At 36.9% G+C, this 72,089-nt stretch overlaps 2 pseudogenes; one reads left to right on the forward strand and one right to left on the reverse strand.

The window, feature by feature from the left end:
- Window positions 1-15,518: 15,518 nt before the first annotated feature.
- Window positions 15,519-16,297, forward strand: LOC101705525 (proteasome subunit alpha type-6 pseudogene; annotated as a pseudogene).
- Window positions 16,298-21,954: 5,657 nt separating this feature from the next.
- On the reverse strand, window positions 21,955-22,547 carry LOC101713584 (COUP transcription factor 1 pseudogene; annotated as a pseudogene).
- Window positions 22,548-72,089: the final 49,542 nt, after the last annotated feature.

Consider the following 72,089-nt stretch of genomic DNA (forward strand, 5'->3'; position numbering starts at 1 on the left):
CACATGTGTAAATACCAAATAGTTTCTCTAGTGTGAGAAACTGAAAGTGTAAATAAGGTCTAAAAGGTGTAATAGATAATGTGAAATAGGAAAAAAAGGGGGAAAGGGTAAGGGGAAGTGGGAGGGGTAGGAGAAAGAAAAGAAGGAAATGGAATTAATATGAGAAAATGAAAAAATGGAAACAAAGTCTTTGCAAATATGGAGGGATGGAGGGGTTGAAGGGAGGGCAGGGGAATGGGGAAAAAATGATAACTAGGAGAGATTATGTAAAGGTGCAAATCTCCAGTGATGAATGTCATTATATTGTGTACCTAACCTGTACCAATAAAATTAATTTTTAAGAATTCTAATCAAATTTTATTTTAACCATCTTTTTCTTAGCCCATCAAATTCCAAAAATGAGAATTTTTTTAATATTTAAAATATAAAAACATTTCTATGAGACATAATTAGATTGTTTTGGATTTATTAGCAATTTCTAACCCATTCTAACCCATAAATTACCTGTCAATGTGCTAAATCCTGCCATTAAACTGTCTACTTATATAATTACCTTCTCATTTCCCTGCTGGATATCTCAATAGTACATTTTTAAATGTATCATGCTCTCTAAGGCCTCTTATATTCCCATTACCTATAGTGATAATGGATACTCATGACATTGGCTCTAGGGTTTGTTCTGAGTCACTCAAGAGAGAAAGTTATGTTTTGATTAGTTTTAATCACATGTATATTTTTATTAAAAAGAAAAAATACATGATTATATATTTTTCAGCTCTTTCTAAGTAGGAATTAAGATTAACGTTCTTGATCCCGCTGCAGACAGGCAGGTCTGCCCATGCCCTACCGAGGTCCTGAGGCGCACAGAACACACCAAATCAGCCCGCTGCACACATGAAGGTCTGTGCACAGCCTACCGAGGTCCTGAATCATGCAGAAGACACCAAATCACCCAGCTGCAGACAGGCAGCCACCTGGTTCCACACTACAAAGACAGAGAGGACACCAGACCACCAGACCAAGGTACTGAGTCCCGCTGTTCCCAGCCCAGAGGTAGGGGCTTCTGAGTCATCGTCCCACTGCTCCTGGTCCAGAGGAAGGGGCTTCCCGATCACCATCCCTCCCACTGCTCCCAGCCCAGAGGAAAGGGCTTTTGAGCCACCTTCTGTCCTGCTGTTCCTGGCCCAGAGGAAGGGGCTTCCAGGCCACCATCCCTCCCACTGCTCCCAGCCCACAAAAAAGGGCTTTTGGGTCATCATTCCTAGTGCAGTTCCTGGCCCGTGTCTCACCTCACACAGCTCAGAGGAGGTAATCCGTGCAGGTGCTAACAGCCCCCAGCCCCAGTCGAAATGAGAAAACACATAAATAAGTCTCAAAACCAGACTTCCAGATCACCTACAGCAACCCCAAAGGGAAATGAGATGGAACACTCTGATACTCAACCACCTGGACCCACTGAACTGGCAACAAAAGGGGATCTGGAAAAAAGGAAATCAGAAATAATTTCTCAGATAACAGGAGAAATTGTGCCCCTAGTGCAAGACATGATTAATAAATCTAGAGAGGAGCTCAGGAACATGATGGAAACCCAACATAAGAAACAAATGGAATCCATAAAACAGATGCAAATAGATTTCCAGGACATGAAAAACTCCACTGAAAGTCTACACAGCAGAATGAGCCAATGTGAGGAAAGAATTTCAGATAGAGAAGATAAGATTGCAATTAGTGACCAGGAAAAGAAAAATTGCTTCAAAATTATAAGTGAACATGAGAAATCAATCCAGCAGCTGCTAGATGATGCAAAGAAGAATAACATAAGACTGATTGGGCTCAATGAAGAAACAAGAGAGAGTGGAGATGACATAAAAAAATCTCTTCACAGAAATAATGGCAGAAAACTTCCCAAGCAGGGGAAAAGAGCTTGACATACAGATAAGTGAGGCATATAGGACTCCAAATAGCCTTGATCAAAAAAAATCGACACATAGGCATATAATTGTTAAGATTCCAGAAACACAACAGAAGAACAAAGTTCTACAAGCAGTCAGAGAAAAGAAACAAATCACATACAAAGGAAAGCCCATCAGAATCACAGCAGACTTCTCAACACAAACCATCAAGGCAAGAATAGCTTGGAATGACATATTCCAAGCCCTAAAAGAAAACAGCCTCCAACACAGATTGATGTACCCTGCAAAACTATCTTTCAAAACTGATGGAGAAATAAGATACTTTCATGACAAAGAGCACCTTAGGAACTGCGTGAATACCAAACCAGCACTCCAAAGAATTTGACACAATATCCTAGGAACAGACATTGAGGATCACAACCCCAAGAAGCAAAGCAGAATGAACCCATCTGGAAAGACAAGAAATTAAATATAAAGGGGGAGAACCCAACAAAAAGAAAAAGTCATGGCAATGACAAGTCAATATGTTTCAGTTATAACCATCAATGTTAATGGTCTCAATTCACCAACCAAAAGAAATAGACTGGCAGAATGGGTCAAGAAGCAAAATCCAACAATATGCTGCATACAAGAAACACACTTAATTCAAAAGGAAACTCATAGACTGAAAGTTAAAGGGTGGAAAACAATACTCCAAGCAAAGGGAACCAGAAAAAAAGCAGGAGTAGGTATCCTCTTTGCAGATCAAGTAGATTTCAAACCAACACTGATTAAGAGAGACGAAGAAGGACACTACATCCTTGTAAAGGGAAGAATCCAAGAGGAAGAGATGACAATCATAAATATCTATGCACCAAACACTAGTGCACCCAACTACATAAAACAAATACTAATGGACATGAAAAGTCATATATGCACTAATACAATTGTAGTGGGGGACCTCAACACCCCACTGTCACAAACAGATAGATCAACTAGACTAAAAATAAGTAATGAAATACTAGAACTCAACCAAACTCTTGAACAAATGAACTTAACAGATGTTTACAGAGTCTTCCACTCCACAAAATCAGAATACACATTCTTCTCAGCTGCACATGGGTCATTCTCAAAAATAGACCACATACTCACACATAAAACATGTTTAAGTAAGTGCAAAGGAATTGAAGTTATCCCCTGTATATTATCAGATCATAGTGTGATGAAATTGGAGATCCATAGCAAAAGAAACTCAAAAAAATTCATAAACACGTGGAAATTGAACAACATACTTCTGAATAACCAATGGGTCACAGAGGAAATTAAAGAAGAAATCAGAGAGTTCCTTCAATTAAATGACAATGATAATACAACACATCAGAATCTATGGGAAAGAATGAAAGCAGTCTTTTGAGGGAAATTCATAGCAGTAAATACCCATATTAGGAAAATAGAACGAGCCCAATTAAACAACCTGATGCTGAACCTTAAGCTTCTAGAAAAAGAAGAGCAGGACAACCTCAGAGCTCATACAAGGGAGGAAATTATAAAGATCAGAGGAGAAATCAATGTAATGGAGACTAAGAGAATGATACAAAAAATCAGAGAAGCCAAGAGTTGGTTCTTTGAAAGAATAAATAAAATTGACAAACCTTTAGCCAACCTTGTCACAAAAAGGAAAGAAAAGGCCCAAATCCATGCAATTAGGAATGAAAAGGGTGAAATTACAACAGACCCAGCAGAAATCCAGAGGATCATCAATACCTACTTACAGAACCTATACACCAATAAGATGGACAACACAGAAGAAATGGACAGTTTCCTAGACACATATGAATTGCCAAAGTTGAATGAAGAAGACCTAAAATTTCTGAACAACCCAATATCAACCAATGAAATTGAAAATGTAATTAAAAACTTATCAACTAAGAAAAGCCCGGGCCCTGATGGCTTCACTCCTGAATTCTACAAGACATTTAGAGAGGAATTGGTGCCACGACTGTTTAAACTCTTCAATGAAATGGAAAGGGAAGCAATACTCCCAAATTCATTCCTGGAAGCAAGCATCACCTTGATCCCCAAAGCAGAGAAAGACCCAACTGAAAAAGAGAACTATAGGCCAATCTCACTAATGAACAGAGATGCAAAAATCCTTAATAAGATGCTGGCAAACAGAATGCAGAAGATCATCAAGAAGATCATACACCCTGATCAAGTGGGATTCATCCCAGGGATGCAGGGATGGTTCAATATACACAAATCAATCAATGTAATACACTATATCAATAGAGCCAAGGACAAAAACCATGTGATTATCTCCATAGATGCAGAAAAACCATTGACAAAATCCAGCATGCATTCATATAAAAACCCTACAAAAAATTGGAATAGATGGTCTCTACCCAAACTGATAGAAGCCATCTATGAAAAACCAACAGCCAATATCATACTAAATGGTCAAAAACTGAAATCCTTCACACTAAAATCAGGAACAAGACAAGGATGTCCACTATCACCACTCTTCTTCAATAGAGTTCTGGAAACATTAGCCATGGCAATTAGACAAGAGAAAGAAATAAAAGGAATAAAGATAGGTAATGAAGAAGTCAAATTGTCATTATTTATAGATGACACAATACTCTATATAGAAGATCCCAAGAACTCCACCAAAAGTCTTCTAGGCTTAATCACCAAATTCAGTCAAGTAGCTGGTTACAAGGTCAACACACAAAAATCAATAGCATTCCTCTACACCAATGACAGAGTCACTGAGAGAGAAATAGGGCAAATAATTCCTTTCACAATAGCATCCAAAAAACCGAAATACCTAGGAATCATCCTAACGAAAGAAATCAAAGACCTCTTCTCTGAAAACTATGGCATTCTGAAAAGAGAGATTGAAGATGACATCAGAAAATGGACATACATCCCCTGCTCCCGGGTAGGAAGGATTAATATAGTGAAAATGGCCATACTTCCAAAACTGCTGTATAGATTTCATGCAATTCCAATTGAGATCCCAGCAGCATACTTCATAGACCTCGAGAAAACAATCCAAAAATTCATTTGGAGCAAGAAGAGACCCAGAATAGCAATAGCAATTCTAGGTAACAGAGACATGGCAGGGGGTATCACAATCCCCAACCTGAAACTCTACTACAATGCTACTGTGATAAAAACAGCATGGTACTGGCAAAGAAACAGACCTGAGGACCAGTGGAGCAGATTAGAAGATGCAGAAACAACACCAGACACACTCAGCAATCTCATCTTCAGTAAAGGAGCTAAACACCCTCACTGGAGGAAAGATAGCCTCTTTAATAAATGGTGCTGGAAAAATTGGGCTTCAACTTGCCAAAGATTAAAACTAGACCTATATCTCTCACCAAGCATTAAACGAAAATCAAAATGGATTAAAGATCTAAATATTAAAATAGAAACTCTGAACCAGTTGGAACAGAGATTAGGTAGAACCCTTGAAGACACCGGTGTAGGAAAAGATTTTATGAACAAAACCTCAGTTGCCCATGAACTAGCACAAACAATCAACAAATGGGATCTCTTCTTATTAAAAGGCTTCTGCACAGCAAGAGAAACCACCAGCAATGTGAAGAGACAACCCACAATGTGGGAAAATATCTTCACCTGCTTTTCCTCAGACAAAGGTCTACTATCTCGAATCTATAAAGAACTTAAAAAGATCAGACTTCCCAAATTTAAAGACCCAATCCAAAAATGGGCATCTGAAATGAACAGACATTTCTCACACAAACAAGTAGAAATAGAAAATAAATACATGAAAAAATGTTCAACATCACTGGTCATTCGAGAGATGCAAATGAAAACAAGGCTGAGATTCCACTTCACTCCAGAAAGAATGGCTGCTGTCATGAAATCAACCAATAACAAATGCTGGAAGGGCTGTGGGGAAAGAGGAACCCTGCTCCACTGCTGGTGGGAGTGTAGACTGGTGCAAGCACTGTGGAAATCAGTATGGAGATACCTCAAAGTACTAGGACTGGAAGTCCCATTTGACCCCGCTATTCCACTGCTGGGGATCTTCCCCAAAGAATTCAAAGAATCATACCACAGTGATATATGTGCACCCATGTTCATAGCAGCACAGTTTGTAATAGCTAAAACTTGGAAACACCCCAAATGCCCATCACCTGGAGACTGGATAAAGAAAATGTGGTTTTTTTATAAAATGGAGTACTACTTAGCCATAAAAAATGAGAAATTAGAGACATTTATAGCTAAGTGGATGCACATTGAGGCAATACTCTTAAGTGAAATAAATAGGACACAGATGTGTAAATACCGAATAGTTTCTCTGGTGTGAGAAACTGAAAGTGTAAGTAAGGACTAAATGTCTAATAGGTAATGTGAAATAGGAAGTAAAGGGGCAAAGGGCAAGGAAGTGGGAGGGCTAGGGGAAAGGATAGAAGGGAATGGAATTAATATGAGAAAATGGAAAAATAGGAATAAAATCTTTGTAAATAGGGAGGACTGGAGGGGTTGAAGGGAGGGTGGGCAAGCGTGAAAAATAAGAACTAAGAGAGACTATGTAAAGGTGCAAATTTCCAATGGTGAATGTCATTATATTGTATACCTAAAATGTACCAATGATTAGAATGAATAATCGATAATGTAAAATAGGAAGAAAAGGTCCAAAGGGGTAGGGGTAGTGGGAGGGGCAGGGGAAAGGAAAGAAGGGAGAGGAAAAATGATGAGAAATGGAAAAAATGGAAATAAAGTCTTTGTAAATAGGGAAGGGTGGAGGGGGTGAAGGGAGGGCTAGGAATGGGGAAAAAATAAGAACCAAGATGCATTATGTAAAGGTACAATTCCCAATGAGAAATGTAATTGTGTTGTATACCTACAATGTACCAATAAAAGAATTTAATACAAAAAAAAATTCTTGTTTTCACTTTAATGATGTTACCTCACTAATAATGAATGCTATTTAAATACACATGGAGTAGATCACTAGTCAGGAAAAGAAAACTAAACTGTCCACATTGGTCACTTCTTTTCTCCATACATGTCACGTGAGCGCTATAGGAAGAATATTCAAATATATCAGTGGATAACCAGAAATCTAAAGTTAATAGTAGTGTGTTTTTACAGTAGCTTAAAGTATATAAGAACATTGATATTTCATGTATTTTCAAATGAGATTAATTATTAGTATAGAATATTCATAGTAATATATATCTATAATGCATAAGAGTTTATTTCAAGTAATTGGCACTTCAGTTAGAAGATTCTATGTCTGAAATTAAAAGTAGTTTAAAAATTTCTGTGAAATGTAAAGAATATTTATAGCAATATAAACTTGTACAATGTAGAAGGGTTTCTTTGAATAGGTATTTCAGTTAGAAAAGTTCATGTCAGATGTTCAGAGTAGTTAAAAATCACTTTAAAATGAGACAGTAGCCTTTCTCATAGTAAGATATCATTAGAGATAATTTGTAAATATGTTGTTGCTGATTGAAATTAAGTTTCTCTTAGGCTTTATCAATAAAATCATGTTATATTCACAAGATGCTATAAATATGATATGTTAATGTAAAGAAACATTAATTAACCCATTATATTGTAACCTAACTGACTTTAAAAACCTCCAAAGAATACATTTGGGTTAATGTCTTTTCACCTTAGAAAGTATTGTATTATAAGTAGATAAAACCAGCTAACAGTTCTATATCTACCAAACCACCTTTTTGCATTTGCATATAAGTTTTCTTTCTGGGAGAGAATGTGCTGACCAGCTGTATTTCCTTTTTCTTGGCAGATCTATTCCTAATTATGAATTAATGAACTAGCCTTCTGGTTTATCATGAGTCTCTTATGAGTTTCATTACCATAGTCACTTCCCCTGAGTCTGATCAAGTCTGTGTTTAATTATGGGGTTGAATTTCTAGCCCTACAAAGCTGAAAATTCAGTTTCTAGGGACCACTAGGCCACTAAGGTATCACATATCTAGGGCCTATGCATGAGTTTCTAACTGATCTTTTAGTATGTCTCTTTAAATTGAAAAAGAAGAAATTTTTTTTAAGTGCAGATAATTCCTTTAAGAAAATTCCAAATAAAAAATTACCTAAGAGGGTCAGTAGACAAGTCTCATGAGAAAGGGAGGACTCCTAGGTTCTATTTTGGTTCTCTAACTTGGCCTATCTGAAAGTACAAAGGGAGGCACAAATCTAAGCATTTATTCCCTGAATCTGATCAACATAGATATTTAGATTTTAGTCTGCTCAGGTAAAAAAAAACCCTGCAAATCTGCAACTATATAGAGGATACAATGGTCATTGTTTGCCTTATCAGACAATTACCTTGTGTCCATTTTATCTGCCTAGATAGACAAAAATATTTGCCTTTTTCTGCTGAAGTCAAATGTTTAAAAAATACAAAAGAAACTTTTAAAAATGATCATCTGTTCATTTCAATCCAGATGACTGTGGAGATTTTTCAACAGTTCAAGAAAAAAAATCCTTTCAATTATATAAATGACTATTTAGAATATACACTGTTAAACTAAAAGTTTGAAGACAGAACATTCTATCCACATGGAAACACATGCATAAAATTATAAGCATACTTATTTTAGGGAATAAAATTTTCACTATTGTTAGCCTGGAAAGGAGACAAATTGCTAAAGCAGCACCACATAAAATGAAATGTGGTTTAGTAAAGAAAAACTGTAAGCCACATGCTGCTCTTGTGATCAGTCTGATCTGATACTGATCTGATCAAAGCATCTCTACAAGCAGAAACTCTGCCATACTTTCTTTCTAATTTTCCCCTGTAGTGTGTTCTTGATAGAAATATGTTCTCTGAGAGCAGAGAAAATGGTCAACATTGGATATTGGTACCCAATGAACTACCTCAAGACAGAAAAAAAAAAAAGAATATAGATGCTTTCCATGGGTGTAGAAGAAAACCAATATTGAGTCTGTAGACATCAGTATTTCAACACAAAGACAAACTACACAGCATGTTCTCCACAACCAAGAGACATGAAAACCAATCAGACATATTGAATATTATGCTACTTTTTCTTGACATATCAAAGTCAATGCTGTTTCATAGCTTTACAAGAGCCCATTCTCTGAAATGCTGATAGAAAATATTCAATAGCCATACCTATATGGAAACTTACAAAAAATTTTAGTAAGCTGAAATATACAATGCTAACATATGTTGAAATAATAATTTAAAATTTCCCTTTTCTGATTATTGTGACACATTTTTCAGAGTTTTTAAATAGTCCATGCTAAATCTGAATCTCATTTGTTGATAAGGATGAGATTGAATCAGAACAAGTGGGACAAGATATACACTGTGGATTTAGCAATCTATCCTCAATAAATTCTAATTGCATAAATCAAGCTAAGAATTTTGGAGAGAGGAAGAGAGCATGACATTATAAACAAAGGAAACTGTCAGTTACTGCTATTATTTGATTTATTAAATACATACATATAGTTCTTGAATATGAGCTATTTCAAGATGACAAGAAATTAATCAAGAATTCAGTTCATTAAATGTTACAAATGCCTCACTTACCATGTAAAATTCAATGTAGCTATATGCTTTCACTTTAATAACACAGACATTAGGTAGATAATTCAAGCAGCAAAAAGAGATATATAGGCAAGGGAAAAATTAACCATTTATTTAATTTAATAAGAAATCATTACAAAACCCATTACCAAAGTGAAAGGGACTAGGAATGTTGCTTTTATTGAGTGAAGTGTCTGAATTGGTGGCTTCTTCTCTAAATGAAAAATTATATCCAGGGGTTCCTATTAGCTGACTCTTGTGATTATAACACATTTTAATGAAAATAATTCTCTGAATTAGAATTATAAATAGTGAAGATTTACTGTCCCCCAGAATAAGTAGCATATTTATTGTTATGTTTTAAGAAAAACATAATTTTTATTTTTTAAAGGCAAACTGCTTGAAGAGAAAAGTACTCTTTTTTGTTGTCATATTTTATAATTTTATTGGAGCTTTTTCTTCTTTCTTTAGTTATGCCACAGAAGATTTAATACTGAACACTGAAATAGCATGATCACCTTTGAATAAACAGCTACAATTTCATGTTTATTCCAATGAAAGTGACTTATTTTAATCTTTATCTATAAATATTATATAGCACCAATTAACATTGCAGTTTTCTGAAGTTCTAATCAAAGTTGCTGAATTGTGTTGAGAATACCAGCTGTCTTATGTCAGATGCCAAAAAAGAGAAAAAAAGTTCTTTTAAATAATTTTTATCATTATAGATATTCAGAAATGTCTATATAAAGCTATATATTCAAAAACTAGTCCAACATTGTATATGCTGCCTTTTTAAACATGTATGTCTTAAACTGTCCTAAATGCATTCATGTGCATTATAATACTTGATTTCAGCTTTGAATTTGGAACTACTAACCTGGCAAAATGAGTCAGAACATATTCCGAAAAGGGAATAGCATTGTGAGCATTTTAAGTACATATTCATATGTTAATATCCAAAACTATTACTTCATACAGACCCATAGAAAATGGAAAATTCCACCTACATTTTAGTCTTCAGAAAACTTATCACTGTATTCACTTATTAATGACATGCAAGTATGAGAAATAACTGCCAATTTTTGCCAATGCATTCAATTTTTCTTAAAAGATAGTTCTCATTCCTTATGTTTGCAGAAGTAAAATTAATGAAATCTAATTTTTAAAAAAATATAAATGTACCATAAAGTTGTTAATCCTAGGAAGATACACAGATAAGAGAAAAGTCACATAGTCCTTGTGTATGTAAAGCCCATTCAGTTGCATAAATTCAAAACAGTAGACCAGAACTTCCATCCTTACTGATTGGGTTGTAACATTTTACTATAGTCCAGATATGTCAGAGATTGTTTCCATGTTTTATCAACATTTTATTCCTAGACTATACATCAGTGTAAATGAAAGCACAAGGGGAAATTCTCAAATTTCATCAACATATTTACATAGTGCTTAAGTATTATACAACAAAATAAACATGGTTACCATTTGAGAAAAATTAAATCAGACAGATGTGATTAAAAAAAAAACAGAGACAGTGGGCTCTATTTAGTCACTCTGTCAGCAAGTTTGTGACTAAGATCTCTTACATCAAATCCTTTTATTATAAACAATTGTTAAAAACAGCTTTAATCTTTTAACTTACAAAGACAAGTTATATCTGGTTAAATAAAAAATAAAGGTATATATGATTAAAAAAATATGCCTTAATGATGAAAACAGAAAGACAGAGAGAAAGAGGATGAGAATATATACAGCAAAGATTAAAGTTTAAGACTGTACTAAATGTTTCTCTTGTCAGGAAGAATGAACATTTTTGCTTATTTGTTTGCATTTTGTTCACTTTTCTGTTTATCAAATTGCTTATTAAATGTATTATATAAATTGTACTCTGTACTTGGCTCCCTGCTTCTCTTAGATTATAGCCAGATAAAACATAATAGCTAGTCTAAAGTCTCACATTTTTCTGAGAAAAAATGCGATGAAATTCTTGCCTGTAAGATCACAAAGAGCTTGGTTGAATTTAAAGACGATTTGGAATTCTTCAGGAGGGCACGATGGGGAATGACACTCATAGAAAATAGCAAGGGGACATGAGATAGCATGGCCTCCTCTGCTTTCACTGTGTTCTTCTCTGCGAAGCTAAAGGTTAATAGGGCACACGCACTCGGTCCATAATATGTTGGAACTGGAACTATGGGGCAGAATCTATTATCTGGCACTGGGTAATACCAGCTCTCTGCTTTACAACAATGCTTTCCTTGGGCAAATCTTCCAGGAAACCTCTAGGCATCCCTGGGAAAAGTCTCAGTTATTCGGACCTCGTGTTAGAAAAGGAAGAGAAAGGGACAAGTCTGAGAGGAGCTAAAGAGGAGAGCTGAAAAGAAGCATGCCACATATAAATGAGGTTCTTTCATACTGGAATCTCAGTATTTAACAAAAAGTACCTTGAAATTTTAGATAAGGCCATTGCTATAATGCTGTCACTGGCTAAAGTACAAATGAGGTAAAATTAAATAGTGAAATTGTTGTTCATGGATGATTTAAGAAATCAATCTTTCTACTACCATTTTATTTCAAACTAACGGTCCTAAGATTTTAATAGAGGCAAAATTCTTTTCTAAGAAGTAATTAAAACCATGCAGCTGATTAAATAAAAGCAAACTGGAAAATAAACACGACTTTAGCATACTGAGCTTTTGAATTTGCTGCAAAAATGTATCCATTGGGAAAACACCTTTGCTATTAATCACTCCCCAATGAGCTTTAAACTAAAATCATCTCTAACCAAGTTCAGATTTTATAGAGTCATTAAGCTTCCTCTGGAATAAAATATCTATTTGCTTAAACCTTGCTGCTAAGTGTTCACGAAAAAAAAAAAACTTGAACATTTTATCTGGTATATTATCAACTTGAAATAGAGGCCAGGTCTGAAGACCCTGGTCCTCATTGGCACTAACTGGCTGTGCAGAGTTTTGTAAATGAATTATCAGTGTATGACTCACCTCCCCTCATAATATTTAGAAATAAACATTCTTGTCCCAGCAATCACATAATTGCATTGGGCTTCAAAGTAATCAATATTTTAAACATACAGTAGGTTAAGATACCTCATAAAATTAAAAATGGCTAAATCATAAAATGATAACAACTATCCAAAATAAGAAGAGTTGTTTAACCAACTTCCAACTTACTATAGTGAACATTCACTATTCAGTTAAGTAGCTTTGAAGATGAGTGGTTATATAAATTTAGTAACACTGGGGGAAAGGGAAGCTTTAGTAAAGTTAGTTCCTAGAATATTATAATCATTGAATGCTCCAGGAAAAATCTCATGTCCAGAAGATTAATCTTGTTCATTCTAATTGTCTGGTAAAGGCTAAAAATATCAACTTTATAATCATATTGTAATTTATTCTATTTATTGACTCTCTTTTAAAGTCAGCAGGCACAATTTTTTATGTAAAATTTTATAAATATTATCAATCCTGGGATCTAGGGAAATCAAGACAAGGACTTAATTAAATCGAAGAGGTTGTTCCAATACTGGGTAATGATTAAAAACATATGGTGATATAAATGCAATAAGAAGAGTTCTATGTGATTTTGACAATATTATTGTATTTTCTTCTAAAACAATAACAAATGGGAAATATTTTCCAACAGATAGATAAATTAACAGGTCAATAACATTAAGTGTAACTAAAATTAACTAGAAAGTCTTTAATAAGCAAACAAATAAAAAAGGTCACTTATACTTTTCAACAAGGTGTCTATTTGTCTTACATTTGCAAAACTAAAAGCCACTCAAATGACTTCAGTGCAAGCAAGCCAGCGCACGCACACGTACACACACACACACACACACATCAGCATCCCTAAGTTATACTTTTCAAATTGAACTTCCAAGGGAAGGAAAACATAATGAGAAATTCACCCTTATAATGTTACCGAAACATCTGAGAGGAGATGCTGTTGGGCGTTCGTGAACTAGGGTGAAGGTGGGAAGAAAATCGTTAAAAATTCACTTTTTGAAAGGAGTAGGGGAAGTGGGAGGGGTAGGGGAAAGAAAAGAAGGGAAAGAAAACAATACAAGAAAAGGAAAAAAATGGAGACAAAGCCTTTGTAAATAGGGAAGGGTGGAGGGGGTGAAGGGAGGGCAGGGGAATGAGGAAAAAATAAGAACCAAGATGCATCACGTAATGGCACAAGTTCCCAATGAGGAATGTAAATGTGTTGTACACCTAAAATGTACCAATAAGCTTAATGAAAAAAAATCACTTTTTGAGTCTGAATTCCTTATGAACACTTTTTCAGTGGAGAACAACTGAGAGCAAAGCACTGTGCTTACAGGCAGCTCCATAGCTGGGGCAGGAAAAAGAGTTAAGAAAGGAGGCAGAGGAGTGGGGAATTCAGAAATGAAAGCAGGGCAGGATGGTGCTGTGAAAGCAGGCAAAGCCATGTTATAAGACAGGAGACAACATAAAAGGCAGAAGGAAAATACAGTCTGAAAAGGAAATCTTGGGTTTTTAGATGATAGAACAAGATAATTTTGGAGCTGGCAGCAATATTGTTGATGACATATGCAGTTTTAAAAAGTATTTGCCCATCTCCCTCAAGTAGAACTATGTTTTATATATCAACAAATACCATACAAATAAAACACTAAAATGGAAGCTTTTTTCTTTTTTTTATTATTTAAATTCTTTTATTGGTACATTTTAGGTATACAATACATTTACATTCATCATTGGGAACTTGTACTTTTACATGATGCATCTTGGTTCTTATTTTTTCCCCATTCCTAGCCCTCCCTTCACCCCCTCCACCCTTCCCTATTTACAAAGACTTTATTGCCATTTTTTCCATTTCTCATCATTTTTCCTTTACCTTCTTTCCTTTCCCCTGCCCTTCCGACTACCCCTACCCCTTTGGACCTTTTCTTCCTATTTAACATTATCAATTACTCATTCTAATCATTGGTACATTTTAGGTATACAATGTAATGTCATTCATCATTGGAAATTTGCACCTTTACATAGTCTCTCTTGGTTCTTATTTTTCACCCTTGTCCAGCCCTCCTTTCAACCCCTCCATCCCTCCCTATTTACAAAGATTTTGTTTCCATTTTTCCATTTTCCCATATTAATTCCATTCCCTTCTTTCCTTTCCCCTAACCCCTCGCACTTCCCCTTTCCTTTTGCCCCTTTTTGGAAGCTTTTTTTTTTTTTTTTTTTTTTTGAAGAAATATACTTTTCTATTTTCTACTTCATTTGGTCAAATAACAAATCATCATATGAACTTGAAAAACCTCTTGGCTAGACTAACCTCATTTTGCTAAGCACAATAACAATGCAAAGATGCAAATCTGAAGTTCATTTGAAGGATATCTGACTCCTCTTCCAGCGTTTGACCAAATAAAGGATCCTAGGGAAGGCATTTGCCATGGCTTTGAGCTTGTAAAACATCTCAAGCTTAACTGATTTTCAAACTTTAAGGTTTCAATGATAATTATTAATTGTGATATTATATATGAACTTTCGATTTTTATTCTATCAACACAGAAATTAGTACAATGATAGCCTGCAAATATATTTTGTAAGTACACGATTTTGATTCCAGGTAGCAGTGATTTTGTTTGTCTGTTTATTGGTGTTTTCTGAATTGTAGCTGTAGGCTTCTTACTTAGAGAGCTTCACTGGCTCCTATAAGTCCTGTTCCTTCAGTCTTTCCCCTGTACTGATCTTCTCTTCTGAGGCCTGGAAATAAGAACAAGGGGGGGGGGGGGTAGAAATGCTGGAGCCCAGGAGACCTGGGTCAAAAATAATTTGTGCAATTTTTGTCTGTGGGATATTGGACAGGCACTCATCTTTGCCTCTGTTTTCCTCATGTCTAAAATCTAAACAGTACTGCTGACTTTATGTAATATCAAATGAAATGCTAAACATATAGTACTATGTAACAAGAACTTACTTTTTTGGCTGCCAAGTTGAGGCAGCCCTGTGTCAGGCATAAAATGCTACTTGGGGGAGACTGCCTGAAGTAGCGGGTGCACCATGTCCCATCATTCCAGCGCTGGATCTGACCACCACATTACCATTTTTTTGCCCAAGGGTCAGTTCTACCAAGTAGAATATGCTTTTAAGGCCATTAACAAGGGTGGCTCGACATCAGTAGCTGTCAGGGGAAAAGACTGTGCAGTAGTTGTCACACAGAAGAAAGTTCCTGATAAATTACTGGATTCCAGTACAGTGACTCACTTATTCAAGATAACGGCAAACACTGGCTGTGTGATGACTGGAAGGACAGCCGACAGCAGATCTCAGGTACAGAGGCCACGCTATGAGATAGCTAACTGGAAATACAAGTATGGCTATGAGATTCCTGTGGACATGCTGTGTAAAAGAATGGCTGATATTTCTCAAGTTTACACACAAAATGCTAAAATGAAGCCACTTGGTTGCTGTATGATTTTAATTGGCATCGAAGAAGAACAAGGCCCTCAGGTGTACAAGTGTGACCCTGCAGGTTACGACTGTGGGTTTAAAGCCACTTCACCAGGTGTTAAACAAACTGAGTCAACAAGCTTCCTTGACAAAAAAGTGAAGAAGAAATTCGATTGGACATTTGAACAGACAGTGGAAACTGCAAGTACATGCCTGTTCACTGTTCTCTCAATTGATTTCAAACCTTCAGAAATAGAAGTTGGAGTAGTTACAGTTGAAAATCCTAAATTCAGGATTCTTATGGAAGCAGAGATTGATGCTCACCTTGTTGCTCTAGCAGAAAGAGACTAAACATTGTCATTAGTTTACCAAATCCTTGAAGCCACTTGCCTGTGTGTTTAATAACAAGGGACCAACATTACGGAGGCCCTTGGATAGAAAGAAGAACCTCTCTTCGAAAGAATCAACAAAATTGACAAACCTTTAGCCAACCTTGTCACAAAAAGGAAAGAAAAGGCCCAAATCCATGCAATTAGGAATGAAAAGGGTGAAATTACAACAGACCCAGCAGAAATCCAAAGGATCATCAATACCTACTTCCAGAACCTATACACCAATAAGATGGACAACACAGAAGAAATGGACAGATTCCTAGATACATATGAATTACCAAAGTTGAACGAAGAAGACCTAAAAATTCTGAACAACCCAATATCAACCAATGAAATTGAAAATGTAATTAAAAACTTATCAACTAAGAAAAGCCCGGGCCCTGATGGCTTCACTCCTGAATTCTACAAGACATTTAGAGAGGAACTGCTGCCACTACTGTTTAAACTCTTCAATGAAATTGAAAGGGAAGCAATAATCCCAAATTCATTCCTGGAAGCAAGCATCACTTTGATCCCCAAAGCAGAGAAAGACCCAACTGAAAAAGAGAACTATAGGCCAATCTCACTAATGAACAGAGATGCAAAAATCCTTAATAAGATAATGGCAAACAGAATGCAGAAGATCATCAAGAAGATCATACATCCTGATCAAGTGGGATTCATCCCAGGGATGCAGGGATGGTTCAATATACACAAATCAATCAATGTAATACACTGTAGCAATAGAGCCAAGGACAAAAACCATATGATTAGCTCCATAGATGCAGAAAAAGCATTTGACAAAATCCAACATGCATTCATTAAAAAAACCCTACAAAAAATTGGAATACATGGTCTCTACCTCAAACTGATAGAAGCCATCTATGAAAAACCAACAGCCAATATCATACTAAATGGTCAAAAACTGAAATCCTTCACACTAAAATCGGGAACAAGACAAGGATGTCCACTATCACCACTCTTCTTCAATAGAGTTCTGGAAACATTAGCCATGGCAATTAGACAAGAGAAAGAAATAAAAGGAATAAAGATAGAAAATGAAGAAGTCAAATTGTCATTATTTGCAGATGACATGATACTTTATATAGAAGACCCCAAGAACTCCACCAAAAGTCTTCTAGACTTAATAACCAAATTCAGTCAAGTAGCTGGTTACAAGGTCAACACACAAAAATCAATAGCTTTCCTCTACACCAATGACAGAGTCACTGAGAGAGAAATAGGGTAAATAATTCCTTTCACAATAGCATCCAAAAAACTGAAATACCTAGGAATCATCCTAATGAAAGAAATCAAAGACCCCTTCTCTGAAAACTATGGCATTCTGAAAAGAAAGATTGAAGATGATATCAGAAAATGGATAGACATCCCCTGCTCCTGGGTAGGAAGGATTAATATAGTGAAAATGGCCATACTTCCAAAACTGCTATACATTTAATGCAATTCCAATTGAGATCCCAGCAGCATACTTCATAGACCTCGAGAAAACAATCCAAAAATTCATTTGGAGCAAGAAGAGGCCCAGAATAGTAAAAGCAATTCTAGATAACAGAGACATGTCAGGGGGTATCACAATCCCCAACCTGCAACTATACTACAAAGCTATTGTGATAAAAACAGCGTGATACTGGCAAAGAAACAGACTTGAGGACCAGTGGAACAGATTAGAAGATACAGAAACAACGCCAGACACACTCAGCCATCTCATCTTCGATAAAGGAGCCAAACACCCTCACTGGAGGAAAGATAGCCTCTTTAATAAATGGTGCTGGAAAAATTGGGTTTCAACTTGCCAAAGATTAAAACTAGACCTATATCTCTCACCATGCACTAAACTAAAATCAAAATGGATTAAAGATCTAAATATTAAAATAGAAACTCTGAACCAGTTGGAACAGAGATTAGGTAGAACCCTTGAAGACATTGGTGTAGGAAAAGATTTTATGAATAAAACCTCAGTTGCCCATGAACTAGCACAAACAATCAACAAATGGGATCTCTTCTTATTAAAAAGCTTCTTCACAGCAAGAGAAACCACCAGCAATGTGAAGAGACAACCCACAATGTGGGAAAAAAACCTTCACCTGCTCTTCCTCAGACAAAGGTCTACTATCTCGAATCTATAAAGCACTTAAAAAGATCAGACCTCCTAAATTTAAAGACCCAATCCAAAAATGGGCATCTGAAATGAACAGACATTTCTCAGACAAAGAAGTAGAAATAGCAAATAAATACATGAAAAAATGCTCAACATCACTGGTCATTTGATAGATGCAAATGAAAACAACACTGAGATTCTACTTCACTCCAGAAAGAATGGCTGCTATCATGAAATCAACCAATAACAAATGCTGGAAGGGCTGTGGGAAAAGAGGAACCCTGCTCCACTGCTGGTGGGAGTGTAGACTGGTGCAACCACTGTGGAAATCAGTATGGAGATGCCTCAAAGAACTAGGACTGGAAGTCCCATTTGATCCCACTATTCCACTGCTGGGGATCTTCCCCAAAGAATTCAAAGAATCATACCACAGTGATATATGTGCACCCATGTTCATAGCAGCACAGTTTCTGATAGCTAAAACTTGGAAACAGCCCAAATGCCCATCAACTGGAGACTGGATAAAGAAAATGTGGTTTTTTAATAAAATGGAGTACTACTCAGGCATAAAAAATGAGAAATTAGAGACATTTATAGCTAAGTGGATGCACATTGAGGCAATACTCTTAAGTGAAATAAATAGGACACAGATGTGTAAATACCGAATAGTTTCTCTGGTGTGAGAAACTGAAAGTATAAATAAGGACTAAATGTATAATAGGTAATGTGAAATAGGAAGAGAAGGGGCAAAGGGGAAGGAAGTGGGAGGGCTAGGGGAAAGGATAGAAGGGAATGGGATTAATATGAGAAAATGGAAAAATAGGAACAAAATCTTTGTAATAGGGAGGACTGGAGGGGTTGAAGGGAGGGCTGGGCAAGGGTGAAAAATAAGAACTAAGAGAGACTATGTAAAGGTGCAAATTTCCAATGGTGAATGTCATTATATTGTATACCTAAAATGTACCAATGATTAGAATGAATAATCGAAAATGTAAAATAGGAAGAAAAGGTCCAAAGGGGTAGGGGTAGTGGGAGGGGCAGGGGAAAGGAAAGAAGGTAAAGGAAAAATGATGAGAAATGGAAAAAATGGCAATAAAGTCTTTGTAAATAGGGAAGGGTGGAGGGGGTGAAGGGAGGGCTAGGAATGGGGAAAAAATAAGAACCAAGATGCATTATGTAAAGGTACAGTTCCCAGTGAGAAATGTAATTGTGTTGTATACCTACAATGTACCAATAAAAGAATTTAATACAAAAAAAAAAAAAAAGAAAGAAAGAAGAACCCCTCCTACTCCTACCACCCAAGTGCTTAGGACTCTGTATAAATAAAAACAGTGCTTTTGGAATAAAGTGCTACTCAGTAAATGGCGCTGTCTACACCCATTATCATACCTGTCCTCACAGCCTTTGTCCCAAAGATTCAGTACTGCTCTAGACCCACTCTTCCTAATGCCTCTCCCCCCTCCTTCCTGTGCCAGAAGCTAGCACAAGTGATTCCGGTGTTCAGTGAAGGGGGAAAGCATCAGGTTTTCTCTATCTAGAGAAGCTGCCCCTGCAGGAGACTCACCAATGAAAAGGTAAGGAAACAGGATCAGAAATAGCCAAAAAAGGATTTTTCAACATATTAAATAGAAAGTATGAGAAATCCTCTTTGAAAAGACTTGGTTTCAACCTGTCTCTACATGGCTTTTCTCAATACTTCATATTTTACATCTAATTCTTCCTGCCCAATAATAGGAAGGCACAACTGCACTTTTCATAGCCTTCAGAATCCAAATCCTCGACCTCCCACAGCCTATGTGCGAGCAGGGACTGGGTTTTCTTTATCTTACAACCCTCCCATGGCATCTACCCAATTGTTTTCATGCAGAAACTATTAATTGTGTGTGTTGAATCAGTAAGACTATTAATTGTGTGTGTTGAGTATTACATAATTATTTTCTGTCTGGAACTCAGGCTGTGCTTAGGCAGAGAGAAATGAGTAAGCAGTCTGTTGCAGAAAGAATAAACAAGCCTTCATTCTATAAAACCATGCAGGAAATGCTACCTATGAGGTCTTCCCAACAGAGATTTGGGCAAACAGACTAAAATTAAAACCAGTGCTACAGCTTTTCTGCCCCAACAGCTTCAAGTCTGTGCTTTGATTAGAAACAGATGGATTTGCTTTGAGTGCAGTACTCCTGACAGCTAAAAAGTAAAACAGATATCCTTTCTGATACCTCAGAATATGCATGGCCCATGATTCAGGAAATGACAGAGAAACGTCAACACTTGCTTAAAAGTTTCCAAAATAAAATTGCTGATGCTGTTTAGTATGATTCATGTAAATATTTTTAAAGGGAAAAATCTAGACTTTTCTTTAAGAATGTAATAAATCAGATATAAAAAGACTAAGTTCCTAGAAATAAATTAATAATATTTATATTTATAGTGATCAAAATAAATGGTGAAATTAAATTAAATCTTTAAAAATTAATCCTCCTTGAATTATTTCCCCTCATTTAGAGCACACTTATCCATCATTCTTTTTTTTTTTTAAATCTGATTTGGAACCAGAAAAAAATACAAAACAGATATAGATACATAGACACAGGACAATTTTTACAATTATTTGGAAAATGTTATTTTCCCCTAATTCTTGTTTCCTTTTTTATGTGCATACAATGTTTAAATTTTATTAAAAAATGAAAATAAAGACTAGTATTTGAAGGACCCTAGTTAGCAAGACAGACTCCATATTGCTGCTGAACAACCCACCTGACTGCCCTTTAGATGAACTCAAAAGGAGGAAGCTTAGAAACCTCCTCCCCTTAGAAAGTCTCTTAGAAACAACAATTAATCAACTATTGTTTTACAAATGTTCTAACCACAGAACGTTCTGCTTCTGTACCTTTTGCTTGCTTTGCTAGTTCTATCCCATAGGGGGGGCCTAGAAACTGTTGGCCTCAAAAGTGTATAAAATATGTTAATCTCCCCCCAGTCGGGGCTCCAGTCAGATGCTCGGCTCCAGTCCCGGCCGGTAATAAACTCCTGTGTGGATTTAATATCAGTCTCTGGTTGGTTCTTTCTCACTAGGTGCAACAGTATTTTACAAAATGAATAACAATGTTCAGTGTGTGTGTGTGTGTGTGTGTGTGTGTGTGTGTGTGTGTCTGTGTCTACATAGGATTCAGTCCACTTCCATATGTGTTGTTTTCTGTACAGAATTATATCCACAGCCATCCACAATAAATCCTGGAAGGTCCATTCATTTCCTTCTGTTTTATTAAAATTCTCATGGTCCTCTATTCCCAAAAAAAATTTTTTTTTCATTTTCTCACTAGACACAAGATCTTTCTCTCTCCTTTCCACCGTGCTCACAGATCTGATCCTAAAATAGTCTTTTGCTCCTGGTTTGCAGCTCAGGGTGCTCAGGGGGAAGCTGCAGGGTGGGCTGCTCCTGTTCCCAGCCCTCCTCCCCCCGCCTGGCCTGCCTGGCCTGCCTGGCACTCAGCACCCAGAGTCGCCAAGGCTTTGGAGTCCTTGGCCCTCCAGAGTCGCTTAGTCTCTAGGGCAGGGGCCAGGGACAGGCAGAACCTGCCGAGGCCTAGGAGCACTGGATGGACATGTAAGGCCAGTTGAAGCTGCTCCCAGACAGTAACATATCTTGGATGCGAGTTTCGATGGGGGTTTTACCTACCAAACGGACAAAGAAGAGCTGCTGGATGACTGGGGAGGACACCGTGCGCAGCGAGGGCAGTCACAGCAGCAGTTTGCCAAAGCGGCTGGGCTGGTTGGGGTACTGGCTCCTCACGTACTACTCCAACGCACACTGGGACTTCTCCTACAGGCTATGTGAGTGGCATCTGACAGGCCACAGGCATCTAACGTGAACAGCACGACGGCTTTGAGGTAGCTGTACTCGGCCCAGTCGACGTGCAGCGCCTTGAGCCTCTCCACCTGTTCCTGAAAGATGCGGATGTGATCCATGAAGGCCACTACCCGGTCTGCGGACATGGGCGAGGCGTGCAGGCCAGCGGCGGCGGCCAGCAGCGGCACCACGTGCCGCGGCATGGAGCGCTGGGCCGCGTTGAGCGCGAACAGCTCACTCCAGGTGAGGCGCAGCAGGGACACCTGGTCGGTGATCTGCAGATCCGGGAAGAAGGGGATCATTTATCCATCATTCTTGCTTCTGTCTGAAACAATTCCTTTCTGAGTGTCTTTATGAGCTATGATCAAAAATATGGTGAATGCCGCTACTGCATACCATCTAAATGAACGGCAAACTCATAAAAACATTGCAGTGTGAATTATGTTTATTTAATTCTGATCAGGAAAATTGATGATATTCATTAGATTTTAACTGGAGCAGTTCCTTCTAATCATAATTGTACAGTCAGGATAAAACACTAACTTAATATGTATTCATTTTAAATTGTTATGTATTTTTAAACTGCCAAGAAAAAGAAACTTTTGTATATTTGAAGCTTTTTCCAACAGCTTTCGTCTTCAGTGTCTTAATGTGGAACTTAACCCTTACCAAAAGTAGAAGCTGGCAGAAACAGCCTTCTAGCAGAAATACTTTTTTATAATGAATAATGATAGCCTAAAACTTAATATTTTTTTAAAGTACTATATTGTTTTGTGGATAATTGAAATAAAAATTCTCCTTGAATGTGCCTGTTTATCTTTTCAGTTGCTATTCATCTATTTTCTCATTACTTTTTAAAGAAAATTGATATATCCTAAATTTATTCTTCCATTGGAAAATTTAGTTACATGTAACTTCTGAGCAGAGTTAAGTCAACTCTTTATTAAATTTATTATATTATTAATAAACTTATTCCATGTGATTAGTTTTCCATGTCAGACGAGTGTCACATTTTTTATAAGTACTTCTTTTTTTAAAAATTACACCAGCAAATATAGTCAGTGTGTCACATAAGAAAACTTAGTGACTCAAGGTAAGCTGTTCATAGAGGACCTGTGTGAAGGACATAAAACAGAATGACTGCTTTTGACTATAAGAGACAATTTTCTAAAAATGCGTAATCATGTGAGCCATATCTCTATGTATGATGCACTATGTTTAATGAAAATAAAACTATCTAATATTAAATTTTAAATGGCCAATCAAAAAAAACACATTGCAGTGTCTATATCCGCCTATTCATTGAATAGTCACTGTGTGACTTCTCACTCTTCTCCAAAGTCAGAATAACCATGGAAGGAAAACATTATGAAGAAATTCAGGACATGGAGGCAGCCACAACAGCGCAACTAAAAATATTCACAAAAGAGGACATCCAGAAATGCTTCAGAAAGTGGTAGGAATAATGGGATATGTGTGTTTGAGGAGAGGGAGAGTATTTTGAAGTAGATTAATGACAATGTGTCTTTTACTTTAGTAAATTTTTAATTTTAAATATTCATTGTATTTTCATCCACACTGAAGCTGTTTGTAGTTCCCAGAACACTCATATTCATAGATAGGCCTCATCTGATTTGTTGTTTGTAATCATTCTGAGAATACAAGTGTTTCATTTCCATTTAACAAATGAGGACACTGGACTGTAGTAATGTGGTTGTTCCAAAGTCATCACCCAAGGTTAATTTTTCCACATCTTGAGCTGCTTGGGTCTTTAAATCTTGAAGTTTCACTAGAGATCTTTGGTACTGTATTGTTCGGGTTCTCCTTTATTCTGTCTTGGTGCCTGAGGAAAATCTTGCTAATGAAGTACTTTCCTCTGGCATAGTTACCATGTGATGGCAATTTCCACCTGGAATTAGAGGAATAGCAAAAATAACAAAGGAAAGATCACAAAGAACATCTTCTGACAATAGCAAAGGTTATGAAGGGGCTGGAATGGAAAATTCTGGGAACAAGCCTGAAGCTTTCCTTAAAAGCTACACAGCACTTTATGCATAGGTATCTTCATCATTTTTCTTCAGTTATCAGTAGATGGCAATGATCTAGAAAGTAGAACTGCAGTAAGCAATTTCAGGTGAGCTAATGGTAGGAAATGACCTGAGAGTATGCATGTGCTGTCACAATTTATATGCAACTTAGAAATTCTATGGTACGGCATTAAAAAAGAAAGTCTTAGCTAGATGGTGTGTATAAGCAGTGACCCTCCGCTGCCCTCATGTCTTCACAGTAACAGCAGATACTTTCATAACTACCAGGACTGATTCATGCCATTCTCCCCTAATGCGGCTGCTTTCAAATGCTTTTCTATTGCTGCAGTAAGTGCCAATGTAGCTATATTGCTTTGCTTTAATTAAACTCTTTCAATTATAATCTAAATCCTGCATGCTTCATGCCAATTTCCATAACTATCAGCTTTAATCTGACATTTCAGAAAACAGAATTTCAAATATCAAATATGCATTTCATATTTCACTTCTTTAAAAAACATTCATGCTGTGCCAACTTTGGGCTTCCACGGGTTCATTTATTTGATCAAAAATTTAGTAATCCATTGGTATAAAGAATGCTAAAGTTATCCCGGGAACAATTGGGGGAAATTTTAATTGTGAAATGGACATTAGATATTAGTAAATTGTATAATTTAATTAAGTATCATTATAATACTGTGGTTTGTAGGGAAAACATTGTATTTTTGAGAAATATTGAAGTATTCATAAGTAATGTGCCATGACATATGCAACTTATTTATTAATGAGTACATCAAAATATATATATCTGGTTAGATGACATATGGTAGATGATATCATAATATCTGTGTACAGGGTGTGATATATATGATACATGTAAGCCTGCATATTATTATGTGATAATGTAGATTAAACAAATATAAAAATTATAGGTGAGGGGATTTATATGCTAATTATTTTGATTTTGCATCTTTCCTGCATACTTGAATATTTTGATATGAAAATATCTGAGAAAATTTACCCTGTACATGCAAAAGTCAGAGGCACAAGTTTGAAAAGAATCAAACAAAGGCTGACTTTAATCCTCAATAATTTAATTAAAGGTATATACATAGATATAGTTATTGCAACTTACAATGACTATAGTAATAGTTTAAGCAACAAGATCTTTTTTTTTTCCTTAAATTCTTTTATTGGTACATTTTAGGTATACAATACATTTATATTTATCATTAGGAACTTGTACCTTTACATGATGTATCTTGGTTCTTATTCTCCCCATTCCTTGCCCTCACTTCACCCCCTCCACCCTTCCCCATTTACAAAGACTTTGTTTCCATTTTTTCCGTTTCTCATTTTTCCTTTCCCTTCTTTCCTTTCCTCTACCCCTCCCACTTCCCCTACCCCTTTGGACCTTTTCTTCCTATTTCACATTATCAATTATTCATTTTAATCATTTTAATCCTTATTTACACTTTCAGTTTCTCACACTAGAGAAACTATTTGGTATTTACACACATGTGTCCTGTTTATTTCTCTGAAGAGTATCGCCTCAGTGTGCATCCATTTAGCTATAAATGTATCTAGTTTCTCATTCTTTATGGCTGAGTAGTATTCCATTTTATAAAAAAAAACACATCTTCCTTATCCAGTTTCCAATTGATGGGCACTTGGGCTGTTTCCAAGCTTTGGCTATTACAAACTGTGTCACTATAAACAGGGGTGCACATATATCATGGTGGTATGATTCTTTTAATTCTTTGGGGAAGATACCCAGCAGGGAAATAGCTGAGTCAAATGGGACCTATAGTCCTAGTTCTCCAAGGTTTCTCCATACTGATTTCCACAGTGGTTGCATCAGTCTGCACTCCCACCAACAATGGAAAAGGGTTTCTTTCTCCCCACACCCCTGCCAGAATTTGTTATTGGTTGATTTCTTGATAGCAGCCATTCTTTCTGGGGTGTGGAATCTCAGTGTCGTTTTCATCTGCATCTCTCGAATGACCAGTGATGTTGAACATTTTTTCCTATGTTTATTTGCTGCTTTTACTTCTTTGTCTGAGAAATGTTTGTTCATTTCAGATGCCCATTTTGTAATGGGGTCCTTAAATTTGGGGGATCTGACTTTTTAAAGTTCTTTATATATTCTAGATAGTAGTCCTTTGTCTGAGGTACAGCTGCTAAAATTTTTTTCCCACATTGTAGATTGTCTTTTAGCTCTATTGGTGGTTTCTCTTGTAGTCCAGAAGCTTTTTAATAAGATGAGATCTCAGTTGTTGATTCTTTGAGCTAGTTCCCGTGCTACTGAGGTTTTGTTCATAAAGTCTTTTCCTATGCCAATGTCTTCAAGAGTTCTACCTAACTTATCTTCCTGAAAGCTTAGTGTTTCTGTTTTAATATTTAGATCTTTAATCCACTTCAATCTTAGTCTAGTGCATGGTGATAGATATGGGTCTAGTTTTAATCTTTGGCAATTTGGAATCCAGTTTTTCCACCACCATTTATTAAATAAGCTACATTTCCTCCAGTGAGGATGGTTGGCTCCTTTGCCAAAGACGGGGTGGCTGAGTATGCCTGGAGTTGTTTCTGCATCTTCTGATCTAGTCCACTGATCCTCAGGTCCATTTCTTTGCCAGTACCATGCTGTTTTTAATCACAGTAGCTTTGTAGTATAGTTTCAAGTTGGGGATTGTGATACTCCCTGCTGTGACTCTGTTGCCTAGAATTGCTTTTGCTATTCTAGGCCTCTTCTGGTTCCAAATGAATTTTTGGATTGTTTTATCTAGCTCTGTGAAATACATGGTTGGGATTTCAATCAGCATTGCATTAAATCTATATAGCAGTTTTGGAAGTATGGCCATTTTCACTATATTGATTCTTCCTATCCAGGAACAAGGGATGTCCTTCCTTTTTCCTATATCCTCCTCCATTTCCTTTTTCAGAGTGCTGTAGTTTTCAGTGTAGAGGCTTTCTGCTTCCTTTGCTAGATTAATTCATAGATATTTCATTTTTGGGGGATGCTATTGTGCAAGGAATTATTTCCCTAATTTCTCTGTCAGTGAGTCTGTTATTGGTATACAAGAAGGATATTGATTTTTTTTTTTTTTTTTGGTACTGGGGATCAAACTTGAGACTTTACACTTTTGAGGCAGGTGCTGGAAACACTGAGCTAAATCCCCGGCCCAGCTATTGATTTTTGAGTGTTGACCTTGTATCCAGCTACTCTACTGAATCTGTCAATTAAATCTAGAAGTCTTTTGGTGGAGTTTTTTGGGTCTTCTATGTGGAATATCATATCATCAGCAAATAAAGACAATTTAACTTCTTCCTTTCCTATCTTTATTCCTTTTATTTCTTTCTCTTTTCTAATTGCCGTGGCTAATGTTTCCAGAACTATATTGAAGAGGAGTGGTGATAGTGGACATCCTTGTCTTTTCCTGAAAAAGATCTTGACGGTAAAGAAGATGTAAACAAGGGCTGGGGATTTAGCTCAGTGGTTCTGGTGCCTGCCTCACAAGCGCAAGGTCCCAAGTTCCATCCCTGGTACAAAAAAAAAAAAAAAAACCAAAGAAGATGTAAACAATTCTGCCTAAAGATGTCAGGCAAAACTCTCCCACAAGGACTGATGCTCAACAACTACACCTGCACCGGAAGGGCACTGCAGACACCAGGGAGTGAGGGGCCAAGGGCAGAAGCATGAACTGGTCTGAAAGGGCTGATAAACAGCCCACCCAGGGTGATTGGAGCACTGAGAATGAAACATCAGTCTGGAAAGCCACATACATGCTAGAGAGCTGATTAAAGAAAAACATAGTTCATTCCGCTGAATATCTCAGGATTTTTCTGCTCTCAATGTGTATCTGTTAAAAAAAAAATCACTAGAAACTGAATGATATACTCTTTGATCAGTTAGTTCTCAACTGAATTCAAGCTCTTGGGTCAAAACATCTTTTTGGTTAGTATTGTTTAGCAATAGCTTTAAAGTTTCCCCTTAATTAGAAGAAAATAAGGGTTGATTTTTCTGCTTGACTGATCTAATTTTAACTAATTTGGCCCAGGGAAAGCATGTCATTATTAAACTAACAATGATTGAACAACAAGAACTGTCAATGATAGAAAATAATACATGGATGGGTGTGTATCATTTAAGAAAATGTGGTGTGCAAATATAAGCATGAAAACTAGACCAGAGAACAAGACAATTTAAGGATGATTGTCCATATATATCATTAAAAGATGATTTCTTTGAAGTTTTCACTTGTGAGTTAATCCACCATAAACACCAAAAATGTTTTTCTGTAGGTAACTGACTGCTCTCTAGAAGCATATGAACAAACAATTCTGCCAAGCTGCTAAAACGACTTGATTCTGAACATCAGTGGCAAATGAAGACACGTCTCAGAACAATAATTATACAATGGAGGAATAAACAGTTTCAATAAGCACTTTGCATTTTTTTAAACTCCAGCTATTAGATTAAGGAAATAATACCTCTACTGCCATCTGCTTTTTTTAAGCGTCACATTTATCTGTTAAGATTGATCAATGAATGGTTTGGTTTGGCCCCAGAATCAATTTCTTGATCTTTGCATTTCAACATTTTTCTTCAAAGATAATATACATTGAATATTAGAAGAAGTACCTTTGTAGGAGTTGTTAATTTATTTTTTGTCAGATGCTGCATACATATCCTTAGCTTCTTAATAGTAGAAGACTGCCTGGCTTCACACTTTTCAGACTTTTTCAGAGTTTAATGTCATACTATTTAATTTTTACTCTAATTTACAGGAATGGGGAATTAATTGCTTCTAATTATATGGTTATGACCTAGTATTAGGGAAAAATTACTATTCTGAATCCAAAGATCTGTGTAAGAGACAGCATTGAGAAATTTTAGGAATCCAGAAAACTTTATAGTGAATAACATCATAGTCCTTAGTAAGCACATTTACACCAAATCCTCAAGAAGAACTAGAACATCTGTGAGGCTTTTTCCAACTTGAATTCCCTGGCTACCAATTAGAAACGGAAAATTTCTTAAGTTGTTTCTGTATCCTGTAGTAACTATTCAGACTCTAAGTTTCTGCTGGAGCCCCTGGTCAACTCTGAAGGAAAACACAGAAAATGTCAGCATTTTCAGAGAAGAAACAATTGCTCTTTAGCTGCATACAACAAGGATGTGGAAGGGATACACAAATATCTGAACTGTTATTTGTTTTTAATCAAGAAATATCTAGGATAAACCTCTTGAACTGTTTCATTGAGTACATGGGACACAGCCCTCAGGAAGACTAGGGCCACAGCCTGAAGTGTCATCTAAAATTTGAAATATTTAAAGCGCCAGTATAATCTCTTAAAATGCCTGTAAATTTTCCATTCCACTTCTGATTTTATCAGTTTCTTTTGATGTAAAAATAGTTTCGGCTACCTATAGGTTAAATTATCAGTGCTTTTCATAAATGCTTGAATGAAAGCAATGTTCTCAAAGATAGTGCCATGCTTATTTCTCTATTTATCCACCTAAACATGTCTATACATATCCCCAAAACATTGACATGTACCTAGCTTGAGAAGCATGAGCTACACACAATCTGAAGTTTTCTGTGTAAACCACACTCTCCTGAGGATAATGTTGAGGCCTCTGAAACTCCAGAGATAGAGGACTGCCTGCTCTTGGTTCATGCTTGGAGACGGAGGAAAAAAGAACTTGCTCTCAGTTAAACTAAAGAACATTCAAGGGAAATACAATGCTTCTCTCATTTAGGTCATGTTCATCCCTAGATCAACAACAGTTGAACTAAAAATTGAATACTTTAGTTCCCCCAACATAAAATACTGGAGATTTGATCCCCAGGATCAGGTGGGATGGAATGGAGGACTGTAATTGGAAATCTGAGCCAGAACTTTGACTGGAGTGGGGAAGAAAAGCTTCCCCAGTGGGAAAACTACTATTGTCTCAAGTCATGAGATAAGAAGTCCTGGGCTTGTGCAGATGACCCACCAGGCTCCTCTTCACCCTTGGGTCTCAGTCTAGTCAAGGTACACTCAGAGAGGTCTCTTTACCCCTGGGCATTGTTAAAGTTATTCTATTCATGTATTCCCTTAGGTGAGAATTGGAGTTGATTAGTATTGGTATTATTGAACCCATTGTATGAACTTTTAGTTCCAGAAATGTTCTCTTGTTCCCAGCACCTTAAACATGGTGGGTCCTCATTATAAATACTGACTGGTTGCAAGAGTAAATAATAATCACTTTTCTACTAGAAGTTAATGGTGAGTCAATAATATGACTAATAAAAGACTTTTATGGCTCTGTGTGTGTATATGTTTATGCTTCCTTGCATAAACTTTTTTCTACAATGGTTTGTTTTCCATACAGAAAGGAATTGGATATATCTTCCTGGTCCTATATCCATTTAGATTGGGCTAGAAAAGTCAATCAATCATGAAATCTAGTTAATATGCTATTTGCAGCAGCTGTGGGCACAGTTGAAATGTTTTTCATTCATACCAATATCATCATTTCAATGGAAGCTATAGAAAAAAAAGTGACGCTTTTTGGATTGGCTTAAATATAAGCCATAATTCAGCTGGCTAAATTGCAATGATGTGGAAAAGTGTACAAATAAAGAAGTGTCTTATTTGTTGGGGCTCTTCCTCAATACATATATGCAGAAACTCTTCAGTAAATTATGATTGGTTGGTTATTTCCCCCAAGTAATTGCAAATACATATTGCAATATGTTAATCACCTTCAGGCTCTATTCACCATGCAGGACAAATGGAAGCCTCAGACACAAATGTTACCAGTTATGATCCAGGTCATTTGGAAAAGAGTTTTCTAGAGCTGGCATGAATTGGTCAGAGTTCAGGACAAACGTGATTGGACAGTAGAAAATAAAATGATGTCATTGCTTAAGGCAGCTGAGACAAAGGGTCTGCAGACTGCACCTTAATTCCTATACTGTCTTCATATCTGTCAAATAAAATTAATGACTCATTCCAAACAACAAATGACTGCTGTTTGAAGCTATAAAAAAAATTACATTGTGCCAGGGATTTAGCTCAGTGGTGCCACCACCTCCCTCACAAGCTCAGGGTCCTGAGTTAGATCCCTGGTACCAAAAAAAATAAAAAATACTTTGCAAGGTCACTGCATGTGAGCACATACTTTACTAACCTCAGGATGAGATAGTCAATAGGAAAATAATGAATTTGAATCTGATGAGTCCCAAGAAATGACCAAGTTTTATTCTTTTTATTTAATTATCATCATATTTTATAGGTATTAGTACAATTATTTTCCCTCATGGAAGCAATGTGATAATCTGATGATGATGAAAATACAGACCTAGGCAGCATCATAATTTCAGAACAAAATTAATATGTGAACAACCAAAATAAACAGGGAAATAATGAGCTTTTAAATGATTGCACAATAGTAGGCAAGAATCTAAGTGATCTTTTTGTTTTGTTTTCTTTCATTTTTGAGACAGGGTCTCACTATGTAGTTCAAACTGACCTTGAATATACTAGAGGTAATCCAGGCTGGCCTCAAACTCTAGCAATCCTCTTGCCTCAGTCTCCCTGGAAACATAGTCATGAATCAGTATGATTTTGCCTTAACATGTACACAGATCTTAAACTTAATTCACTTTTATAAAGTGCTTTTTTTGTTTGTTTGTTTGTTTGTTTTGTATTTTTGGTGCTGGGGACAGAACTCAGAGCCTTGTATGTGCTGAACAGATGCTCTACCACTGAGTTACATACCCAGCTCCTAAATGCTTTACATAGAATATATCATTTAATCCTCAAAACTATGAAAAGGGTAATATTATCATTATATCCATTTTGGAGATGAGAGAACTAAGGTTCAATGAGATAAATACCTTGCCCAAGTTTATCCAATTAGTAGATGACTAAGGTGAGATTTAAGCCTAGACTCTCTGATACAATATATGCTGTATTTTCTGTAACAGTATTCTGGGGGTGAGGGGAGAAGATGGAGACAGAAGCAGAGTGAGAAAGAAAGAAAAGATGAAGATTGTGCCTATATACAAGTTTTCCCTTCTTCTAGCTAATGGCTTATTGAAGAAGGGAGATTTTGACAAAGGTGATGGTGTCCTGCTATATTTTGCTGAAGAGATCAGTGACTGAAAAAACCTGAATGCCTATACAACCACTCAGTTCTCTGGAACCTTCAAAATCACTTTAGATGGGATGTCAAGTTGTATTATAGAACACTAGCTCATATTAGGTCATCTTTATGGCTTACTTACTGGTGTGATGGAAACCGTGTAACATACTGCCTGACAATGTCACAAAAATAGACTACTATAAGAACTTTTTAAAAAGTAAGTTGGAGAAGACAGGAAGCATTGACATTCTATATATATATAAAGGTAATGGCAATACTTGTAATAACTTCTATAAGAAAACATTCTAATATTTTGAATTATCCCATAACATGAAAATTCTTCATTAACCCGGTATATTTAATGGACAGAACTATACTATTTAGCAGAAAGTGTCTTGATCTTCAATTTTGTCATATATAGCAATAGTCTTCTTTTGGACTAGCCTGAGTTCCATGGGAGGTAGATCAGTATTGAATAAGAGAATAAATGCTGGACTCAATATAGGTTTGAGTTCTGGTAACACATACTTGTCCAGCTGTGTGATCAGCTTAAGTTCTCTGAATTCTAATTTTCCATCATCTGGAATAATAGCACTCAAGTATATACTGGTAATATGTAAAGAAAAAATAATGTAAAGCAAGAAATGCATTTACCACAGATCCGTGTATGTGGTAAATGCCAATCAATGTAACCATTATTAAATATAATAGTATTTTCCAGTTCCAGCTAGGACACCGCAAGCTCTCTCCACAATGCCTTTCACACTGACTATATCCATAAATCCTAGGTATAATGCATGGAGCAGCTGTTCAAGAACTCTGGTAAGCCAATAGTAACAGATGTACTGTGGAAGAAGCCCTGAATTAGAAGTACTTTGAATGGATGGTTAAATTTACCATATTTATTTCTCTTCAGTATTCCATAACCTAACTTCAAAAAAGTCTCAGATACACAAAGGCATCAGAACAGAGGAAGCTCAATAGAATTCCATCCTGGCTTGAGGATTAGCATGGAAGGTCTCATAATGCTCAGAGAGAAGTGGGAAACTATCATCTTTTTTTCTTTCTAGTATTGTCCCTTGCCCCAATCCATTATGACCTTTAGATGCTTAAAATTCTGTGGAATAGGAAACATCTCTAATACAAGGAACTGTGTGCCCACTGCTCTTTGTGCCTGTCCATTCTCCTACTGCTTGGTTCCAGACACTAGCACATTCAGAGGAGTAGAGTGGCAGTGCAGACTCAATAAAATCCCATGTGTTTCAGCCAGGGGACTCCAGGGAATCAGAAAGCACTGGTGAGAATGCAAAGAGGATAAAACCTGGGGAAAGGGAGCCCATAAACCTATTAGCTGGTGAGTTTACCATTGATCTGTGTAGTTTTGAGCCTTACTCATGTAACCTAAACCTCAAAAACTGAACTAAGTTCTAGATCTCTGTCCACATTGGCCACTGGGTGGCATGTGAAGGAGAAGATCCAAGCTGCACTGGAAAAGTTTTGAAACCAAAACTGACACTAACCACAACCAACAGAAGGCTGGATGGAACTTGTGACCTGAATGCCACTGAATGTTTTGCCTGTGAAAAAAAATGTCATCATTCTCTGTAGAATTTTTTTTAAAGGCAGTCTCATAATGTAATATATAAAATGTTCAGAATACAATCTGAAATTACTTAGAATTAAAAAGCTAGAAAAATCAATTTGAATGGGAAAAAACAATCAACATATGTCAACTTGAAGGTTACAAAGATGCAGAAATTATTTGACAAACAATTTAATACAGCTATTTTTAATACAGCTATTTTTTAAATGTTGCAAAAAGTGAGGACAAAGATTCTTAATGAGTGGATAATTGGGAAGCACTATTTTAAAATAGAAGTTATAAAGAAGAATCAAATGGAAATTTTCAGGTTGAAACAATAACCTAAAAATTAAAATACTACTTTATGGGTTTAATAGCAGAATGGGGCTGATAGAGGAAAGGATAAATAAATTTGAAATGAAATGAACAGAAACTATATAAGCATAACATAAAGAAAATGTTTTGTTTGTCTGTTTGTTTAAATAATGAGCAAAGATTCAGAAGCCTGTGCAGAAACACCAAAAAGTTTGATATTTGTGTTACAGGATCTCATAGAAAAAGGGGGGTAAATATGGTATAGAAAATGTATTTCAAGAAAAAGTTAAAAAACATCTGCAGTTAACCTGTAGATCTAATGAGTTTAACAGAGCCCCAAAAGGATCAATACCAAGAAAATCCATGCCTAAGGCACCCCTTAATCAAACTGCTTAAAGTTAAAGAGATGATATTAAAACCAGCCAAAGGGCCAGGGATTTCGCTCAGTGGTTTTGCCACCTGCTGCGCAAGCTCAAAGACCGAAGTTCGATCCCCAGTACCAAAAAAAAAAAAAAAAGAAAACAACCAAAGAAAAATATCACCCTACTTCCAAGATAAAACAAATTTTTAACACAAGAAAAGTATTTCTCATCAGAAATAATGGAAGCCAGAAGAAAGCAGAACAACATTTATAAAGTGATGAAAGAGATTACAACCCAAACTTCTATATTCAACAAAAATATCTATAGAAATGATGGTGAAACACAGACATTTACAAATGAAGGAAAACAGAAAATTCACAGAGAGTAGAACTGCTTCAAAATACTTACTAAAGGAAGCTCTCCAGGAAATATACCAGAAGAAAGTTTTCATCAGGATGAAAAGAGGAGCCTGGTGTGGTGGTACATGCGGGTAATCTCAGCACTCTGGGAGGCTGAGGCAGGAGGATCAGAAGTTCAAGTTTTGCCTGGGGAGTGGAGATATAGCTCAGTGCCAAGACGCAGAGTTCAATTCCCAGTACTGCAAAGATGATAGATAGATGATAGATAGATAGATAGATAGATAGATAGATAGATAAATAGATACTATACTATTTGGGTTAAGTATAGTAGATCATTTTTCTCCCTTTGATTTCTTTAATATTTGTTTGATGATTTAAAGAAAAAATTACCTTTTCGGATGGGGCTTTTGAAAGATGTTATAATATGTAAGACAATTATGTCATGAAAAGAAATGTTAAAACACTTACATGATGATATAATTTCTATATCATACTTGTGGTAAAATTACTATAACTATATAAAAAATAAATATAGTTTATAAACTATATAAACAAATATGTGTCTGTAAACCCTAGAAGAACCCATTTTAAAAACTACTCAAAGAAATGTAGAAATAGGCAATAAATGAAATGCTAAAATATGTTCAAATAACAAAAGAAGGCAAAAAAGGGGGACCAAAAAACAAAGAATGAAAAGAGCTATTAGAAAATAAATAATAAAATGGTAACCCTAATTCCAAAAATATCAACAATTACATTAAATGTAAATCAAATAAACATACAAATTAAGTCAATGCTTATCAATATATACTTGAATCAAAGTGATCCAAGTCTATTCTGTCTGTAAGAAACTCAATTCAAATCTAATAATGTAGGTAAGTTAAAAGTAATAGGATAGAAAATATGTATGCTGTGCAAAAGCTCATCACAAGAACACTGGAGTGGTTATGTTAAGACCAGACAAAGTACACTTCAGGCAAAAAAAAAAAAAAAAAGACAAATACTAGGGGGATAAAGAGTGACATTACCCAAAGATAAAAAGAGTGAGTTCAAGACGTACAACCCTACCTCCATAGTCTTCTAACTAAAGCTTCAACTTACATGAAGCAAAATCTTAAAACACTAAAATGAATAAGTAGAAGCTTACCTGTTTAGTTGGAGACCTCAACACTATTTTCTCAGCAATTGATATAAGCAGTAAAACCATCAGCAAAGTTATAAAACTGTGTAACATGATCAACTCATAGGATATCCTTGACATTTATACAGCACTCCTTCCCCTAAAGCTACAATGCACTGTCTTTCCAAATACACATGGAATAATTGTGAATATAGAATGAAATTCTATATTATACTAATATAAAGAATAAGTGCTAACGTAGAATTACATCATACAAAGCATGTTCTCTGTCTATAATGGAATTGAAGAAGAAAAACTCTATTAGTAGGTAATAGAAAGATATTAGGTAAAATCTTTAACACTCGAGAGCAAAACCAACTCAGTTTCAAATAATTCATGATTCCACATATAAGCCTCAAGGGAATTTGCAAAAGAGATTTATTTAAATGGAAGTGACAAATTATCAGAATTTATCAAACACAGGTAAGGCAGTGCTTAAAGGAAATTTTAGTGCTAAATCCCAATAGTAAAAAAGAAAAATCCAAATCAGATGAGATCAGGGGCATTCATGGTGCTATGGCTACAGACGAAAAACCCAAATTAATAAACCTAATACACCTAAGCATCCACTACAAAAAGAAGAGCAATATAAAAACCAAAGAAAGCAGGGAAAAGTAAATAATAAAAATAAAAATAGAAATTATTGAAATAGAAAATGAGAATGTAAATGAAGTCAAAACTTAGTACTTTGAAAAAGTTAATAAAACTGATATATTTCTTGCAAGACTGACAAAAAAGAAAAGATACAAATTATCAGTATTGAGAATGAAAGGGAAGTTATCACAACAAAGCATGCAGAATTAAAATGGCAATAAGAAAATGCAATAAACAATTACGTGTGCATAAATTCAACAATTTAATATACAATTGACTAATTCTTGGAAACTACAAGCTACCACAATTCAACCAAAATTATATTCTCAATGATTTTATACATATTAAATATATTGAATCCATACATAAAACTTTCTGAAAAAGAAATCTAGTTAGTTTTACTGGTGATTTTTTATGAAACATTTAAGAAATAAATATGAATTTAATGAAACATCTTCCAGAAAATAGAGTAGAAAACACTTGACAACTCAATTTATGCAGCAAGTGTCAAACTGACACTAAAATTGGGCAAAGACAGAATAGGTACCACTACCTGCCAATATCCTTCAGGAATAAAGGAGCAAAAATCATTAGCAAAGCATTCACAAATTGAATCTAGCAATCTATCAAGATATAAGAAATAATGAAGTGGGAAATTATCCCTACAATGCAAGGCTAGTGTAATATTTGAAAATAAATGAATATAATCTACCACATTAACAGTAAAGAAAACATTATGTCACTTACTGCAGGAAGAGCATTTGACAGAATTCAAAATCTGCATAATAAAAACCCTCACTTAACTCAGAATAGAAAGAAACTTCTGCAACCTAATGAAAAGTATCTACAAAACAGGCCACACCTGATATTTTACGTAACTATAAACTGAATGGAAAGCTGAATGATTCCACCAACACTGGGAACAAAGAAGCAGGTCCAAACTTATCACTGCTATTCAACTTCATACTGGAAATAAAATGCTAGTGTAATAAGGCAAGAAATATAAATTGGAAACATACAGATTAGAAACGAAGAAGGAAAAAATCTCTTATTTATAGGTAACATGATTCTTTATGTACAAAACCCAAAAAAAACAATTTTTAAAACTTATAAAACTAAATGGTGAGTTTAAACAGTCCCAAGATACATGGAAAACATGTTTATCATATTTTTATAAATAGCAATGGAGAACTAGAACAACTGAAAACCAAACTTTAAAACAGTAACATTTACAATGCTTCCAAAAATATGAAATTATTAGGTATAAATCTAATAAAATACTTCAATGCTGAAAACTTTAAACACTAAATAAGTGACAGATAATTAAAGAGGGCCTAAATAAAAATATAGAACATATCGTGGATATTTTATATTAAAATGATTTAAATTTTGTAATTCTATCAAGATCAAGTGTTTTGGATGAGGAACAACTGGAGCATTCATCCGTTACTGGTGAGAATACAAAATGAAACAGCCACTCTGGAAAACAGTTTTGTATTTCTTATAAGGTAAAATATATATTTACCATATATTTACCATATGACAAAACACCTTTTTTAAATTATATTGGTACATTTTAGGTATACAATATAATGACATTCATCATTGGAAATTTGCACCTTTATGTAATCTCACTTGGTTCTTATTTTTCCCCCCTCCCCTGCCCTCCCTTCAACTCCTCCATCCCTCCCTATTTATAAAGACTTTGTTTCCATTTTTCCATTTTCTCATATTAATTCCATTCCCTTCTTTCCTTTCCTCTAACCCTCTCACTCCCCCTTCCCCTTTGCTTTTTCTTCCTATTTCAAATTATCTATTATACCTTGTAGTCCTTATATACACTTTCAGTTTCTCACACTAGAGAAAACTATTTTGTATTTACATGTGTGTGTCTTATTTATTTCAATTAAGATTATCACCTCAATGTGCATCCATTAAGGTATAAATGTCTCTAGTTTCTCATTTTTTATGGCTGAGTAGTACTCCATTTTATTTATTTTTTTTAAACCCACATTTTCTTTTTCTAGACTCCAGTTGATGGGCAATTGGGCTGCTTCCAAGTTTTAGCTATTACAAATTGTGCTGCTATAGACATGGGTGCACATATGGTATGGATCTTTTAATTCTTTGGGGACGATACCCATCAGGGGAATAGCTGGGTCAAATGCAACTTCCAGTCCTAGTTCATTGAGGTATCTCCATACTGATTTCCACAGTGGTTGCACCAGTCTACACTCCCACGAGGAGAGGAACAGGGTTCCTCTTTCCCCACAGCCCCACCAGCATTTCTTATTGGTTGATTTCATGATAGTGCCCATTCTTTCTGGGGTGAGGTAGAATATCAGCATTGTTTTCATTTGCACCGCTCGAATGACAAGTGATACTGAACATCTTTTCATATGTTTATTTGCTATTTCTATCTATTTGTCTGAGAGATGTCTGTTCATTTCAGCGGACCATTTTTGGATTAGGTCTTTAAATTTGGGAGGTCTGATTTTTTTAAGTTCTTCATAGATTCTAGACAGTAGACCTTTGTCTGAGGGACAGCTGGTGAAAAATTTTTCCCACATTGTGAGTTGTCTCTTCACACTGCTGGTGGTTTCTCTTGCTGTGCAGAAGCTTTTTAATAAGAAGATATGCCACTTGTAGACTGTTTGTGCTAGTCCATGGGCAATGGAGGTTTTGTTCATAAAATCTTTTCCTACACCAATGTCTTCAAGAGTTCTACCTAACCTCTGTTCCAGCCGGTTCAGTATTTCTGTTTTGATATTTAGATCTTTAATCCATTTTGATTTCAGTTTAGTGCATGGAGAGAGATGTAGATCTACTTTTAATCTTTGGCAAGTTAAAAACTAATTTTTCCAGCACCATTTTTTAAAGAGGCTATCTTTCCTCCAGTGAGGGTGTTTGGCTCCTTTGTCGAAGATGAGATGGCTGCGTGTGTCTGGCATTGTTTCTGCATCTTCTAATCTGTTCTACTGGTCCTCAAGTCTGTTTCTTTGCCAGTACCATGCTGTTTGTATCACAGTAGCTTTGTAGTAGAGTTGCAGGTTGGGGGTTGTGATACCCCCTGCCATGTCTCTGTTGCCTAGAATTGCTTTTGCTATTCTGGGTCTCTTCTTGTTCCAAATGAATTTTTGGATTGTTTTCTTGAGGTCCCTGAAGTATGCTGCTAGGATTTTAATTGGGATTGCATTGAATCTCTATAGAAGTTTTGGAAGTATGGCCATTTGCACTATGTTGCTCCTTCCTACCCAGGAGCAAGGGATGTCTTTCCATTTTCTGATATCATCTTCCATCTCTCTTTTCAGAGTGCCATAGTTTTCAGAGAAGAGGTCTTTGATTCCTTTCATTAGGTTGATTCCTAGGTATTTCAATTTTTTGGATGCTACTCTGAAAGGAATTGTTTGCCCTCTCTCTCTCTCTCTCTCTGTTGTTTGTGTAGAGGAAAGCTACTGATTTTTGTGTGTTGACCTTGTATCCAGTTACTCTACTGAACTTGGTTATTACATCTAGACGACTTTGGTGGAGTTCTTGGGGTCTTCTATATAGCATATTATATCATCGGCAAACAATGACAATTTGACTTCATTTCCTATCTTTATTCCTTTTATTTCTTTCTCTTGTCTAATTGTGGCTAATTCCAATTTTTTGTACGGTTTTTATCATAAATGAATGTTTCATTTTGGTGAATGCTTTTTCTGCATCTATTGAGATGATCATATGGTTTTTGTCCTTGGCTCTATTGATAAAGTGTATTACATTTATTGATTTGCGTATGATGAACCATCCCTACATCCCTGGGAAGAATCTCACATGGTCAGGGTGTATGATCTTCTTGATGATCTTCTGCATTCTATTTGCCACTATCTTAGTAAGCATTTTTTCATCCATGTTCATTAGTGAGATTGGCCTATAGTTCCCTTTTTCAACTGGGGCTTTCTCTGCTTTGGGGATCAAGGTGATGCTTGCTTTCAGGAATGAATTCGGGAGTATTGCTTCCCTTTCAATTTCACTGTAGAGTTTAAACAGTAATGGCAGTAGTTCCTCTCTAAATGTCTTGTAGAATTCAGCAGCGAAGCCATCAGGACCCGGGCTTTTCTTAATTGGTAAGTTTTAATTATGTTTTGCAATTTCATTGATTGATTTTGAGTCATTTAGAATTTTTAGGTCGTCTTCATTCAACTTTGATAATTCATACTTATCTAGCAATATGTCCATTTCTTTGTGTTTTCCACCTTATTAGCATATAGGTTCTTGAAGCAGGTATTGAGGATCCTTTGGATTTCTGCTGGGTCTGTTGTAATTTCAGCCTTTTCATTTCTAATTGCATGGATTTGGGACTTTTCTTTCCTTTTTCTGATAAGGTTGGCTAAGGCCTTGTCAATTTTGTTTATTCTTTTGAAGAACCAACTCTTTGCTTCTTTGATTTTTTGTATTACTCTCTTAGCCTCCATTCCATTGATTTCTGCTCTGATCTTATAATTTCCTCCCTTGTATCAACTTTGGATTTGTCCTGCTCTTCTTTTTCTAGAAGTTTGAGATTCAGCATCAGGTTGTTTAATTAGGCTCGCCCCGTTTTCCTAATATGAGTATTCACTGCTATGATTCCCTCATAAGACTGCTTTCATTGTGTCCCATGGATTCCAATATGTTGTGTTGTCATTGTCATTTAATTGTAGGAACTGTCTGATTTCTTCTTTAATTTCCTCTGTGACACATTGGTTGTGCAGAAGTGTGCTGTTCAATTTACATATATTTATGAAATTCTTGCAGTTTCGCTCTATGGTCTGATAATATACAGGGGATAACTTCAATCCCTTTGAACTTACTTAGACATGTTCTATGTGTGAGTATGTGGTCTATTTTGGAGAATGACCCATGTGGAGCTGAAAAGAATGTGTATTCTGATTTTGTTGGGTGAAATACTCTGTAAACATTTGTTAAGTTCATTTGTTCAAGAGTTTGAGTTCTAGTATTTCATTGTTTATTTTTTGTCTATTTGATCTATCTATTTGTGACAGTGGGGTATGAGGTCCCCCACTGCTATTATATTAGTGCTCATTTGATTTTTCGTGTTCATTAGTATTTGTTTTATATAGTTGGGCACACTAGTGTTCGGTGAATATATATTTATGATTGTCATCTCTTCCTCTTGATTTGTTCCCTTTACAAGGATGTAGTGTCCTTCTTTGTCTCTCTTAATCGGTGTTGGTTTGAAATCCACTTATCTACAAAGAGGATAGCTACTCCTGCTTTTTTTTGGGTTCCTGTCTTATAGAGTATTGTTTTCCACCCTTTAACTTTCAGTCTATGTGGTTCTTTTCAAATTAAGTGTGTTTCTTGTATGCAGCATATTGTTGGATCTTGTTTCTTGACCCATTCTGCCAGTCTATTTCTTTTGATTGGTGAATGAGACCATCAGTATTGATGTTTATAACTGATATATATTGAGTTATCATTGTCATGACTTTTTCTCTTTGTAGGATTCTCCCCATTTGCTTTAATTTCTTGTGATACCTGATGGATTCATTCTGCTGGGCTTCCTGGGGTTGTAATCCTTGTTATCTTTTCCAAGGATATTGTCTGAAATTTTTTGGAGTGCTGGTTCTGTATTCATGAAGTTTCTGAGGTGCTATTTGTCATGAAAGTATCTTATTTCACCATCAATTTTGAGAGAGAGTTTTGCAGGGTACATCAATCTGGGTTGGAGGGTGTTTTCCTTTAGGGCTTGGAATACATCATTCCAAGCTCTTCTTGCCTTCAGGGTTTGCACTGAGAAGTCTGCTGTAATTCTGATGGGCTTTCCTTTATATGTGATTTCTTTCTTTTCTCTAATTGCTTGTAGAATTTTTTTCTTCTATTGGGTTTCTGGAATCCTAACTATTATATGCTTATGTGTAGATTTTTTTTTCGAAAAGGCTAGTTGGAGTTCTATATGCCTCAGTTATCTGTTGTCAAGTTCTTTCCCCCTGCTTGGGAAGCCTTCTGCCATCACTTCTGTAAACAGGGTTTTTTTTTTTATGTTGTCTTCACTCTCTCCTGTTTCTTCATTGACTCCGATCCATTTTATGTTATTCTTCTTTTCATCATCTAGCAGCAGCTGCTGGATTGATTTCTCATGGTCCCTTACTATTTTTCTTTTCCTTGTCACTAATTGCAACCTTATCTTCTGTGTCTGAAATCCTGACCTCACATTGGCTCATTCTGCTGCATAAACTTTCAATGGAGTTTTTCATCTCCTAGAAATCTGTTTGCATCTGTTTTATGGATTCCATTTGTTTCCTATGTTGGGATTCCATCATGTTCCTCAGCTCCTCTATTTTTTTAATCTGTGTCCTCTCTAGTTATTAATCATGTCTTGCACTTTGGCACAATCTCTGCTGTTATCTAAGAAATTATTTCTGATTTCATTTTTTCTAGATCCTCTTTTGTTGCCAGTTCAGGGAGTCAGAATGGTTGAGTATCAGACTGTTCCATCCCATTTCCCCTTGGGGTTGCTTTAGTTGATCTGGAAGTCTGGTTTTGAGACTTGTTTGCATGTCTTCTCATTTCAGGGGGATGGGGGATGTATGGTATTGGCACCCACGTGGCTCACCTCCTCAGTACTGGGGATGGTGGTATGGCAGCCCAGAAGATTCACCTCCTCTGAGCTGGGAGCAGCTCTGCTCCTTTGCACTTGGGGCAGTCATGCCCCAACACTTCTCCTGAGTAATTACTATTGTGTCATAAAAACATATGTTTGCAAAAAAAAAAACTTTACTCAAATATTTTTAGCTCTGTACATAATCCTCTAACTAGAAATGATCCAGTGGCCTTTATTAGATAAATTATTAGGCAAACTGTGGTACATACACCCAGTGAACTCAAAAGTAAAGATGATGAACAAACTTAATACATGCAAAAATTTGAATAAACCTCAGAAACATTATGGTGAGTGAAATAAGCCTATCTTAAATGGTTATATATCACACAATTCTGTTCCTACAACATTACCAAAAAGACAAATCCTTAGAGTGACAGAAAATAGATCAGTGGTGCCAGACTTTAGAAGTAGGGGGAAGGTGGTATCTCCACAAACAGACAGCAGGAGGAATATTTTGGGGCAATGGGACTTTCAAAAAAAAATTTTTTTGGTAGTGGGGATCAAACTTGGGACCTTGTGCTTGCAAGACAGGCAGCAGAACCACTGAACTAAATCCCTGGTCCTCACAATTCTTATTCTGTTGGTAGTTGCATGATTCCACATACTTTTTTAAATTCTTAGATGATAATTTTTCTACATATTAATTTTAAAAAATAAAAATATAGTAGACTTGATAAAAGCTTTTTGTATTAGAGATGTTCTCAACCTCAAAAAAATAAATTTCTAAACTAACATTGACTTAATCAAATATAGATATAGATATAGATATAGATATAGATATAGATATCAGAAGTTCAGAAATAAGTAGTTACTTGTATGGTTAGCTGCTCAGTAATCCTGTCAAGGCCACCAGCACTTAGTATTTTCAGTTCATTCTCTTTAGCTCATTCTCTATCCATCCTCTTACTTGTTTGCCTCCTAGTCCAAATATGGCCACCACAGCTGCAAGTATTAAAATGTTGCCAAGCACTTCAAGAAGAGCTAATGAGGAAGTCCAATCTGCCTAGTCATTAAGGAAATCAAAGCTTTTCCAGATGACCATCCACTTTGAGCAGATTTTTCTTTACATTCCAGTGTCCAAAACTGGGTCAATTACTCAACACTAAATCAGTGACCAGTGAAAGATAAAGAGGTTACTTTGATAACTTAACAAATAATTTCCATGGATGGGCTAGATACCTTGCTTCCCTAAAATTAAGCAAACCATACATACCAAAAAAAAAAACCTATCTGCTTTTTCTCTTTAAGAGTATGAGCTAGGGCCAGGGATTTAGCTCAGTGGTTTTGCCTCCTGCTGTGCAAGCACAAGGACCCAAGTTCAATCCCCAGTACCCAAAAAAAAAAAAGAGTATGAACTAAAATTTTCCCACTTTTCTCCCACATAATATGTGGAATTTTATAAAAAGACTGCTTCGCTTTTGAAATACATATATTTTTAATTAAAACAATCATTTAAATCCTCATCAGAAGTGTTCTAATAGATCTGGTCTGAGTTATAGAAATTACATCCTGGATAACCTTAATTTCACATCAAGAACTTTTAAAAATATACCAAAAAATCACCTGTGAATGTAACTGCTGAGAAATTAGTGCTTTGGAGAAAATAAACAGATATGAGTACCTAACAAAAGTCTTAAAGTGTTTTCATTCTATATTCTTTCCCTTTTAGAAATTTTCTTTCACTACATTTTTCCAGCCACCAGAAGACTGAGTATTTTCTTCAAAAATGCTTGAGTGCCAGTGTCATTTGCTTAGGGCCTGCAGATAACAGAGCATGGGTCAGGGGAAGGGTCTTCAGGAAGGCAATAAGCACACCAGACTGTGGATGACAATATTCACATTCCTCTTGTATCATACAGACTGCAAGTAGGTTTCTATTTTTTTCCTTTGCAGCCTTTGCTCATCCCTGATCTCATTTTCAACTCTCAGGTTTTGTGCAAAATTCCCAACCAGAGAAAAAACATTTGGTATGTTGGGCTGTTTGTCCCTTTATAGTCTTGTTGATCTTTGCGTCTGGCACCTCCTTACATTCTGTAGTTTCCCATGCAGATTACAAAACTTTTTCAAAAAGATTTATTTTAGTCAAAGACAGTGTCAAAGAACAAGATTAAGTGTTTATGTAAGTGCCTGCCAGTTGAGCAGCATTTAGGTGCTCAAGTGGAAATCCAAATGAAATTTAAATACTTTCTCTAGGTCTACTTTTATAGGAATCTTGCTAATTTAAGGTTACATTTTTTCAATCCTAAACTTTACTGAGCATTGCACAGATAAATTGAATATTAAACTGCTAATCTACATGCTGCACCAGCTGTAGAAAAAGGTACAGTGTCTGACTCACAGTTACTTTCCCCTCAGGGAAGAAAGAGGAAATGTTACCCTGGGCAATTTGTTGACTCACCACTCTTTATTGGGAGGTGACACATCTTTTTAAGGATAGCAATCTAAAAAAAGAAAAAAAGGACTAAGATATGTTATGTACATGTACAAATTCCCCATGATAAATGTCATCACTATTTTCTGCAAACATGTTCTAAGAAAAATACATTAACAAAATTTTAAAAACCTAAAAATAAGAAGGTCAGATAGATGATTAGTGGACATCATAATTCTACAAATTGCTCTTGTTGGTATTCTCCTCCAGGCTGGGTGGGAGCCTGGAACCAGTAGGCCTCTTTAAACATGGTAATTCACACTGTGTGCTTTGTCTCTCTCAGAGTGAATCCTAAAGCTGTCATGTGCCTGTCACTGTCCTGTCTACTTAAAAGTGGAGATACTTTGATGGATGTAGCTAGCAGTTACCATTAATTAACATAGCATACTCACAGCTCCCAACACAGAGGAGGCCTCAGAGTCGGCATGCCATGGCTCCCAGGCCAGAGGAGACTTCCAGGTCACCATACCATAGCTCCCTGCCAGGAGGAGGCTTCCGGGTAGGCATGCCATGGCTCCCAGCATGGACAAGGCTTCCAGGTGGGCATGTTGTGGCTCTGACCATGGAGAAGGCTTCTGGGTGGGCATGCCACAACTCCCAGCATGGACGAGGCTTCCAGGTAGGCATGTCCTGGCTCTCAGCCTGGAGGAAACTTCCAGGTAGGTGTGCCACAGCTCCCAGCACAGAGGAGGTGAGCCACGCAGGTGCCAGGAACACACGTTCCCCCCTGCCCGCCCTGTTGAAATGACAAGACAGGGAAACAACCCTCAGAACCAGACTTCCAGATCACCTATAGCAACCACAAAGAGAAACAAGATGGAGCACTCTGATACTCAACCACCTGGACTCCCTGAACTGGCAACAAAAGAGGATCTAGAAAAAATGAAATCAGAAATAATTTCTTAGATAACAGCAGAGATTGTGCCAAAGTGCAAGACATGATTAATAACTAGAGAAGACACAGATTAAAAAAATAGAGGAGCTGAGGAACATGATGGAATCCCAACATAGGAAACAAATGGAATCCATAAAACAGATGCAAACAGATTTCTAGGAGATGAAAAACTCCTTTGAAAGTCTATGCAGCAGAATGAGCCAATGTGAAGACAGAATTTCTGATATAGAAGTTAAGATGGCAATTAGTGACCAGGAAAAGAAAAAAATTCTTTAAAATTGTAAGGGACCATGAGAAATCAATCCAGCAGCTGCTAGATGATGCAAAGAAAAATAACATAAGACTGATTGAAGTCAATGAAGAAACAGGAGAGAGTACAGCCAACATAAAAAAAAAAACTGTTTACAGAAGTGATGGCAGAAAACTTCCCAAGCAGGAGAAAATAATTGGACATACAGATAAGTTGAAGCATATAGAACTCCAACTAGCCTTCACAAAAAATAATACACATAGGCATATAATTATTAAGATTCCAGAAATCCAACAGAAGAACAAAATTCTACAGGCAGTTAGAGAAAAGAAACAAATCACATACAAAGGAAAGTCCATCAGAATCACAGCACACTTCTCAATACAAACCCTCAAGGCAAAAAGAGCTTGGAGTGACATATTCCAAGCCCTAAAAGAAAACAGCCTCCAACCCAGATTGATGTACCCTACAAAACTGTCTTTCAAAACGGATGGAGAAATAAGATACTTTCATGACAAAGAGCACCTTAGAAACTGCGTGAATACCAAACCAGCACTCAAAGAATTTGACACAATATCCTAGGAACAGACATTGAGGATCACAACCCCAGGAAGCAAAGCAGAATGAATCCATCTGGCATGACAAGAAATTAAATGTAAAGGGGGAGAATCCAACAGAAAGAAAAAGTCATGGCAATGACAAGTCAATATGTTTCAGTTATAACCATCAATGTTAATGGTCCCAATTCACCAATCAAAAGAAATAGACTGGCAGAATAGGTCAAGAAGCAAAATCCAACAATATGCCTTATACAAGAAACACACTTCATTCAAAAGGAAACTCAAAGACTGAAAGCTAAAGGGTGGAAAACAATACTCCGTGCAACAGGAACCAGAAAAAAAGCAAGAGTAGCTATCCTCTTTGCAGATCAAGTAGATTTCAAACCAACACTGAATAAGAGGGATGAAGAAGGACACTACATCCTTGTAAAGGGAACAATCCAAGAGGAAGAGATGACAATCATAATTATCTATGCACCAAACATTAGTGTGCCCAACTATATAAAACAAATACTAACAGTCATAAAAAATGATACATGCACTAATACAACTGTAGTGGGGGACCTCAACACCCCACTGGCACAAATAGATAGATCAACTAGACAAAAAATAAGTAAGAGCAGGGTAGAAATCAATTCAATGGAGACTAAGAAAACAATACAAAAAATAAATGAAGCCAAGAGTTGGTTCATCGAAAGAGTTATGAAACTGACAAAACCTTAGAGAATCTTATCAGAAAAAGGAAAGTCCCAAATCCATGCAATTAGGAATGAAAAGGGTGAAATTACAACAGACCCAGCAGAAATCCAGAGGACCACCAATACCTACTTCGAGAACCTTATATGCCAATAAGATAGAAAATCAGAAGAAATGGACAGATTCCTACACATGTATGAATTACCAAAGTTGAATGAAGAAGACCTAAAAACTCTAAACAACCCAATATCAAAGAAATTGAAAATGTAATTAAAAACTTACCAATTAAGAAAAGCCCAGGTCCTGAAGGCTTCACTGCTGAATTCTACAAGACATTTAGAGAGGAACTACTGCCACTACTGTTTAAACTCTTCAGTGAAATTGAAAGGAAAGCAATATTCCTGAAATCATTCCTGGAAGCAAGCATCACCTTAATCCCCAAAGTGGAGAAAGACCCAACCAAAAAAGAGAACTATAGGCCAATCTCATTAATGAACATAGATGCAAAAATCCTTAATAAGATACTGGCAAATAGAATGCAGAAGATCATCAAGAAGATCATACACCCTGATCAAGTGGGATTTATCCCAGGGATGCAAAGATGGTTCAACATATGCAAATCAATCAATGTAATACACTGTATCAATAGAGCCAGGGACAAAAATCATATGATCATCTCAAGAGATGCAGAAAAAGCATTTGACAAAATCCAATATGCATTTATGATAAAAGCCTGACAAAAAATCAGAATAGATGGTCTCTACCTCAATGTGATAAAAGCTATCCCTGAAAAACTAACAGCCAAAATCATACTAAATGGTCAAAAACTGAAATCCTTCACACTAAAATCAGGAAAAAGACAAGGATGTCCACTATCACGTCTCCTGTTCAATATAGTTTTTGAAACATTAGCCATGACAATTAGACAAGAGAAAGAAATAAAAGGAATAAAGATAGGAAATGAAGAGGTCAAATTGTCATTATTTGCAGATGACATAATACTCTATATAGAAGACCTCAAGAACTCCACCAAAAGTCTTCTAACCTTAATAACCAAATTCAGTAAAGTAGCTGGATACAAGACTAACACACAAAAATCAATAGCTTTCCTCTACATGAACAACAGACTCACTGAGAGAGAAATAGGGCAAATAATTCCTTTCACAATAGCATCCAAAAAACTGAAATACCTAGGAATCAACCTAACAAAAGAAATCAAAGACCTCTTCTCTGAAAACTATAGCACTCTGAAAAGAGAGATTGAAGATGATATCAGAAAATGGAAAGACATCCCTTGTTCCTGGGAAGGAAGGATCAACACAGTGAAAATGGCCATGCTTCCAAAACTTCTATAGAGATTCAATGCAATCCCAATTGAAATCCTAGCAGCATACTTCATGGACCTCGAGAAAACAATCAAAAATTCATTTGGAACAAGAAGAGACCCAGAATAGCAAAAGCAATTCTAGGCAACAGAGACATGGCAGGGGGTATCACAACCCCCAACTTGAAACTGCACTACAAAGTTACTGTGATAAAAACAGTGTGGTTCTGCCAAAGAAACAGACCTGAGGACCAGTGGAACAGATTAGAAAGAGGCAGAAACAACTCCAGACACACTCAGCCACCTCCTTTTTGACAAAGGAGCCAAACACCCTCACTGAAGGAAAGACAGCCTCTTTAATAAATGGTGCTGGAGAAATTGGGTTTCAACTTGCCAAAAATTAAAACTAGACCTATATATCTCTCCATTCACCAAACTGAAATCAAAATGGATTAAAGATATAAATATAAAAAGAAACGCTGAACCAGCTGGAACAGAGGTTAGGTAGAACTCTTGAAGACATCGGTGCAGGAAAAGATTTTATGAACAAAACCTCAGTTGCCTGGAAACTAGCATAAACAATCAACAAGTGAGATCTCTTCTTACTAAAAAGCTTCTGCACAGCAAGAGAAACCACCAGCAGTGTGAAGAGACAACCTACAATGTGGGAAAAAATTTTCACCAGCAGTCCCTCAGGCAAAGGTCTACTATCTAGAATCTATAAAGAACTTTAAAAAATCAGACCTCCCAAATTTAAAGACCCAATCCAAAAATGGGCATCTGAAATGAACAGACATTTCTCACACAAAGAAGTAGAAATGGCAAATAAACATATGAAAAAATGTTCAGCATCACTGTTCTTTCAAGAGATGCAAATGAAAACAACACTGAGATTCCACCTCACTCCAGAAAGAATGGCTGCTATCATGAAATCAACCAATAACAAATGTTGGTGGGGCTGTGGGGAAAGAGGAACCCTGCTCCACTGCTGGTGGGAGTGTAGACTGGTGCAACCACTGTGGAAATCAGTATGGAGATACCTCAAAGAACTAGGACTGGAAGTCCCATTTGACCCAGCTCTTCCCTTGTTGGGTATCTTCCCCAAAGAATTAAAAGAATCATACCACAGTGATATATGTGCACCCATATTCATAGCAGCACAATTTGTAATAGCTAAAACTTGTAAACAGACCAAATGCCCATCAACTGGAGACTGGATCAAGAAAATGTGGGGTTTTTATAAAATGGAGTACTACTCAACCATCAAAAATGAGAAATTAGAGACATTTATTGCTAAATGAATGCACATTGAGGTGATACTCTTAAGTGAAATAAATAGGACACACATGTATAAATACTGAATAGTTTCTCTAGTGTGGAAAACTGAAAGTGTAAATAAGGACTAAAAGATATAATAGATAATGTGAAATAGGAAGAAAAGGGGCAAAAGGGAAGGGGAAGTGGGAGGGGAAGGGAATAGAATTAATATGAGAAATTTTAAAAAGGAATCAAAGTCTTTGTAAATAGGGAGGAATGGAGGGGTTGAATGGAGTGCAGGGGAAAGGGGAAAAAATAAGAACCAAGAGAGTATATAAAGGTGCATATCTCCAATGATGTATGTCATTATATTGTACACCTAAAATGTACCTGATAAAAGCATACACAAAAAAACAGCATGCTGCCTCTGTGTTGAGCATTCACATAAGTAGAGAAGATATATACAGCAAGAAAATTTTAGTTATGTGATACACACTGCCATGAATAAATGTGCTTACCTACTGCAGTGTTTGTGCGTGGGAAAGGGAAGTCACTGAAAGATAGGCCTGGATTTCGGCTCTGATTATCTGTATGCCTTGGGAAGGATATAACCTCTCTTAATCTCCTCTTCCCTACCTAGTAAAATGGAGATAAAAATATTATCTATAGGACTTGTGCAATCACTACATGACATCATATATCTCTACATGTTATATATTCAGATACTATATATGTATACAATGTGAATTTGTCCATATATATTATTTACACATTTGACATGGATTAAGGATTTATTATGTAGGAGAAAAGACAATAAGCAGCAATCTAATATTTAAAGTTGGTTTAGTATGTGCCCAGTGTTGTTTCAAGCTGTATGGGTAATAATCCATTTATTCTATAAGATAATCCTTTGAAGTAAGTGCTATGGCTATACTTACATCATAGATAAAGCCAAATAAGATATGATAGCTAATTTAGTAGAGGTCATACATCTCAGTAATGAAGGCTCAATGTGAACTCAGAGACTAGTGTGAATATGCTTTGCTGAAGAGCTGAATTACTCCAGTTTTGATGGCTAAAGGACTCATGTGCTTTTTTGTTCATTCTATATTCCCCTGAAGTGCTACCAAGGAAAGCTTCACTGCCCCATGAAATAGAAGCCCATACCAGGGCACTGGTTTTTGCAATAATAAAGAGCTTTTTTTTTTTTCTTATCTATAGGTCAATCCACAAGGTGACAGGAGGCATGTCCAAATGTGTCTGGATTGGCTGGTAGACAATTTAAGTATCCTGGGTAAAGGAGAAAAGATGGCTGGAGGTTGTAACTGGGAGGCTTGGAGGATAATCCGTGGTGGCTGTATTGGACCTTGTGGAACTTGTGAATAATTGGGGGTTTTCCCTCTTCATTATTGTGGTCGGTCCTGCAACTGTTAGCAGCAACCCCTGCTGCTCATCTGGGTTTGAGGTGTCCTGTGCTTGTTCTTCAGGTTAAGCTTGTTCTTCCAGGCTCTCAAGGTCATTTTAGTTTAGGTCCTAGGGTTCTGTATATATATCCTGAAAAACAGTTTGCATAACAGTTTTTAGAAACAGAAATTATCATTTTATGGCCTAATTTCAAAACCAGTTTCTTATTTCTTCACAATTAACATTGTATGAGAAAATTCATTGTAAACACACAACATCAATCTTTCTCCTCAGCATTTGTTTCATAAGCTGGCAGGTGTGTAGGTCTTCAGAGGAATGTCCAGCATTGAGGTACATTGGACAGGCGTGTGTGTGTGTGTGTGTGTGTGTGTGTGTGCGCCTAACAGCAGATAGCATTGTTTACCATGAATGATTTTCTTACAGTTGAACCAGAGACTATTTACCACTTATTTCAGATTTGGAAGTAGGAGAAGAGGAAAAAAATCAAAATAGTAACAATGCCAGGTTAATATTATGTTAAGAGTGGGCCAGGGATTTAGCTCAGTGGTTTTGCCACCTGCTGCACAAGCACAAAGACCCAAGTTCAATCCCCAGTACCAAAAAAAAAAACTATTATGTTAAGAGAAGAGATTTAGCAGAGATGTTAAATAAATTCTCATTAAAAGCTGAGTGTTGTAAAGGGAAGTTCTCTGTCTTGCAAAGTAATAGCTCCCTACCCCCTGAGACAGGAGTAAAGCATGGTGAAAAATAGATGAAGAATAAAAGGTTTACCATATGTAGAGTTTATTTACACTACATGCCATTATACTGATATAGTAGTATTTAAATTAACCTTCTAAAAGTGAATGGAGAAGGATTTGGGTCCTGGGACTTGCACAGTTTATCTTAAAATTCAAAGGATTCCACATTTAAGTAATCTATTAGACATAAGTCACAGAAAGAGACAAATAATTTAATAACTTTACCAAATATATTTCTTGAATAAAATCTAACTATCATATTGGATTTAATTACTAGTGATGACATTGTCTGAATCAATCTATTCCTTGAACTTCATTGTCAGTACAATTGCTCTTTGGGAATGCATGCATTCAGCCAATCAGTTCTCATTCTCTTAAAAGAATGCCATTCTCAACCAAACACTAGAATTTGGGCTGCAAGTAGGGAGGAAAAGATTTTATTTTATTTTTTACTTCTTTCTACACATGAAATTTCACAATCATGTGTACCTTTTTGTCCCCTTCCCTCCCATCCCTCCCTGCTCCCTCCAACTCTTAGTCCGTGTTTTCTCTTATATGGGAAATGCAAAATATAAATAAAAAGCAAAATAAATGATAGATAATAGGAAGTAGGGAGATCTTTTTTCAAAAGGGGAAGGGGAAGGGATGGAGGGGGGAGGGAGGGAAGGGAAAAAGGATTTTAAAAGAATCAAAGAAAAAATGAAGGTCCAGGGATGTATCTCAGTGGCACCACACCTGCTTGGCAAGTGCAAAGTCCTGAGTTTGATTCCTGGTACCAAAAAAAATGAAAATAGAGCTATCTAAACTTCTGAGGAAGGATTTTCTAGCATTGAAGGAAGCTAAGGAAAATACACATACTTATTCAACTGAAACTCCAGTAATTTTCTAGGAGTTAGAGAATTATTTCAACTTATAGAACACATTATACTAGGTTCCTAGGCTAGATCAGTAGCAAGACAACTAATTCTTACTGAAAAATAGGAAATCTGAGGCTCCACCTCCTGCTGCATTCTCTTTCATTATTACCCATGTATGAGAGCCTGAAGAGTGGAATAGAGAGGACCATTACATGGAGACATTAATGCATTTTAGGCTAACTTTTATATAGTGCTTACAGTTGCCAAGCATTGTCTCAGAACTGATGATATATCATTAACAAAGCAGGTGAAAATTTTCTGGAAGGATGATGCCTACAAGATATCAGGCAGAAACAGATAATAAATGAATAATTAGCTAAGTAAAGTAAAGAGTATATTGGCCATTGGACTAGGCATGTAGCTCAGTGTAGAGCACTTGCCTAGCATGTGTGAGGCCCTGCATTCAATCCCCAGCACTGAAAAAGAAAAAAAGAGAAGACAAAAGATTGTATCGGCTGTTAATAATGAAGGACCCTAGTTAGCAAAACAGATTCCATATTTCTGCTTGACCCACCTGCATGCCCTTTAGATGAACTCAGAAGGAGGAAGCTTGGAAACCTCCTCCCCTTAGAAAGTCTCTTTAGAAACAAACAATTAATCAACTATAGTTTTACAAATGTTCTAATGACAGGACGTTCTGCTTCTGTACCTTTCGCTTGCTTTACTAGTTCTATCCCATAGTGGGGCCTAGAAACTGTTGGCCTCAAAGGTGTACAAAACATGCTTGTCTCCCCCCAGTCAGGACTAGAGTCCAATGTTCAGCTCAGGTCCCAGCCAGTAATAAACTCCTGTGTGGATTTAATATTGGTCTCTGGTTGGTTCTTTCTCACTGGGTGTAACATTCTTGGAGGCCCCAGCAAGATAGCCAGCTGCTGTGGAACTTATTATCTTGGAGCCATTGTTTCTTTTTAGGAGAGACCAGGATTGGACATGGGTAGTGTTTGGCCCCTCTGGGCACTGGTCTGCAGAAGGAGAGGCCACCCTGATGGTATTCCAGGGCTCCAGGTAGGCAGGTCCCAGTCAGGCCCTATCACCAATCAACTGACCCACAGGAATTTATTGGGAAAGCCTCTAGAGGTAAGAATCAAATGATTCTTAGTGCACTGTGGGTAGGTAGGAGGAAGTCGGACACAGCACAGGTTCCCCTACCTAGAGTCTCTTCACAATGGCAAGCAGACTCACTGGGTCGGAGTCCTCAGAAGAGCGACTCCCTGGGTGGGGTCCAAATCCATTCAGCCCCAGAGGTTTTACTTGGCCAAAGTTTGTCTTTGTCTGTTTATTGTTGTCTGTCTGCTTTCTCTGTGTGCCTTTTGCATTTTCACAGGCTAAAATTATAGGTTCCTCACAGTCCACAGAAGGAACTCCACTTGATTGTGTTTTGAATAACTTCAAAAAAATTTATTCCACAGACAGGGAAGATGAATATGGCATAAATTTTTCTAAAGACAAATTACGAACCCTGTGTCAATTAGAATGGCCCAGTTTCAGAGTCGATTGGCCCCTGGTGGGAACTTATTCTATGCACATTGCTCACAAGGTTTGGAATGTGGTCATGGGAGCGAGGGCCCCACAGATCCCGATTGACCTTTTGCACTCGACTGGGACAGGACTATGGTCCATCAGCCCCGTCTTCCTCCTCCACTTTTCCATTAAAACAGACAGAGCCTGGGGGAGGATTTATTTATGTCCCTTTTACAACTAGTGATCTTTACAATTGGAAACATCAAAATCCCCCCTTCTCTGAAAAACCTCAGGCATTAATCTCTCTTCTTGAGTCTGTTTTTCATACCTATCAGCCAACTTGGGATGATTGCCAGAAGCTTTTACAGATACTGTTCACCACTGAGGAGCGGGACCACATTTATCAACAGGCAGTCAAAGAGGCCCTGGGGCCAAACCCCAGCATCACTCCCAGAACCCTGGGCTATTTGGCCAGGGCTGAGGCTGCAGTTCCATCGCAGTGCCCCGAATGGGACCCCAATGATGATGATGGTAGGAGGAGGCTGGGGACCTACCACCAGCACTTATTAGGGGGACTCTGGGAAGCTGCCAGATAGCCCACTAATTTGAGTAAGGTAAGTGAGGTTTGCCAGGGAAAAACAGAGTCTCCAGCTGCATTTTTAGAAAGACTCTTAGAAGCCTATAGAGTTTTCACTCCTATTGACCCAGAGGCTCCCGAAAATGCAGCAGTTTTAAATTTGGCATTTGTTTCCCAGTTGGCCCCAGACATTAGAAAGAAATTAGAGAAATTGAAGGGATTTGAGGGAAAGAATAGGACTGAACTCCTGAACATAGCCCAGAAAATTTATGATAACCGTGACACCCTCAAGGAAGTATTAGTCAAGAAACTGGGGAAAGTCACTATTGCTGCACTCCAGGCACAAGAGACAGTCTCTCCAGACAAAAAAGGAGAAAGCCACCTTTTTGGCTTTAAAGAAAGCCTTGGTGTCAGCACAAGCCCTGGCCCTACCTGATGTCACCAAGCCCTTTCAGTTGTTTGTGGCTGAATGAGGGGGCATAGCCAAAGGCATTAGGACCTTGGAACAGACCTGTGGCCTACCTGTCTAAAAGACTTGATCCTGTGGCAAGAGGATGGCCTACCTGTTTGAGGGCAGTTGCAGCCACCACCCTCCTGGTGAAGGAGGCAGATAAGCTCAGCTTGGGACAGGACGTGGTCATCATCGCACCCCATGTGGTAGAGATGTTGCTGAGAGGAGCCTCAAAACAATGGCTCTCCAACACCCACCTGACTCAGTACCAGGCCCTGTTGCTGGATGCACCACACATCAAATTCACCCGAGAAATGACCCTCAATCCAGCCACCTTACTCCCAGACTCTGACTTGTGCTCAGCCCTCCATGACTGTCTGGATACTCTGACACCTTCCACCACCAACCACCCAGACCTGATTGACATTCCCCTGCACCACCCAGATGAGACCTTCTTCACTGATGGAAACAGCTTCATGGAATATGGAGTCAGGTATGTGGGGGCAGCCGTAGTCTGTCCAGGAGAACAGGTACACTGGGCACAGACATTAAGCCAGGGGGCTTTGATGCAGAGGGCTGAACTAATAGTCTTAACTCAAGCCCTAAGGTTAGGTCGAGACAAGGCTATAAACATCTACACTGACAGCCAGTATACATTCACCACTGCCCATGTACATGGTGACATCTACAGGAAGAGAGGGCTATTGACATCAAAAGGGAAAACTATTAAAAGATTTTTAAAAATTTGGCCTTATTGGAGACAATTTGAGAACCCAGGGCATCAGCCATTATTCATTGCAAAAGCCACCAAAAAAGAGACAGCTTCAAGGCCAACGGTAACCGAGAGGCCAATGATGCAGCCAGACCAGTGGCCAGAGAACCAGTTGGGCTAATAGACACTCTGCCCACCCGACCCTTTGACTACCTGCCAGAAAGGCCCACATATACCCCAGAAGAGGAAGAGGAAAATCAAAAGGGGGGGGGGTACAAAATTGGACTCAGGCTGGTGGAAAGGGATGAACAAATAAATTTGTCTCCCCCGAGCCCTGGGGCAACAACCTGTTCATCAGTTACATCACTTAACTCACCTGGGAGAATCAAAGCTAAAAAGACTAATGAGCTCAAAGTTTTCAATCCCAGGACTGACTTCTATGGTCCAGGACATCAGTTCCAGGTGTCAAATGTGTTCACAGGTAAACTCCAAGGTGAGACCAAGGAGCGAAGGTAATCGACTATGGGGAAGAGAGCCAGGGGAACATTGGGAGCTTGATTTCACCGAAATAAAATCCAGCAATAGGTTCAAATATTTACTGGTATTGGTTGACATCTACTCAGGTTGGGTAGAAGCTTTCCCCACTTGTGGAGAATTAGCCAACATAGTAACTAAGGTTTTGCTGCAGGCAATAGTTCCCTGATTTGGCATCCCTCAAACCTGGGGTCTGACAATGGGCCTGCCTTCACGGCACAGATATCCAAATTGTTGGCAAAGGCACTACATATAGATTGGAAGTTACACTGTGCCTATCGCCCACAAAGTTCAGGGCAAGTGGAAAGGATAAATAAAACCCTAAAAGAAACCCTGACTAAATATGTTCTAGAAACTGGTGGTAGGTGGCCTGATCTGCTTCCTCTAGCCTTGTTAAGAGTTAGATGTACCTCATATGTTGACAAGTTTACCCATTTTGAAATCTTGTATGGGAAGCTGCTACCACTCCTCCCTAAGTTAAACCTTAAACAGATAACAGAGAATTCTTGTGTCTCTTTACTTCAGTTTCTTCAAGCCTTACAGATTCTTCAGAGTGAGATCCAGGCTTACAATACAACAGGCTCGAGAAAAACCCTTTGCGATGTTCCAGCCCCACAGTTTCAAGCCAGGAGACCTGGTCCTGATATGCTTGGTTTGCTTGCACCGAGGGCTTGACTAAATATATTCCCAAATCAGTCTTGACTACCCAATCTGCCACTTTATTTTGTGTCACTGTGTATGTTGTTCCACAAGTCTTGTATAATGGAAAAGGGAGCCACAAACATCTGGGATTAACCACTGAACACTATAGGAGTAAATGGGCTGCCCCCGTTTTAGTGCCCATTCTGGTGGGATTAGGAATACCCGGGTCAGCGGCTATTGGAACTTCCTCCCTGATCCTTCAGGACACAAATTTTAAAGCCCTAAGCCACCAAGTAGGCAGAGATTTGGGTCACCTGGAAGACTCGATCTCCAGTTTAAAAAACCAGGTTGATTCCCTAGCTGAGATGGTCCTGCAAAATCAAAGGGGACTTGACCCCTTTGTTCATGAAACAAGGAGGGTTATGTGTAGCCCTAGGAGAAACCTGTTGCTTCTATGCTAATCAGTCTGGTGTCATTAGAGATACCTTAGCTATGGTCAGGGAAAATTTAAATACTAAATATGCTCAACAACAGGATCAAAATTGGTTTCCAAATCTATTTGACTGGTCCCCATGGTTAACTACCCTAGCTTCTGCTGTAGCAGGCCCCTTAGTTATCTTACTTCTGCTTTTGCTTGTGGGACCTTACATTATAAATGCTCTGACTAAATATGTTAGAGGGTTGATGCAGTTAAACTGATGGTGTTGAGACAAAATTATGAGATTTTAGAAGATGTTTCAGAGGAAGAATCCAAAGAATAAATACAGAAATCAAAGATTTGATTTACAAGAACCAGTGGGGAATGAAGGACCCTAGTTAGCAAAACAGACTCCATATTGCTGCCCGACCCACCTGCCTGCCCTTTAGATGAACTCAGGAGGAAGCTTAGAAACCTCCTCCCCTTAGAAAGTCTCTTTAGAAACAACAATTAATCAACTATTGTTTTACAAATGTTCTAAAGACAGGACGTTCTGCTTCTGTACCTTTTGCTTGCTTTGCTAGTTCTATCCCATAGGGGTCCTAGAAACTGTTGGCCTCAAAGGTGTATAAAACATATTTGTCTCTCCCCAGTCAAACTGGGAGCCCTGGCTGGTAATAAACTCCTGTGTGGATTTAATATCAGTCTCTGATTGGTTCTTTCTCACTGGATGTAACAAATAATGGCTATGAAGAAAGATACCTTAAGGAAAGTGAATAAAAAGAGATAAACAGAGATTGATAATATAAATATGGTAGCCAGGGAAGGTTTCATTGAGAAAATAATGTAAACAGCAGCTTAATAGACTTGGGAAATTGCAAGTGCTGTACTTTGTGATTGTGTGTGCTCAGGCATTCGGTGCTAAGGAAAAAAGGAAGGATGTAATCAGAGACTGGTAAACAAAAACCACTTCCTAAAAGGCTTTTTTTGCATTGCAATGTATTTGGGTTTCATGCTGCTGGGAGTCACCAAACACTTTCACAAAGCCGGAGATGACATAGAACTTGTATTTCAGTAATGGTATTCTCATAACAGTAAATAGGCTGCATGGAGCTGAGGGAAGAGGCACTTCCTGTATCCAGGTGAAATAATAATGAGGGCACAAACTACACCCAGGAGGTGAAAGGAAAAGCAGGAAGAGAACAAAGTGAACAATTAGTCAACTACTTTTTAACAACTAGATGTGGTCCATGAAGGAAGAGTCACAGACGGCTCTGAGGTTTCTATCTTTTCCTCTCACTAACATTGAGTGACTGGAAGAAGAAAAGTTTTGAAAAGAAAGATATATAGGTGACAATGTTAAGTAAGTAAGACATCAGGATTCAGAGCTCAAAACATAAGGTCTGCCCTGGAGATGGATCCAGGACTCATCATCATATAGGTACAGTAGAAAACACGGCAGAGAAGAAGACCACTCAGATTTCAATGAAATTTCTGTCCTCACCAGGGCAGAACTGCAGCAAAGTCATGTGACTGATACTAATCCACCATCTCTTGCTTTTTAAAATATAATGTGTCACATAGGTCTAATATATTCCTTGATATAATTAAAGATCCTTTGATCTATTCTTGGGGGGTGGGGGTACTGGGAATTGAACTCAGGGCCTCACACTTGCCAGACAGGCACTGTGCTGCTGAGCTAAATCTCCATATTCTTTGTCCACCTCATTATTTCTTCAGTCAGTTAATGATATTAAGAAGGAAAAATATACATCAAAATGCGGTTAAACTGTGTTACATTTTAAAAACAGGATCTGGTTGTTTTTATGTAAGATAAAATAGTTGAACTTGGGAAATCACTAGCAATTTCTAAATGAATATGACAACTAACAAAGTACCAGTAAACGAACTAAATTTAGGCACTAAAGCCATTTGGACACTAAGAGCCATGTATCCTAGTCTGTTGTATGCCCAGCATCTCTTTCCTTTCCTTCTTTAAGAAAATAACCTTCCCCATTGGATATAGCCTTGGAAATATTGTCAATCAACTGTCCCCTGGCCAGTGGGTGAGCATATGACCCTAAATTGATTGAGAAAGAGTTCCCTAGTCAGACAACGTAACTGTTAAACAGAGACAGAACTCATTACCTTTTTTTTTTTTTTTTTTGGTCGTTTTTTCGTGCAGGGGATCAAACTCGGGAACTTGCGCTTGCGAGGCCGGCGCCGGAACCACTGAGCTAAATCCCCGGGTCATTAACTTTTAATAAAGAACATCTCTGAATCTTACCATTTAAAAATATTTCTATTCGGGGCCAGGGATTTAGCTCAGTGGTTTCACCACCTGCTGCACAAGCACAAGGACCCAAGTTCAATCCCCAGTACCAAAAAAAAAAAAAAATTCTATTCTATTTTTTTCTTACAGATCTTCAGTTTTCTAAACTAAAAACAAAGCTATAGGGTGGCATAGTTAATCTGTTATGTTTTTCAATGATAAAAATCAGAAACCAAGATTGAGTCACTGAGCAAAATTGGCCAGGCATGGTGGCCCATTCTTGTAATCCCAGTACTTGGAAAGCTGAGTCAGGAGGATCATCTCAAATTCAAAGGCAGCCTAAACTACATAGCAAGACCATGTCTCCAAAGAAACAAATCAATCAATCAATCAATCAAAAATCAACCAAACAGGGCCTGGGATTTAGCTCAATGGTGCCACCGCCTCCCTCGAAAGCACAAGGCCCTGAGTTCGATCCCTGGTACCAAAAAAAAAAAAAAGAAAAATGAAATGAGTGACTTTCTTTAAAAAAATCATGAAGTTCTGGGTGGGGAAGAGGGCAGGAGGGGAATAAAACTGATCAAAATGAAATATGTATACATACCAACTCCCAAGAGGAATGTAATTATTATGGATTGTAAACATATACAAATAAAAATAGATAAATTTTCATTATACAGTTAAAAATAATCTTATAGTCCTACAGCTAATTAGTGGAAAATTAAGAACTAACACTCAGATTTCTGAGTCCCAAACTAGTGCTGTAATCTGACTATACTCTTCACGTTCTTATGTGCTAAAGTAATCAAATGGTCTGTAAATCACAATGTACATGTGCCCTCTTTTGACATTGTTAAAAAAGAAAAAATCCTTTTCTATTTCATTTGGATAATGAATAGCTTTAAAAATTACTGAAAGAGTAATAAATAGATATTTATCCTGAAATAATGGTGGTTAAATATAAGATTTAAAATATTCTGGGGCAGGAGATTTAGCTCAGTGATGCCAACACCTGCCTCTCAAGCACAGGGTCCTGAGTTCAATCCCCAGTACCTCCAAAAATATATATAAATAAATATTTTTTTATACCAGGGATCAAACTTGGGACCTGGTGCTTGCGAGGCAGGCAGCAGAACCACTGAGCTAAATCCCTGGCCCCAGTAAATAATTTTTTTAAAAAAATATTCTATAGTGCCTAGGAGCCTGAAAAATATACAGTTAACATTTAATTTTTTCTAATTTATGACAGAAAAGACACAATGCCATTAATCTAGCTCAGAAATATTCCCCCTCCCTTTGAATACTTCCCTTTGTTCTTGCCACTTTCTGAAGTAGTTCTGTAATCTTCTTTTTGAGTGTCCTTAGTTGTGCTGTTGTGAGCTGGGGATTTAGCTCAGTGGTTCCGCCACCTGCCTCAAAAGTGCAAGGACCCGAGTTCGATCCCCGGTACCAAAAAAAAAAAAAAAATAGAAGTTGTGCTGTTGTGGCTGCCGCAATGTCCAGAATAGACTCAAAATATTTACCTTTCATGGTCATTTTGACTTTGCAAAAGAGCCAGAAATCACACAGTGCCAGATCTGGTAAGTAAGGTGGATGACAATACACTTATTTGACATAAAAAAGCAATGTATGACACAGAGGGGATTGTCAACATGATTGAGGATGAAACACTGTGCTCATCTCTCAGGCAATTTTTTACACCCAGCATTTCTTAAACACTGTAAAAGCCTGTGTATATTCACAGCTCACCACAGTGTTCCTGAAGGCAGACTCAGCTCACACAATTCCATCAAGATCAAAAAATACAACGAGGGCCAGAGTTTTAGCTCAGCGGCACCGCGCCTGCATTGTCAGCTCAAAGTCCTGAGTTCGATCCCCGATACTGGGGTGAGGGGGAACAATGTTGAATCTTTTTAATTTTTTTTTTTTTTTTTGGTACTAGGGATCAAACTCGGGATCTTGCACTTGTGATACAGGTGGCAGAACCACTGAGCTAAATCCCCAGATGATGTTCAATCTTGATTGATGCTATTTTCACAAGAAAACTGGCTGATTTTCATTGAAAACTATGAACTTTGCTTTCCGGGTCATAACCATAGGCCCAAGTTTGATCTCCTCTTGTAACTTCACTGAAGAAGTTGGAATTTGTCACACACTTAACTAAGATTTGATGGCTGCCTCTTGTGTTGAATATTCCTATCTTTCTTTTGTATATCACATGGCAGCAGCATTCACTGTATTTTTTTTTTAAATCACACAGAGTTGTACATCTGTCTTCTCTGTTATTTTGGTTGCCGTGGTATAATTATCATTAGAAATAATGTATGTAAGTGTTCTTCATTTTAATTCACCAGTAGACTATCTAGATTAAGGAAAAAGAAATAAAAGTTATTTCCATTATGTGATTTGTATATCTTGGAATCATTTTGTATTCAATTGCTTTCTGAAATGTGTTAGTAAGATTTCCCCTACTTTAAAAATATAGATAGACCTGGGCATGGTGGCACACACCCATAATCCCAGCACTCGGGAGGCTGAGGTAGAAGAATCACCCCAAGTTCAAAACCAGCCTGGGCCAAACAGTGAGTTCAAGGCCAGCCTGAACTACATAGTGAGACTCTGCCTCAAAAAACAAAACAAAACAAAACAAAAAAAAAAAAGAGAGAGAAAGGGAGAGAGATGTAAGTGTAGATATAAATGATATGGATATAGATACACTCTCCCTGAGATAATGCACTTGGAAGTGTTTAAAAGGAAGAAAGATTTATTTTGGCTCACAGTTTGGGGCCTCATGATTTAAAGGTTTCAGTCCATGGTCAGTTGACCCTATTGCTTTTGGACCAGTGGCACACATATCATGGTGGGAAGCACATGGTAGAAGACAGCTGCTCACATCATGACTAAAAAGCAAAAAGAGAGACAGAGAGAGAGACCAGGGTCCCCTTAAGGGCCTACTCCAGTGGTCCAATTTCCTCCCACAAAGCCCCATCCCTTGAAGATTCTACCACCTCCCCATAGTGTCATGGGCTGGGACCAAGCCTTAGGAACATGGCCCTTTGGGGGACATATAAGAGCCACACTATAGCATGGTATAAGCAGAAGACGAGAGAACCTTTGCTTTGCTCAGATTTTTTTTTTTTTTGTACCAGGGATCGAACTCAGGACCTTGCACTTGTGAGGCAGGCACGGTGCCATTGAGCTAAATCCCAGCCCAAGAGAATCTTTTCTTAAAATAGCTAATCTTCTTCAAGATTTGAGAAAGGTAGCTAACAGAAATATCCTAATAACAGAGAAAAGAGTGTCCAACTTTAGCCTGTTATTAATCATCTCTGTCTGTCTTTCCCTGGGCACAAATCTTTTCTCACTCTGAGTAGAGTATTCACCAGATGATGAGGAAGGTGGAAAATCAGCATGGAAAAGTGCTGCCTCTCCATGCTTCTCTCTAATCAGCAAACAAATCCGATGAACAGAGGATGATCAGATGGAAACATCACAGTCCTTCCCTGGGACAACACTAGGCCCCATACAAGGTAGTTAGAGAAGATTATTCCATTAAATAATTTTACAATGCATGGCTGGCTTTCTACAAAATGTCTAAAATTTACCTTACAGCATTTTAAAGTTTCTCTCTTAATTCCTTATCTTTTTAATTCCCTCTTCTATTCCCAATGGGTATATCATTATGTCTTTTCCTGTAAGAAAACAAATAAACAAAATGAAAAATAATTTCTAACTTTTACCAGTTTTCTTCTCATTTCTAAATGATATTGGACATTACACAGATGCATGATTTTTTAAAAATATATATCATGACCTAGAAGAAAACAGCTACTACCCAGATTTATCCTCTCTTAATATCTTATCATTTTGGATTTCATCTTTTTAATTCACTCATTTCTATGAACATCTTATATACTAATTACAAAGAATCAATACAAGGGCCGGGGATATAGCTCAGTGGTTCTGCTGCTTGCCTCACAAGTCCAAAGTCCCGAGTTCAATCCCCAGTACCAACAAACAAACAAACAAGAATCAATACAGAAAGCACAAAATCACACACTTAAAAATCACCCCCCCAAAAAATATTGAAAAATTATTGTCATTGATATTGGATGAACTTCATTCAAATTTTTTGTAATAGAGACAGAAAAGTGGAAATATACAAAGAAAACTGGTAGGTAAATTGGCAAGTAGATAGATAGGAGATAGATGCTAGAAATATTTTCATTAAATGGGACCATAATATAGATTGTTCTAAATTAAATATATTTTGAACATTTTGTTTTACTTTATTTAGTTAAAAATAAAACTAGGGCCATGGATTTAGCTCCGTGGTGCCAGCACCTGTTTTGCAAGTGCAAGGTCCTGAGTTCAATCCCCAGTACGAAAAGAAAAAAAAGACATGAATTTCAAGTGATTCTTGACTACAAAAAATATTATGTTCTAAAGAATCTCACCAAGGCTGAAATGAAAAACAATATATTAAAAACTGGGGCTTGGGCCGGGGATTTAGCTCAGTAGTGCTGCTGCCTGCCTCGCAAATGCAAGGTCCTGAGTTCGATCCCCGGTACCAAGAAAAATAAAAAAATTTTTAAAAACTGGGGCTTTTGGGGGCTGGAATTTAGCTTAGTGGCTCCGCTCCTGCCTCACAAGTGCAAGGTCCTGATTTCAATCCCTAGTACTGGAAAAAAGAAAAAAAGAAAAATTGGGACTTTTAAAAAATTTTATATTTCTGGGCCAGGGATTTAGTTCAGTGATGCCGCCGTCTGCCTCGCAAGCCTAAAACCCTGGTACCAAAAAAAAAAAAGAAGGAAAGAAGTTGTATATTTCTTTTTCTACTGACCCTTCCCTTGGAGGATATGAATTTTAGCATCTCACCTGGCTTCTCATCTTCCTTCCCTCAAACATCTCAAATAGTTGTGTATGTTATATTGTCAGGTTAATATATCTCAGGCTGATAGTAGTATATATTCTGGGCTTTGTTTTTCTTCTGCAGCCATTATTTACATGTTGTTTCACTATGTCAACTAGTTTTTATTAGATTACATAGTCTCTGTTTTGTTGTTTGTTTCCTTTTGATATTTTTGTTCTGTGTCCTATCTTAGGATCCTATTTCATGTAGGTTTCCAGGTCTAACAAGTAAAAATGCAGGACACACAGTTAAATTTGAACTCCAAGTGAGCAACAATTTTAAGTATAAGTGTGTCCTAAGCAATTCTTGAAGTATAATTATACTAAAATAATATTCATTGTTTCATCTGAAATTTAAATTTATCTCAGTATCTTGTATTTTTATTTGATATACAAGTTCAAGTTAAATTTGAATTTTAGATAAAAATAATAATTGATATGATAGGTGTTATATCTGGCAACTCTGTATTCTAGTTGCGCATTTGGAGTAAGGACAGGGAGGAAAGACAGGCCATTACTGTGGGACAAATACCATTGAAGTTTGAATCATTTCCCCAACTGGACTGTAGCACTAGAAGTTCAATTCCAAAGGCCTATGAGTCCCTTTCCTTTATTTCTGCTGCTGCAATTCTCCATTTTGCTTGTTCAAAGTTAGGAGGAAAGGGCTCAACATTCTGCTTTTCTTCTGGCTTGGAGATAACTTGAGTTAAAGTGCTTGAATTCAAAGCTCAGTTCTACCCTCTGGAAACTTGGATAAGTCTCAATTTCATTTTATCATTTTCCGACTGGCAATGGAACATAAAACCATCTTTTTCACAGGCATTTTCTGAGAATAAAATTAAATAAGCCACTCTACTTCTCAGAGTATAAATGCTCAATGTGAGTACAATAATAGTCATCAATTTTATTGACCATTTTTCAATAAACATTAACAACTATTATTATTTTAGCCCCTAAAGAGGGAGCTCCAGTGGCCCAATTGGCTAGCACATGGTACTTATATAAGAATATGCTACTATTCTTAAAATCATTATTCTAAGAATCTTCCACTGTTAGTTCTATTCATTAAAACTAGAAGAAACTTTTGTGCTTGCTCAATAAATTTTTAAATGAAACAGTAGTTTTATTATTTCTTGGCACAATAAAGAATAAGTAGTATGAACTGTAACTGTACATAATTGTACATGCTATATGTGACTAGCAGCACAGTAGTTTGTTTACACCAGTATCACCACAAACACATGCATGAGTAATGCATTGTGCTCCAACATTAGGATGACTGTGACATTGGGAATTTCACCTGACATTAGAAATTTCTCTTCTCCATTAAAATTTTATGGGACCCCAAGGTACCTATTGTCCATTACTGAACAAACTGTCATCAAGTGGTACATAGCTGTATTTAGACTTTTGTCCTAGATAACCATAGTAAATCCAGATGCTAAGAACCTTCTAGATCACAGACTGATGATTTATTCATTGTGCTACTGTTGGTGAAAAGGAAGTTTAAATTGTCATTGGTATTATTATTTTAGGTAAATCTGAACACTTGAAATAATTATTACTAATTCACTGAGAATCATTCAAATCCATGATTGAAATTCCAAAAACAGGGCTGGGGATTTAGCTCAGTGGTGCCACTTCCTGCCTTGCAAGCACAAGGTCCTGAGTTTGATCCCTGGTACCAAAAAAAATTCCAAAAACAAGAAAATTGAATTTTCATAAAAAGCAACAGTGCTTACAGAAAAAGAAAATAGAAGTTGTATAAGAAAATTTAAAATTCTTTCAAAAGTACTTCTAATATGTGATAAAAAAATTTATATAAATGATGCAATGATTTTGTGTATTTACAGGAGGCTAAAAGCCATTGTCTAGATTGCTAATGGATGCTTGAATAAATTGTTAGTTTTTAGTGGTTAAAGCTAAACACATTCATATTAGGAGCCTGACTTCCTTATTGAGATACTTTTAAAATCACACTTTGGATGCCCAGCTCCTTTCAGAACTTTATTTACAAGGTAAAAATATTCTAAATGCCTTTGAGTTATTGATGGTAGCAATTACAACACTTTCTGTCACAACTTTTATTTTAGGGAATATGCAAGATGCCATTGGTTAAAGAATCATTTCTGAAAACTATAGAAACTAGACAGCATTTCATCCATAATTTCTACTTTTTAAAAAATCTGTCTTCCTAAGTTCCAGAATCAGCACTCTTCATACACCTAGTTAATAAAATATACTCTGAATGCTGTGCTATGCAAAGCCACAAATCCTCATCTCAGCAGATAGGAAAGTCTGCTCTAGCAAGACAAGACATAGGTGGCTACAACAGTCTTGTACCATTGATAGCAGCACACAGCACATTTACCTCCCATTCCACAGTGCATTCGCCCTGTATCTGGCCAGCTCACTTCAAAACAAGCAAGTTAAAAATTTAAAAGTGGGCTGGGGATTTAGCTCAGTGGTTCCGCCGCCTTCTTCGCAAGCGCAAGGACCTGAGTTCGATCCCCGACATCAAAAAAAAAAAAAAAAAAACAAGCGAGTAAATGAACACAAATAAAAAAATCTTGAATGTTCACGTACGGGTTGATTTCTACTCAAGGCACAGGAACATGATTCAATAGAGAAGTAGAAAGTATTGCCCAATGTAGACTGCATAACATCTCATAGACGCTGACTTCCTAAGTAGTGTCTGTAGTGATCCATTACCACTTAGTTACTAGCACCAAAGCAAAGCCATTCCTAGAAAATGACATATTTTCTACTTCCAGCCACATAAGAGGAGGTGCACTCTATGACAATCCCACTGAAAAGACCCGTTCAGATGAGGACAGAAACTGTACAACTGAAAAACTGCTGCAATATAGCGTACAAAAATTAAACAAAATTGAGTAAAGAGACCCACTGAAGTATAAACCAATGGCTCCAAACAGTGGAGAGCTGAGGAATAGCAGCACCAGGAAGAAGCAATTTGTCCTGGAATAATCATGAAACAAGAATAGCCAAGAAATAAGAATCATGAAAAAGGGCTCTCCCCCTCCATCTCTCCCCCTTTTTATGAAACAAAAAGAAAAAAGAAACTCAAAAGCTCTTTCATGCAGCTACCATTCATGTATATGCAACTGATTCCCATTCATTTTAGAAATAATGGGAAGCTCTATCTGCATAAATTATGCAATGTGAGATCTATAAAATTGCAAAGGTGTAATAGGTGTTGAGGGTTTTTTTTGGGGGGGGGGGTAACTGGGGATCAAACTTGGGACCTTGTGCTTGCGAGGCAGGCAGCAGAACAGCTGAGCTAAATCCCCAGCAAGGTGTAATAGGTTTAAATCTGACTTTTGAAAATTTTCTCCCTTTAATGTGATATCATAGAAAATACTTGTGAAATAATGATAATTTTCCTAGTATTTTTCCACACTGTCCTGTTTCTCTTTTTTATTCAAGCTAATCATTGTTTTGTTTTTTATTTTATTTCCTCAAGAGAGAGAAATATTAAGACAAAGCAGAGGATGTAGGAGATGGAGGACAGGTGCTCAGTACCCCAGAGCAGCCTGGAAAAGAGTCGACACTGCTAATAAGTTAGTAAGATCCGAAGCCATTGGGTCTGTGTGTGTCCACGGGAAACATCCCATCCCATCCCCTTCCATTGCATCGGAAAGCAGCAAGACCCCATGGAAGGAGCCGATATCTAGCAGGGCTTTCAACTGCGTCCCTGGAGAGTCCCTCCTGCTTGTGGGACAGGGATTCGAGTAATCTCCATGCTTAATGAAAACTGTGTATTGGAGAAAAAGGAGAAAAGCCCATTAGACCTAAAATATTGTTAAAGATAGAAACAGATTTCTTTTGCACCTAATTTGTATAGGCTGAGATTTGTATCTAGCCGATTTTTCAAATAATCATTACCTAAAAATGTCATCTCCGTCCATATGGCATTTCAAGGTCTAGCAGAAAAGTTAAGACAAAATATCTGAAAAAAAAAACAAACAAAAACCCAAACATCTGAAGGCTTGGTCTCCAATCTCAGCGCTGCTGCTTATGTGCTATGCTAGTCACTTAGGTGCTGTGTCTTCGTCTTCTAATTTAATAAAAATAGCATCTACCTTCTAACATCATCGTAAGAATTTAAAAGTCTATGTACTAGGCCCAGGGATTGAGTTAGATCCCCATTACCAGGGGGGGAAAAAAAAAATCTATGTACTATTTAAGTGCCTAATCAATTAAACAAATAAAATACAAAAGTAGATGTCATCACAGAAGAAGAAATTGAGCCACTATGCTCAAGGGTGAATGAGGCAAATGCTGAAAACGACATTTAAACAAGGGCAGAGGAGGGTAGCGCATGACTCAAACTCTGACTCCGCGCGAGCCTGAATGCATTTGCTGTTTTCATTTTCCTGGTTGCATCACAAAATGAATGGGGAGGGGCTGTGGATTTAGCTCAGTGGTTTCGCCGCCTGCTGTGTAAGCTCAAGGACCCGAGTTCGATCCCCGGTACCAAAAAAAAAAAGATTTGGAGAGAGGTACAAAATGAATGGGGAGTTTACATTGGGCAGAAACCATTTACAGAAATGTTTCTTTTTAGTATCTGTATTTTAGAATAAGGCATTATGTAATTGTAGAAATTTTAGAAATTAGAACAAATAAAAAGATACTGAAGAAGAAACATTTAAACAATACTACCATATAAATAATTACTGTTAACAATGTTATTTCCTTTGACATATACACTTTTTGCAATATATATACCATATTATACATATACATACATACATATATATATATATATATATATATATATATATATATATATATATATCATGGGCCACATAATGGTGTTTTACTCATTGACAGAGTGCATATAAGATGATGGGCCACAAAATTATGTCACTTATCATAGCCATTAGTTTAGATTATATCACTTATCATAGCCATATTAGTTTGTGTAACTGTGCTCTCTGATGCTTCAAAAGTGAAAAAAAACCTTAAAACACATTTCTCAGAAAATATCTTCTTCATTGAGTAATGAAAGACTACATATATACCTATAATATGGTAACTGTGTATTATACTTTTCTAGTTAACAATTGTTTCTGAAATTATTGTTATATTTTATAAATTTTGCTTCATTTCGAATTCAAACAGTATGAATTTTTTATCTTACTGTGAATAAATAATCTTAAATTACTTTCCAGATTTTGCCATTTCACAATCAATGGGCAAAGAGTTATTATCTAGAAACATACTTAAAGTGTTTTTCTTTCAACATCTGAGACAATATTGTGTTTTTCTCCTTATACTCAGTTTATTTTATTAGCAAGTTCAAAATACATCGCAAACTCCAACCACTTCCCTGCTACGATGTGTAACATTGTATAATATAGTATAAGCCTGACCTCTGCTGGTTATTTAAGAAGTTGCATACCTGCTACCAGAATTTTTAATTCCCATTTATAAAACAAGAAAACAGCCTCATGTTCCTATAAAAGGTAAACTTATTAGTGACTTACTTGTAGTAATTTCTGGTTTTAGTTTCTAGTTTTCTTAATAAATTTTGTTATTTCAAATCCTAGCATTCAGGAGGCTGAGGCAGGAGGATCGCTGCTAGTAAATCATCAGCCTGGGCTATATAGTGAACTCAAGGCCAGCCTGAACTACACAGAGAGACTTTGTCTCTAAATAAATAAATAAATAAATATCATTTCATAATTTGTACCATTAAAATGAGTCTATATTTTAAAGAGAAGTTTTAAGAAACAGATGTAAAACTCAATAGTATTTAACTCTTAAAACTATTATATGATAATATTTTAAACTAGGTTCAAATATAGACTATCTTTACAATTCTCTACTGCAAAGTATTTTTACAATTTTGCCAAATTGTTTTTTATTTTTTAAATTGTACATATTTAAGTGTGCAATGTGATAGTTTGATATACACATAAACAATAAACTGGTTACTACAGCCAAGCTAATTAACATATCCCTTTTATCACACAGTTATCTTTTGTTGTCGTGGTGAAAACACTTAAGATTTACTCTCAGCACAAGTCACAGTGCAGTATTGTTAACTAGAAGTCCCACGCTGCACATATTCACCTTACATAACAAACTTAGTATACCTCGGCCAATCTTCCTATTTCCACCCCTCACTCCTAGAAATTTTCCA

The sequence above is a fragment of the Heterocephalus glaber genome, unplaced genomic scaffold (genome assembly GCF_053883595.1).
Source record: "Heterocephalus glaber isolate CG9 unplaced genomic scaffold, H.glaber_assembly_v1.0 deba00001538, whole genome shotgun sequence".
Taxonomy (NCBI): domain Eukaryota; kingdom Metazoa; phylum Chordata; class Mammalia; order Rodentia; family Bathyergidae; genus Heterocephalus; species Heterocephalus glaber.